This window comes from Necator americanus, chromosome V, assembly GCF_031761385.1.
Source record: "Necator americanus strain Aroian chromosome V, whole genome shotgun sequence".
Taxonomy (NCBI): domain Eukaryota; kingdom Metazoa; phylum Nematoda; class Chromadorea; order Rhabditida; family Ancylostomatidae; genus Necator; species Necator americanus.
The window spans coordinates 14,126,938-14,191,127 of record NC_087375.1 but is presented as its reverse complement, the minus strand read 5'-3'; the positions used below and the strand labels follow the sequence as shown (position 1 = coordinate 14,191,127).

Below are 64,190 nucleotides of genomic sequence, written 5' to 3'. Positions count from 1 at the left end.
GATTGAAGTTCAACTCAAAGAAACTGGCCTGTAGAGGCGAGCTTCTAGCACTTCACCCCGTTCCAAGACCACTAGCAAGAAAGAATGATCTTTTTCGGGTATTGGGTGCGCTTCGGACCGTCCCCACCTCCTAACTCCGATTCTGAGCGTCTTAGGAAAGCCGAATCCCTTTGAAAAGGGAGGAAAAAGGGATGTGCTCGTCTGCTGACAGTTCGTGCGTTACCTTCCAGCGAGTTTCTGAACGTTGACAATCATCGCTTAGACGCACAAAGTGGAGTGGGTCGGCTAGGGGATTTGAAGGAAAGAATTCTTGTTCGTGGAACGTAAAGAAATCATTATCGACAGCGTGTCAAACAGCACTAATGCCACACTTTGGCAGGCAGTACTATGACATTAAGCTTAGATTGAGAAGAAGAACTGGAATCAGCATACTTTATGGAATTCTGATGGGCCATCTTTCATGGAGATTTCAACCAGTTTTAACTAACTTCACGTGTAGGGAAGAGCATAAGTACCAGTCGATCTCAGCAGCCAACACACTCGCATCCGTTCATTCACCTTATTTCTTCCAAACCTCTCATTTGTTAAAAAAAATCCCAGCCTTCCTGACCCCGTAATTGCTCCATGCAGAAAATGAAGTTATTCGTCATCCTTCTGTGCACCGTTGCATTCCTCGTAGGAGTCTCCGAAGCCATGCCACCGTGAGAAATTACTACAGTTATGCGCTTTACTCGTAAACATTCTTCAAATGCTCACTGAAAATCAAGGCGTCGTGCCGACGATTCCATTTTGATGGCTCGAAAACATAACAGAAACGCATGGAACGAACGTCCAATGAAGCGCGACAGAAATCTACGGGAGAAATATACATCAGAACGAAACAGCTGGAGGGCTGAATCATCCGATGAAGTGCGGTACTGAAGGCCTCCAACATGAGAAAAACTCAAGCGGATGCTTAATAAATGTTTTTCATCGTCTGCTTTGATAGTCAAACAATCCACATGAACCACTAATGATTTCTGCGATGTTGGTTAAAATATATATGGTACTTACAGTAACCCAGATTTTTTATTCTTCATACAATGAATGCTCGAAATAGTCACGGTGTAATTAAATATATTTCAATTCTCTATGCGTTCAGTAACGACAGGTAAATTTGTTCTCTGGGTCCAACCAGCAGTCACGCTTTACTAAAACCGTAGAAAGGCTGTGGAGTTATCAGGTGTTCTGCGTGTTACTAACACCTACCAGCTGATTATTGTTGTTGTGACAAGTGTTGAGCAGTATTGTTTTGGTTTGTTGACGGGTTGGCAACACACCGTTTTTGACAAACGAGCTTACCGCTGTCGTTCGGTCTGCTTTGCTTCTCAGGCTGTAATCTTCGGATAGAAAGTAAGCAAATATCCGTCTCTCTCGCAGGCATCCGTACACCTGGCCCATGCTGCCCACATTTACGTGTCTCCTCCACTCATAATGTAATAGCTTTGAAGAGGTTTGATCTGTTGTTGACAGATGCGAAGAAAAAGAAGAAGGGAAACTTGTCGGTCAGGTTTTTTATGATGTTCAATAGGCGGGTAACTTCGCGCTTCGCGCCGTTCTGATAGTAGCCCAACAGACCGTAGCCATTCGTACAAGTTTCTCGACATGGGTATACAGAAATGGATCGTGGAGCACTAAGACTTTTTTATTTAGAGAATCTCCTCATACCCTCAGATAATTTTAGTTTCATTCTATTGTATCATTATCACCATATTACTCTCTGGTCATACCCAGTTCCATTCATTCACTCGCTTATTCATCTGTTCATATATTCATCCATTCATTCTTTCATTCACTCATTCACTGAGACATCTTGTACATTTATTGTTTTATTATAAGTCCGTTGGCCATCACTTAATCACTTATTTACCTACCTATTCGTTCATTTCTCATTCACTTCATTTTCTCTTTTATCATCTACTTATTCATCTTCTAAGCCCATCAATTACTTCAATTATTTCTCCATTCTCACATTTCCTTGTAATTACGATGAGAGAAAGGATATCTGATCAGTTATCTTACCAACAATAAAATGTCATGAATTCATTAAGAGATTATTTCGTTTGCTGATAAGAGGAATGCTCAAAAATTGGAAGTCAAAACCTCAAAGGCAGCATACCACGAATCTGGAGGGGTACGGATTTCAGATGGAGTATCCGTATACGGGGTCGTAGATCATGGAGACCGGGGTGGTTCTGTCCGTTTCTTCCTAATTGCCGTAAAACAACGGTCAGGATGCGGCGTGTGCACAAGGCTGGCGCGCTCCAACCGAACTCGTTGTAGAAAATAGCGCGCCGGATCACTCGAAGCGCTATCGTCCGGGTCGTTTTTTTCGGCAATTAGGAGGAAATCCTCCTCTCCATAATCTACTATCCCGTATACGAATACACCACCGGAAATCCGTACCACTCCAGATTCGTGGGAAGATACCTTTAAAAGAAAAAAAAAACAATATCAGAAATTCCATTTAATTGCTCACACATACGTATGAGATTCGGTTCCATAAGATCTGAATGATTATCACATACAGCCGAGAAAAGCTAGTTCTTTTTTAGATTTCACGTAAAAAACACATGTCAGGATAGATAACCGTTATATCCTAATACTGGCAGGGACCTTGCCATGTCTGGCTCCCATCGAAGCTGTTAAATTTTGAATTGTGTTGTTTCTGGTACATTGAAGTTCTCTTTTCACAGCGCGGTTTTTTTGTGTTCTCTCTTACGTAGGTTTAAAAAGCCATCATATGTGGTTTTCGGTGGTTCAATTATATTGAGTAATGACTAATGAGTTGATTATTTAGAGAAAAAGCTTAGATCTATCTATTCGTTCAGAATTTCTCATTTTTATCTAGAACTCTACAAAACAGTCACTGCGCTTCCAACAGTTCGGGAAATGGAGTCCGGGCGTTTTTTTTTTCACAGAATGATCCTTTGATGTTAAATGGCAAAAAAAAAACTCGATAATAAAGGATAGTAGTAGATCATGAGAACGTTCTGCTAAAAAAATGAAAATGAGTGAATTGAAGTGAGTCTATGACTTTGAGGAGCGCACATCAGGAGTAACAGACATCCTTAACAACGTTGGCAATCCCGATCTTAAAGGCATCACCCCATGAATCTGTGGTGATACGGATTTCAGGTGGAGTATTCGTATACGGGATAGAAGATTATGGAAAAGGGAGAGTGGAGGGGGGGGGGGGGGGTGATTCCCTGAACCTTCTTCCTAATTGCCGTAAAAAACAGCCCGGAAGATCCGGCGCGCTACTTTTTACAACGAGTTCGATTGGAGCGTGTAAGCCTTGTGCGGTGCCGCATCTTCCGGGCCATTTTTTACGGCAATTAGGAAGAAGTTTACGGAATCACCCTCCTCTCCTTAATCTACGATCCCGTATACGAATACTCCACCTGAAATCCGTACCACCTCAGATTCATGGGGTGATGCCTTTAACAAACAACTAATCCCTAGAGCAAAATTCAAGAAAAGCCAAGTTGTCACATTCATGAGAGCAAATCATTGAGGAGGTCTCGCGACAGCTGTCCAGCTCATGAAACTCTCGTCGTTTTGATGCGAACTGTTACGAATCTAGCCTATACTTCTTGTGATTAACTTACGGAGCGTAGAGACTTTAATTAAAGACCTTAATTAGAGACCTTAACTTAAAGATCTCATTCGCAAATCAACACAAGTTCGACATATTTCTATCTGAGGTACCGATTCAAGATGATACGGCTCAAGAAAGTTGATTTAATAAAGGTATTTGTGTCACTGTAAATAAAATAATAAATAATTTATAATTTAATTTCTAAATTATTCATAAATTTAATCAATTAATCAACTGACTGTTAACTTACGATTTTTGCAATTCTCAATAGTATTTTTTATAATGAAGAATTTATGTCGCTGCACAAAAGTGTCGGGGACTTTTTCAAGTGGATTCAGCTGCTAATTTGGGCTACAAGCAAATCCATCAGGATAATGATAAAACGACAAAATTATGTTTCGACAGATACTAGAGATATCGATGTTTTATAAAGTTTATACCCAAATAAACTGGTGAAATCGTAGCAGAGGAGTAACAAAATCGCATCGAAAATTGTGCGATCTTGCGTAGTGGAAATGGGATTGTTTTTCTTCAACGAGATCATATGTTTAAAATATAATATCAAAAATAAAGGAAGTTACTTCAAGCATCTATTGAAGTGCAGAATTTCAAGCATTCTGAACAACAGGAAACACTACCATCTCATCAAGTTTTTCCAAATGGAGCTGGGTGATGAAATTTCGACGGACACAAGAAATAGAGGCTGTGGTGGAGTGATAGTCGCGTGCAATGCGATCAGTGAGCGGACCAAAGGTACGATGTCGTGATAAATCTTCGAAGCAACCGAGGAAAAGCGTTCAGGATGGCAGAAATAGGGTCATGGAGAGAATGAGCATTATTCATCACCCTTAAAGTCTTGAGAAATTAAGAAAGAAATAAACGGAAGAGGAATAAACGTTTTCTTCACAATTATTACGAGAGGTTACTCTCGAAGTGGGCATAAAAATGGAATCTAAGGACCCGCGACCGAAAGTTTGCATTTGTTTGCTTTATTTTACCGAACCATCTATTTTTTCAAGAATTGGCAAAAAGCTGTGATGTTTATGGTTCAGTAAAGTTAAAAAAAACCCTCGGGACATTCTTAAGCCTCTAAATATGACAGTCTATAGTAAAGTCAAGACGACATTAAGCACGGTGCAGTTGCGTAGGCGGTTGTGCTCGAAGCGGTGCGGCGAAGCGTAGCGGTTAGGATCGAGCTTGGACCATCGCGAAGTGCAACGAGCGGGTGGTGCTAGCGAGCGCGATGCTAACCACCGCGTGGCTACGTCCCTCTCGCTGAAATTCCAGGCCACTAATAAAGCTGTACAGTAATAAATTAATAATAATAACATTTATAGTATCAATAAAGTTTTAGTACACTATGGCCAGATCCGGATCAGAATGAACCTGGGATTTAGAAACTAAATCCAGGTCCATTCTTCATCCAGTAACATTCAGGTCTTTTGCTGAGCTTATCGCAGATGCAGCCAGTCAGATCGGGGAAGTATGTGACACATCTGATCTGATTGATTTTATTGAATTTACTTGTTTTCTGTGGATGTGCATAGAAAATGATCCCATAGAAGAACTTCGACTATTGGAGTTTAAATAGCTTTTCTTTGGGAACACACAGTTTCTCAAAATATTAGTTCTTTATGAAAGTGAGTAATTCAGCTGGAAAAAAATAATAATATGAATAACTTATAATTATTAAGTAATGAGTAAACAGGCCATTTCCAATTTTTCTGTATGTAGCAGGGTTTCTAACACATCAACAGGATTATCAACAAGATTTGAAAGCGATTCAAGTATTTTTCTCCGTTATATTTTCCTACTGTATCAGAAAAACAGAATTTTTAAAGTTGTGGGCTCCGTAAAGGATCTTGTTCTCGCTGTAGACGCCAACAAATCATGAGCATGCTCAAAAAGACTTTTTACGCACATCCAATTCTTCGAGGTTTTCTTAATTTTATGTGAGCGTAATGTGAATCGCTGATTCTTCTGTGTAAAACGAAAAGGAAGAATCCGAGCGTAACATTCTCCTGCATCGTTGACTTTTGGTCTAAAGCGGTAACTTTACAATAACAAGACCACTATAATTTCTGTGATCACGGAATGGATGGAACCATCCCTATGAGTTGCTCTGGTTTTTGGCTGGCTACCAACTAGCTCAGGCTACGCTGCATTTTTGGGAAAAAGTTGAATTACTAGTTTTCGGACGCACGAGTGATGTAATTTACCCGGAAAGATTAGGGCAACGTGCGTAGGACCGAACCACCCTCCCTGTCTATAGTCAGATATTTACATTTGACGGGATAACTTGCTCGTCTATGCCTTTTCCTGCTGTTTGGTCAACCAGATCTACATACGTTGGCAGCTGTAGGAGGGTAACTCAATTTTTATTGTTGTTGGTTTTCTGGTTTTTTCTTCTTCCAGTGTGTATGGAATAAGAATTTTGAAGAAGTAAAAAAGTTTCGCCTGATTTCATTTCTTTTATGTGCCGAAACTTCCTGCATTCGTTTCAATGTACAGAAAATAAAACTCGTTCTACGTACGGCATATGATGTTCGCCTTTCGATATTCGTCTCCATTGCCTCCATCTATAATCTCATAGATGCGGGATTTTTCTCTCACGCGTGTGCATAAGAGTGTATACGACCATGTAACTGTACAGCGGCAGGTGTTGCGCAGTCGGTAAGAGGTCCCACTGCGACTGCACAATCGATCGATTGTTCAGGTCCGGCCTAGTGCCGATCAAGCCTTTTATCCCCCCAAAGTCGATAAATTGGTACCAGACTTGTTTGGGAGGATGAAAACATCGACTTCACATATCGGGTAGCAGTCGCAAGTCCCTCGTCCAGGCTACATACTTACGCGTTCGTAAACCTCAAACGGTTCTGAATTGGGGTGGACTCGGTGGCGCATCCCAAGTGGATTGATTAAAGGAAGAAGTTTCGCCTGATTTCATTCCTTTTATTTGCCAAAACGGAAGTCTGTTAGGATCTAAAAATCGGTGATTGACGCCTTACATTTCGTATATGACAGTCGTGTGTAGGACCACAATGCTTTGAGCTTCACTGGCATCGAATAATGAGATCAAAACACTTGCACCACGGACATTTCGCCACAAAGTGCGTGTTGCCGCAAGCGACCGCAATGCATCCACAGGAAGCAGAAACTAGCGTTCTCTCCCCTGACGTATGTCACGCATCCAGACACTCTCTCGTTGTGCCCACTGCCTTGTACAAATTAAAACTGAAGTTTAAAAAAAAATTTATTGTATGTAGCGATAGTCCAGGAAAACAGGAGGAGCTACGCCTCTGGTCCCGTAAAGCCGTTTCTCATGTTGTTTCAAATACCGTGAAGTTATAGGAATACCGGAAAGTTTCATTTCCTTGGATTGTTGAAAATGAACGTTACTGAAAAAAAGCACTGATGGTCTCATTTCCATATTTATGCGTAGCCGTGTTATTTATTTTCCTATTTATCATATTCATTTTATCCTACTCATTTTATTCCTATTTATCCTCCTAAGCGCAAATATATTCGATGAGGGATCGAGTCTTTTGGAATTGTAAAGTACTCGAATGCAAATCAATACTTCTTCCTCTTTTATAAGTAAACTCATCTCCTTGGATCTATTGACCCCCCACATACAATGTCTCAGCATCTTTAGAAAATCCGAATGATTTCTACGATTTTGCCTTCCCTGTAGAAGACCGAATTTTTTATAGAATTACAAGCATTGGGAAAACCACATAATTTCCTACTGTCAGGGCAGAAGTCTTGAAGATTTTGAAAATTATCGACTCCTAAACTCGTTAATTCAGCCTCTCCCGTTGGATTCTGGTTCTATTGGTTAGATTAGAATTGGAACATGCGAAAGTAACGCTAACGATTAGAACTAGAGCCAATTCTTGCTAGTTGTTGGTTCTTCTTGTTTCACCGCTTAGGAGACAATTTTAATCCTTCAGTCAGATTAGAGTATCCGTTGTAATAAGAAAAATCTATGAATCTATCTGCGCTCTCTCTTCGATTCTGTTGGGGAACGTTAGCAGTTTCAATGTAACCACTAGAAATACTAGCAATAGCTGAAAGACCAGATTTAGCAATGAGGAAACCATCGAGTCGTAAATGTATCGTCTGGAAAATACTGCTGTCAATCAACTTTTTTTTTCTTTTTTACAGAAATGTTTCCACATGAATGATAATCAGTAGAAAAAGGCCCTCTAACTGTCACTTAGCACTGCATTTTCCGCAAGTCCACAGAGAGCGTCCAGCGTGTGTCTGTCCTCGAATTTTGTCATCTCTGGAGTTTTTGCCAGGGTCTGGAGCATCAAAATCACTGCTGGTTTTTCTCCTAAATTTTTGACCGTATTACACAAGCTTCTCATCACCTCACATTCAAACGGTTCGCATTCTTAAAGAACAACAGAATGGCTTGTCCTTGTCTTCTAGAACTTCATGTGGAAACTGATAGCACTTCACATCGCACTACTGGTGTGAGTCAGAAGCATTTTTCAAGGGACTCTGCCTTTTCGCCCTTACATCAAAGCATGAGGTATTAATATGTTTGGATATGGCTAGCTCGATCCTCATCGATAAAAGCAAACCCCTAATCTTAAAGTGCCTGAACTGAACCACAACAGCTGCCTCGACGTTCCATAAGAAATATGCGAATTTATGAAAATTCCATGTGTAGGATGCATGTCGAAAATTCAAAAATGAAAGTTCAGCGCCTTTCAGTTACACGGAAATTCTCACTGCAACTGAGGTCGCTCAACGTTGTTCTATTTACATCAATCAGTTTTTTTAAATCCATTTTCTTCTAATTATTTCTATTATTTTTGATTCATTATTTTATTTTTCAATTATTTTTTAATTATCACTTATTTGTCCTATTCATTTATTATCTTAGTCAGTTAAATTCTAGCAAGATTACAATCAGATTGCTCCAGCTCGAGTGCCTCTGACAAAAGGTTTCATCCTTGCTCCCAACATTTTGATTCCAGGATTTAACTGAGAATACTCTTTCGAGGCCACAGCACATTCCGCCTTTTCAGGTACCACGAAGGGCAACGCAATTCGCGTCGCAGAATAAAATTCGTGTCAACCACATGATGACCTCTGACTCGGAAGAAAAACTTAGCCACAACAAGACTTTCTATTCAGACAAAAGTTGGAAACTCGTAACAATCACTTTGCTTAGTGCTCTTGAATGAAACATTAATGCAGTTGACGGAAGTTACCGTCACCCCAGTGATTTCAACGTATTTTCTATGATTGGCACACGGCGCACGTTTCCCGCTCCCTTTAACCTGCTCCAATAGAACGCGCACCGCGGCCGCGCCGACAGACATAGCTGTCCGCGCCTGTGTGCGCGATAACGTAGATATGCGACTAATTAGTGGAAGTATTCCCAGTCCTATGTTTGAAAGAGGTTTGTTAGAGGTGTTTCAATGACACATTCAAAAAATTCCCCATACAATTTTTAACCTCGCTACCTTGTTCTTTCCAACCACTGCAGCTGGAGGCGCAATTCACGGTGTGGATAAATGATCGAATTAATCAAGGAAATAAACAAAAGGAGTGAACGGCGAATTAAGACGAATTTAGGGCGAAGTGATCGGTTTCTTGCGCTGTTTGTCACAGTACTGCTTTTTTCCTAATTCATCACTGCTCAATTTTTACCCTTCCCTGAAAGCATCACACTATCATCTGAGATAACTTCTCAAACATTGATCAGACTATCATCGGTATTTTTCCAACGTTCTCTGCAGCTGTATGTAATCGACAAAGCACAGCAGTGCTATCACCACCAACACTCCCAATGCATTTTCTGTCGTTTTTCATGCGCCTGTTCCGTTACTTGACTCATTGCCTCATTCTCACTCTGCTTTGGGCCATCTATTCCATCTGTCTGGCATTTTGTTTTTTTTTCTCAGCACAAACTTCACAATCCCAAAAATTTCCTTTAAAAAAGAATCACTGCAAATATTAACATACTTTTATCATTGCCTAAAAATTTTTTAGACTCCTAGCTGGTCACCACAACCCTGATCTTATCTTAATTTAAAGTCGCTCCGCTCAGAAGTGTACCGTCTTCACTGCAGAAGGTGCTGTGATTTACTACAGAAGATGACAAGCAACAGCTGTTGGCAATGAACTCGCTCTCCGTCTAGAAGTCCACTACTTCCATGCTTAAACAAAATGAGAATAAAGAGAGAGAGAGAGAGTCAAGTTTCGGAGTTCAGTTGGAAATAAACACGGAATCAGTAAATTTGTTCTGAAAATCGACTGCGACACCAATCCGGAAGCGACGTCGACTTCACCATGCCAAGATTGAGACCTTGTCCGCAGTGTTATCCCAAATCATATATCTTTGGGAGAAAAGTATCAAAAATGATGATACAAAGAGCAACCTCTGAAATTTCTCTGGTTTTGATCTCTGATTTCTTATTCTGAGCGATAGGACGTGGTTACTACTCTCCTATCACTCTTGATATATGTATTTTTTATATTTTTAGCAAAAGTTTTTGTTCTTGGAAAATACTCATTGTAAGTGAACAGCTGTAGTGATCACTACTGCTCAACCCCTCAATTTTTCATCAGTAGTGGAGACACGCAAGGGTCACAGGTCTTAAATCTTACAACGAAGATAGGTGTCGCAGGGGTTACCATAGCTGTAGCATGCAAATATTGGGTGTAGAGATATTGGGATGTTTTTTTTTTGGATACACTTGCATTTTACTTTTTAGTAATACTATCTGACATCACTACTGACGGTGGAATGTAGGCTTGAAAGTAGGATCTAAAATTAGTTAGCGGATGTGGAGGAGCAAAATGAGGAGTTGCCGTGACTGGTTTATACTCGCCAGGCCTTGTCCTCCAGGAGCGTCTGCAAAGAGCTCTCTATTCGACTGGTCTCTAAGGCGCGGCAAGTGAGTGAGTCGGTGCGGACTCGTCGCCACAGTTCACTTAGCGATATGAACGGACATGTCCTCAAACACCCAATCATCCCGCGAGTTAGGCAATTTTTTCAACTGCATAACTTCGAGCTCGGTGTGGTAATCTAGATTTTTTTCCTAGAGTAGCATTAAATGTCAGTGAAAAAGATGGAAGTATATTTTGAATTGAAAAAGCCTTGTTAAGGCAATTGTTACAAAAAAAAAGATAAAAGATAAAGTGTATTCATAGGTTAACCCAATGCTGCGCTGATGACCGAAGCAATGTTGATACAAATGAAGTCGACTCCAATTTTTTCTTGTCTGCTCCTACCACTTCTCAATACTAAGAATTCTAAGATTATTGAGATTTGAGATCTTATCCAGGGAAATTAGAGAGCCGAGTATGTGCACCAAAAGAAATCTAAGTCTCATTCTTGATTACTCTCATTCATAGTATTGTTTCACTCCCCAATACCATTGACGCCAGTTTTGCCGGATAGATTTGACCTACGATATTTCAGGAAAGGCAAAAAGACGATGGATCGATCGATATATGTTTTGAAAAGTCCTATTTATTTATTTGACTCGTAATAATTACATAACATCTTGTATTATATATAATTACGAGTCACGATACATAGATTCGTTTCCTCGTATTTGCTTTCTTCCTCATATTCCTTCTTCCTTACTTCCTTTCCTCATATTCTTCTCTTGGTTTCCTTATTTACTTCAGGCTTATTTCACTCTTTTTGTTCCTCAAAATTCTCTGCAATGGTTTACAAAATTACTTTTCTTTTGGTCCGCTTAAAATGTGCACACATTTCTTCTAGTTGGGACTCCGAACTGGCTAGTTTCTGTTTCCTAGCCCACAGGCCATCGAGTAAACTGGAGATGGTTGTTCTGAGCTCCACATTTCTTTCAGTTTTTAAGGTGCATAGCTATTGAGTAATTAAATGGAATTAAATTTCCCCTCCCTCTTGATTACAATACATTCGTTTTCCTCACAAATTAGTTAGACATAGTATGAATAAACAGACTTAAAAGATTTAAAGAATGGAAGTAGGAAACGTTAAGATTGAGCACAGGAAAGAAACACTTCGTGAGAAAATCCCTGTGCTTCCCATTTTTTGCTTACAGCTCATCCGCATCATCGTTTCTCTCAGTCACAACGTGCACTTCTGAAACACAACAAATTTTAGTCCATAGAAAAAAAGTGTGAAAAAATACCACATCGACTCATTAATAAACGGTGAACCTAATCAGATTGTCACATTTAACGAGTTAAAAATAAAAACAGATTATGAATTATAATTATTATAAAAATATTACAACTAATAATAATCAGTCAAATAGTTTTAAAAAGTAATCAGATGATTTTAAGATTTTTTCCTCTTTGTTTTTCGTCGTTGTAAAAGATCCAGATCACACGACATAGAAGCTCCGTAAGACCTTGCATTTAAAAACTGTCCTTGATACTCTATGACGTTGAGTACAAAACTATAAATTGAAGTTTTTCTGTGGTTGGCTATTCACCTCTTCTCATTATTAAAAGTAGTTCAGCGTTGAACAATTATACAATTTTCGCATACAGTGGAAATTACTGATAAGCTGGTCATTTATGTTAACGTTGCTAACCCAGATTTTTGAGAAGAATTATTTTATATCACTAAAATTTATTCCTCCCTAAGCATAGCGATATGTTCAGCGGACAGCAAAAATGATCCTAACAACTGCCACTAGTCTTTTTCCTATGAATGCATAATGAGAAAAAAAAAGCATTCAATGTACATTCCCTGAGTTCTTCTTTTCATTTTTAGAGTATGTAACTGGATTTCATTTTCTTATCACTACATCACTTATAGGATTACCAATTACTAGTAAACTTGTTGAAATTCCTCATTAACAAGTGCTTGAAATTCGGTGTTTGATTATTTGTTTGATTATTAATTTAATTAATTTAATTAGGATTTCCTTCGTTTGTTTCTTTTTAGCCCATTTAGTGGCGTTGCCAGAACACCGCCTCAATAGGGATGCGGTCGCACTAACTGAACATCAGGCAATTCACGTAAATAACACCAACTGATGTAACGCCAGACTCTAAACGACTAAAAAAATTGTCTCGAGTGAAAATAACAACTTCTCAACGATTGCCACACGAACATCGTATCGTATCCTGAAACGTCCACATACTTCTGTTCATGTTTTTTAATAGTGTGCCCTCGAGGTTTTCGATAGAACCTCTGGTTGCTTTCGTTTCATTCGCCTTCTTCACAGGTCTAAATGGAGCTTGACTGGAACAATCCTTCGTTCACTCCATCATTTACCACACTACCCAGGCTCAGTAATTCGATGATTGTTTGAGGTGGTTAAAAAGGAAATCATATACATTAATACACTTATTTCAATCAACCTCTGTTTAAACCTCTGAAGACGGTGAAGAAGCAAAAACGAGAGGGTAACAAAAATTGGTGTATATTTTTTTGAAGCTCGCTGATTCATTGTGTTGTTTACAAAGAATAAAGCTCCTTTCATTGTTTTACACTTTTGTAGCGCATGTATTCAAAGGCAAAAACGAAAATGTATTGAAGCGATTTCAGAGTGCGCCGAATCCTCATCCGGAGGACCCATGGTTTCGTTGATCTTCGTATAGGTCGTCTCAGAAACTGTATACCTCAGCTGAGATCTTCTATTCTTGCACTTTTTCTCATTTTACTTCCTGCTTAGTTACACTACATAACGTCGAATGAGAAGCTGCTGTTGTTATACGATACTTTCCGTTTTTTATTTTCTAAAATTACCTTCCTCCGGGTACAATGGTTCGTAATTCAAGCGTCTCATATTCCATACCAAAATCCATGACACTGTTCCAAGAAAAAAAAAGTACAGACCAAAAGTGAGAGCCGTTCTGATCGCTTCGCGAATTTGATGACTAATTTCAAAACAATAGGCGAAGGCGAAGAAGTGGGTGGTGAGTTGCGGGAAAACATCTTCATGTCAAATCTGTATCTCAAATGATGTAAACCACACAGAGATGAAAGTTTGCCAGTTTGTTGTTTTTTGAACCTGACACATGTGATTTTAGTTTAGTAGAAATTCTCTTTTCTTCTTAAAATTTCGATTTCGATAAGGGCCAGTCCGAAAGCCCGAAAATTTAAATTTACTGGTGTATTCCAAGCAGAACCAAATGAAGTAATCCCCCAAAGTTAAGGTTTCGTGATCCGCATCGAAAATTCCTATCATATTTATTTACTTTTTTACTATTTGTCATTTTTGTCAATTTTTTATTTTTTTATTACCAAGTGAACCTCTCCGCGAATGTTGTGATGACTCAGTTGTTAGTCTGCCACAAGGTTATCTATGCATAATACGATTCCTTTTCTCCCTGGCCAATGCCATTTTTTTCGAGTGTGTCAAACGATGGATAATTAATATCTTAGTATCTTTGAGCAGCCCTTACACACGCTCTTCAGTGGAAAACTCTGAGTTTTCATTCCTAATGTTTTGAAGGAATTACTTTGCCCGTATCACTTTCTAAGACCTTCCCAAAATTTGAGAAACCTTTTTTTCCACAAGAACTCCTCAAGGCATACCTATAGACGTTGTGGTTATGTTTATCCTACGGCGACAGCGATACCCGTTCGATTACGGCGACAGCGATACCCGTTCGATTGATGAGGAAGGAAAGAAGGGAGTTAGTTGCTGTGGGTGCGTCGCGGTTGCTCACGTAGACATAAGTATCGACTGCTGTAGTGAAACAGAGCTGCAGCTCTCTCTCTCTCTCTCTCTCTCTCTACGGAGTAAAACTGTGCGATACCTGCAACAGGCGCCCGTTGAAAGAGTCTCAGGCAGAAGAAGCACAATTACTTCTTTCAGTAAAATACTGCAAAAACATGTGTGGAAAAACAAAAAAAAAACGTGAAAAAGGATGAAAATAGGTATGAAATGCAAAGGAGTTCATTGTGAACTAAAAATATTATAATGTTAGTTTTGTAATGGTGCCCAAAAGTCCTGCACTCTAACTTCTGAAATCGTTTCCCGTTTCCAAAGAATAACACATTATTAATAGCTCTAATTTCTTTGAGCGTAATAAATAAATAAATAAATAAATTCCAGGACAACAGGCAAAAGTGGCCACTAGTGGTTACCTTATGAGTTCAATTTTCTACCACATTAGGAAAAGTGTTTTCTAACCTTCTTTTCTGTTCACATCAAAAAGAAATTTACCTAAAATCTCAACTACCACCAGCCGCGTAGTCGGATCAACTAAACACTTTTGTTCTTGATTTTTATTCTCAATTGAAGTTCAACATTGATCCTCTCTAAAAGATGTGTTCTGGCCAGAAAAAACCCCTTTCCCGATGGAACAGCATGAATATAATGCAGTTAGTCTTCTTTATGTATGTGTGTTCTTCTGTGCTGGTATAAACAATTGAGACGAACGACCAAATGGTTTCTCTGCTAGAAATACGTGTATAATGAGATTTCTCTCGTATTCTTTGAGCTCAACTCGGAGAGCAGCTCCAACTGTAGGTCATGTTATTCCTTTCTCGCAAAAGCTAGCAGTTTTCGATGCAAAAAAAAAACTTCTGATTTTAAAAATGTTTTCGCAGTTACTAAATTATTATTGAAAATATTATTATTAAATTATTGAAATCTTTAACTGTCAACTCTCCGTTTCTTTTTCCACATTTGTGAGCTGAATGGGCGAGAAGAGGATGAGTTCAATCCCAGAGGGTTCAGTGGTGAACCCAAGGCTTTTCCCTCTGTATTTGCAGATGTGCGGAGTGGTTGCAGCCTTGCCTTTTCGCGCGGCGCCGGTTGCACTACGCACACCTGCACGTTATGTCAACGACGTTCTGATCACTGGCCGTCACTGTCTGTGTGGCCTTTACGAAGATAACTATACTTTGTTTTATTCTCTGTCCGACAGATGTTTTGAAAACCAGCCAGGATTACCGCTCCCAACGCTCCAAACGTTTTTCATCTGAAACATATTTTATACGATCTTATTCCCATTTGTTCGCTACCTATCAGCCACTTTTCAGTTTTCCATTTCTTAAAATTGAATCAGACGACATTTTAATCTCTCAATCACTCGTTTTAGAGCAGTAAGTCACTCCTTTTTTTCTTCCATTTTTTCCTTCTTCAACTAATTTCCTCCTTCCATTTTTGATGTAGAACAATTTCAAGAATTTTAAGCATATCATTTCTTCTTAATCTGATTTCTAAAAGTTTTTCTTTCTAAAAAAGTTGGCATTTTCTTCGTTAATCTAACGCACATTTCATTTCATCATACACTTTCCTTCCTAGTTATTTACAAATACCTCCATAGCTATTTATTTAGTGTATATTTTTATTATTCTACTGCTTTGGACCTACTTCACAAGCCTTTTTACTGACGACTACAGCACCGCTTCCAACTCCTGTCCCAAAATCCCGTCGCGAACAGTCGGAATCCTTGGGAGCAGGCAAAATTAAGATTTGAAAACAAAACAACGAAGTCGAATGAGCTGCTGATTTCAAATATACTCCAAGAATTTAGTTCTGATAAATGTGCGACCTGAAAACAAGCAAAGTTTCCGCAACCTTCGCTAATTACTTCCACACCTGCCCAGTCTGCAATGGCATATCCCGTGGATATATCTCCGAGGAAAGAAGACGTGTTCGTGGGACTTCCGCTATTTTTTTAAAAATTAGATCAAATGTTTATTATATTTGTAATCAGGAGGTTGTTTGAAGCATTTTTGTAGCCCACATCATATATGGGTCAGAAATTTGCTTTCTCTTCGGAAATTTACAAATTGCTCCATTGAAGGTCAATAAAAAGGATACCTTTCTAGCTGTGGAAAATTTGCTCGAAATTTCCTCAAGTGAACAATGCATTCTTTACAATGGTTCAAATCGTAAGTCAGAAGCTTTGAAGGCGTCTAGTTTTTTCAATGCCGAACTTACAACTTTGCTATATTTCGTTATTTGTTCCAATGAACGCTCAGATCTCGCGATTCGGTACTTACCAAGAACTCTCCTTTCTTTGCAAGACGTGGTCTAGGCGCCAACATTGGAAGACAACTGGTCGTGGTTCTAAAGTTACCAATTTGGAGAAAATTTTGACTGTCTTCCCAAAACGAGATTTCTATAGCCTCTTTGAGTTTTTTGAAGTGCTTGAAATAGGCAGTTTTTCTTGCGGACAGACCCTCTTTCGAATGATGCTAAGCTCACTTCGATTTGCAAAATTCGAAATTTTAACCCTGACTCCGCCCATTTACTATATATAAAAATGAATATATTATATATATGTAGTTACGGAAACAGTGGCAAATTCCAGACTTAAGGATTCTTACGCTTGAGAAACAAAATTTTGCAGCCACTTTAGAAAGCACAAAAAAACATGCAAGAAATCCTTTCATTAGTCATATCTACTGAGAATCATTTTCCTTTGATGCATGGAAAACACTGAAATGGCGCCCCTTAGAACATTCAATGGATCTATTCTGAAGTATTTTTGTTGTTTGTGACAAAATGGCCCTCAATCCGGTATTGGCTAAACAAGACACTATGTCTGAACAGAAGCACACTTGTCACCCTATTCAAACCAATGTCCGGTTCCTCAGAGCTCCCCGGAGCACCGAAAAAAGTCAAAGAGTTTACCGATCGCACTTGACCGCTTCATTTTGCGGCTGAGAAAGCGACACTCCCTCAACGACGAGTTGGTGTTTTCTATTTACTCACACTCGGCTCGAATCACTCAACTACGTAAGCTGGCCTCGTCGAGATGTTACTTTCGCAAATTTTTTGGAATCCTTCCACTTCCTTCCGTTCTCTCTGCATACCTACGTTAGTGTAAGCTGAGCGTTCCTGTCATAAAACTGGCAATATGTTGAATAGTGGTCACTGCGAGTGCAAATAATTTCCATAGAATAATGGAGTGGGGTTTGCTTTGTGGCCCTCTATCCTCCCCAGAAGCTCATATTTCGTTCGCATGACCGCCTGAACGTTGTTTGACCGCCTTATCAAAGCATTAGCATTTGTTTGCTTTCGTCTGCATAAAATGTTCGCAAGCATCACGCAATCATGAACATATCTATGAAAATCTCACATAATCTCGGAAGGCCCGTAAACATCTTTCGGGGCAAGCTCCTTCTGTCTGTGGTTTTCGGCGAGTACTGGAATAGGCAGCTGATTTCGCTTATCTTCGGGACTCGGCATGCCGGCTGACCTCTGTCCAATCAAGCGATGTCAGCTCCGTTGACATTCGTGCCGGCTGTCCTGTTTCTTTTTTTTTCTTTCGTACTGGATTCGGAACAATCTTTAATTCATTTTGGGAAATTGGAGATAGCAATAAAGCGATTCGGAACGTTAACTTAAGTGTGCCAGGGTGTACTTTTTTGCGAACGTCGTGTAAAACATTGTTTGGGTTTTACGCCCAGCGGTAGGGCACTATTCACTGCATCTTTCCTGGGATTTTTTGTCCCCTTTTTCACTGTTTTGGAAAAAAATTCACTTTTTAACACTAGGTATATGTATAGATGTGTAACAATACAGAGGTACTATCATCTCCGCACTTTTAAATAAAAGAATTAGGAAAGTCTTCCTTGCACATGTTCAGTTCTTTCAAAACAAGGAGCAAGTGTAAGTAAGCAGAACCGTAACTCATTCCCTCTTCATCTTCTCCTAAAATTCAAGTGACACTGAGAAAAAATAGTGGCGAATTTCAGGAGCGGAACTCTACGGAACTATCTTCTTCTCCAATAGTAATTCTTAACACGTCTTTATCAGCTGTGGCCTTGGAGAAGTCAAAGATTTTTAGCAAAAGAACCCATCAAATTTTTTTAGCTTTATGAATAGATCGGGAGGCTTCAGCATCGTTTTTGCCGATTCACGGTCTAACCTTCACTTACCATGATCAACCCTCTTTCTGTCAACAGTGAAAATTCGGTTCAACGACGAAGATGAAGTACAGTACCTTTGAGAACTTTTAAAGAATGAAAGATAGTTTTGCTGTGCTTACAACTAATGCTGTACAACTACTACTTATTCCTTCTGTGCGGAGTTCTTAGAGCTTAATCACCCTTGTAAACAAGGACTGAGAGGAATCCAAGAAGTATGGCACGATCAACCAATCGTACAAAAGTAGGGGAAATTCTTCTACAAGTGAAGATTACCTGAATTCCGTGCTTTTATGACCAAGAGCGAAGGTGAAATTTCAAAATTTGAAGAAGAATTCAGGGCTAATTTCTTAATTAAGCACTTCGGAGCAATTTTGTGGTCCGGATAAACGAAAATGATCTGCTGTTGAAATAATAATTTCAATCAGCAATAGACTAGACAGAAGTTCGAATCGTCCACCTCCTAGGAGTCGTTTGAAATTTTCACAGCTCGCAACAATGCGTCAGCGGTCAGTGAACAACTCCGTACACATCGCTGTGACTCGTAGTATCGTGAAACTGTGGCGAGTTGTTTGAATGCCTGAGCGAGGAAAAATTTGAATGCTGAATTCTTCCGAAAGCTGTCAATCGACGCTTTTAGCAGTTCGGACGGCAACCAGGTGCTCGTAAGAAGAACATGATTTTCTACTTAGAAATCTCCAGAGTTTGTTCACTTCTTCTAGCTTCTTCGTCCTTACTCTACTACCACTACAATACTACTTGGATGCGTGAGTTGAGTTTTGACCAAGTGATTTATCCGATCAACCATCTATTCGTTCACAAAGACTTTAAAAGAGGTGGACAAACAAGGGAATTGGGGGAACCATTAAACCGGTTACTCACCTTCGAGCAAGACTTGGTGGACCACCCTCAACTAAAAACGCGAATAATGCAGTGGAGAGAGAATCTGCTCCTACTTTGCACCAGGGATAAATCTAAATCGAACAAGGCTGCTATGACTACTACTATGACTCTACTATTATATTATTACACATTATAATATACATTACATTATTCCAGGATTATTATTATTTGTATTATTATTTTACGTCTATTATTTTGCGTTCATAATTCTCTAATTCTCTAATAATTCATCTACTCCCTACAAAAGATGGAACTGGTGCTACTGCGTCGCCCTACTTTCAACCTACATACGTGGTGAATGTATTTGCGAAAATTTATATAGGAGAAAGTATTGGTTCATGAAGCTATGAACAGAAATTTCTCATGAGGATTCTTATTTCATGCTACTGACTGCAAGTACTAGAATAAGCTGTAGATCGAGAGAACAGCTATTCTGATCTGAAATTTCGTTCTTTTTCGAGAAAATATCTAAGAATTTTATCTAGAATTTTTCTCCCTCATGTTGTGGTGGCGGAATCGTGACATTCAGCACCTCTTCTCAGCAATAATCCAAAGATTTTGATTAGTCATCAATTTGCGACATAACAATGGTGACTTTCACTTTCTGCACCCAAATGTCGATTATTTGAGATAAAAGGAAATTTTTCTCCTTTCCAAAATATTTTTTTTTCACATATATTCAACGAATTTAGTTGCTGCTGACCATAATTTAATAAACAGTAACAAATGTCGAGCCATAATAGAACAGACTCTCAATTTTTTTTCAAAATTTTTGTTGTCTTTCATTTTAAAATATGCAGACGATAAATTTGCTGCTAGTTCAGAGCGCTCTTACAGTTGCTCTCGGAATTCTCTGTTCTACAATCAACCACATTCCAAGGAGATTTGAGTTCCGCTTGAAAATTTAAAGTTTAATCTCGCAACTGTGAATTTCATTTCAATCGCACGCCGATTGCTCGAATTATATACGGACGCAAGAAAACGGTCTCTGATCACTGAAATCCTTGGTCTGAACGTCCGCGACATGTGTTCGATTGAGGGAAGGCAGAGCAATTAGCATCTATTATCACAGACGCTTGCGCACTGTGCCAAACGCGTCGCGGTCGCCCAGGTGAAGGATTTTGACGCAAACTGTAGTTATGTTTCAATTTCAGGGAAAAATCATCAACGTCTCTGTTATTAACTTAAGATTTGCACTAAGAGTGATTCTTGTTGGGGCTGATTTGTCGTAGACGTTGAGAATTTCAACGTTTACAGCTTCGTAGCCTTTTAAAATACAGCAAACAAACATCGAAATAGTTCTATTGGGGGAAGGCACGAATTTCATGAAAATCCTTGGAACTTTGGAAGCAGCACTGAAGACAGTCTCGACACAAGAAAACAAGAGATTGAAGCTCTTTCTTTTGAGCCACTTACATACTTTCCTGAGTTCCACTTCACTAACAATTCCACTTCCTCATTCTTCAATTCTTCGTCCCATATCAATTTCATTAACAAGTGATCTTCATTATCATTCGATTTCCAGCTTTTGATTTTGCCTAGCAGTTTTGAACTTGATCTTCTAAGTCACCCTCTCAATTGTTTACACAATCCTAAGATCCTCTTTTTTTCAAACCTTCTTAGTTAGTCAACTTCGCGAGTTTAGGTTTCCTCTTCCACATCCCTCATTTCAATATTTTTTTCGCTTTCAAAAGCGCTTTTTACGAAATACAACGATTTCTTTGTTGTATTCGAAATAATTCTCATTAATTTTCCACGCTTCCCATTGGCTCTGTCGCAGTTATAAAAAGCAGTCAGATACATTGTCATCATAAGAGGCGAATGCACACTTAGTTCTTGTGATCCTCACACTTCTCACATCTATCCATTCTTCGCGTTAAGATACTTCCAAGAAATAAAGAGAAGGAAAATTATAATAGGTATGGTCGACACTCAGCTGTAGGCATCGATTATGAGACATATCAATGTCGTCCTCATTGTCGGAATCACTACAATATTTCTATTCCTCAATATTTATGGACTCATTGAAATTCTACGATTTTTGAAAGATCTACAACAGCATCGATCGAAGCCAATTCTTAGCAAGAAGTTGAGCGAAGGTGAGTTTTTATTTGCGTCCTTCTATGTATTAACGAAAATGCGAATATTCACACACGAGATTGCGTCCTTCACTACCAGAGATTGGGAAATAACGACAGTAAGACTGATAAATACATTTTTTTGCTCATAAGTGCTATCATATTACTACGATTATCGCAGAAATACTAAAGGACTACAGTAATCCAAAAGCTGGATGTACATCCTTGAATCTTGTTTTTTTTTTCTCACGAAGACAAGGATCTAGAGATGACGAGAGGGGAAATTGTCGAACGCCCTGCATATTTGTAGACACAATCACTTTTTTAAGCGTGACGCAGTGGTGAATCATGAGGTCCTTTACAAGTGCGTATAATCCACTGGTGGGTAGCTCATCCATAGGCATAGTGCTTGAAGCTGCAATTGTGTCCTTGAAATTATAAAATAACATATAATAGAACATTTTTGCAGATCTAACACCTTCCACCGTGACAAGCGAGCCGAGCACAAGTGTTGCGACGACAAGCTCCATATTCCGAGTGAATACGACTCCCTATAGTCTCACACCTCCAGGACTCTTCCCCTCACGAATCACATCTTCGGGAACACCAAGACCTCCCTCTCGAAGGACCACTCAATCAAGAATAACCTCCTCAAGAACACCCTCTTCAAGGACAACACCTTCGAGAACCACCATTGTATGGACGACCCGTCGTATTATTCCGCCTTACGAACGTCGACATCCGAAATTACATGGACAAGGAACTGATGTGGAAGAGCACCACTATCGACACCATCACACACCTATTCACAGAATTCACCCGCACATTGTAAGTTCCTAGGACTGAGTATCAGCTGGTAACAACGACAGTCATCGTACTGGCTTTTCAAACTCACTTTTTCCAAGTTCCCTCATTCATACTCTCCAAAATTATTTTATGTCGCGGACAGCTTTTTCTATCATAAAAACCTAATCTGAAAATTGCAGCAAAAAAAAACGCTCTGGGGAGTGAGACGGGAGAAGGGAGAGAAGGAAGGAGGAAATGTGAGGTGATGGAAAGAGAGGGAGAGAGAGAGGGAAAGAGTAATAAATCCATTGAATGCGAGTTTGACGCATACAGTTCTGAAAACCAACATAAGATCCTTAGTAGGAAAAATTATGTATCTGAGGAATTATTGGGATTGAAGCCCAAGAGCGACAAAGCAAGTCGTAAATTTATTTTCAGATCCACAGAACTACTACTACTGCACCCCCAAGCACATCAATTAGAATCCATATTACCACCAATAGAATATTTGTAAGTAGTTGTAAAATATGAGAACTCTTTCTCTTTTTAAAGCGAGCTGAATTTCTCCCAACCTCTGTAATTTCAGAAGGAAAATTCCTTTCGTGCTTATTTTACAGGTGCCCGATCCAACTACTGATAGCTCCCGGATAGAAGTTCATCGCCCATTATCTCCGGTAACTAACCGTCCAGAAACAAAGCCTACCGTTGAGACACTTACCCATCACACTCCAACAAGAATCGTTCATCCCCATCGTCCTTTGTACACAAAGCCCGTTACCACGATTTCATCGGAAGAAAAGTAAGTTTAATGTCATTTCGATCGTTTCAAGGTGCTGGATAGTAATAATGATTCAGGGATGATGTGACCATCGTCACCGCTCTAATTGACATTGGACGAGGAGATTGGGACAGGTATCGTCGCCCACTTGAACAATACCATATATTCATGGAAAATCTGCTGTCTCTACAGAACAACATGGTTATTTTGTCTTTTATATGCTTGATCTCTATGTTTCTAACTGATTTTTAAATCTAAGGTGATATTCACGGATACCTCAAGCTATGATTTCATCCATAAATACAGGAAGAATATGGGTGAAATGCACCGAACGAAGGTACGCTTTACAATTCTCAACAGTCAAAACAATCAAGGCACTGTATAGTTCAATTACTGTACGTGTTAGCATGATCTGCATACGTAAATATCAGATCAAAAACCCATCCCTGAAAGAGCATATGCGCTGCTCACTGCTCATGTTTGCCCGGTTAACCGTGACATGCATTTAATTGTGGCACGGAAGAGATCAGAAAGGGTGCACGTATCAGTCGGCAAAAGTTTTTGAATTTTCTTGGGCTCTTCGCAAGCGGTCGGGCAGACACAGTAATCGAGAACTATAAAAGCGAAGATTTTCATTGTTTTTTATTTTGCATTAAAGGCAGCACACCACAAAAACGATGATGAAGCGATGTCTCAACGAAAAGATAAGGCTGAGGAAGTAGATCACGACTATGAACGCAATCACGCCACTTCCCCCTAACTGTCGTGTAAAACGGCGTGGAAGACGCCCTTCCCGATCGAATTTTCGTGCGAGGCACCTAACAACGCGTCACTTATGCCAGAGAAGGTGTACGCACCGCACCTGTCAGCAAAGGAGAGAGACACCATCACTGGGACACTGATTGCCCCTCGCTCGCAGACGCCGCTGTGCCTGCGCTCACGCACGTGACACGTTAGGTACCGAGTTCGATTAGTTTTCCACCCCGTTTTTCTGGATGCTTAAGGAAATTCGAGCGCGATAGCGCTCATATTTATGATCCAACCCTATTTTCTGTGGAGAGATTCCAACATCATCAATTTTCTGGTATGACGCCTTTAAATGAAGTTCCATAATGAAACTTAATTTAAAAAAAAAACATAAGGGGCAGGATAGTGAGGCAGCAGAAATACGCCATCGCTATTTCCTCTTTCTTAGTTCTAATACACAGCGACTACCCATAAAGTTCGGACAACCAAACAAAAAAAAGCTGGATGACAAGAGAAATTTCTTCCAAGCACTGTATCACACATCTAGTTCCTACTACTCCTCTCCTCTCTCTTCCCCCAGAAAAAATAATAATAATCACTTGTTAATCCACGATTATAAATAATAAGATGTTCGATGTTTCAGGTTTGATTTAAGTTTCATATTCTTCTCTACTAGTATCTCTTTTATTATACTTATTGCATACTCAAAAAAACTTGTCTCTTATCAAGTCCACAATTTTTAAGGAACAGAATAAAGCTAAACATGAGCTCTTCTTTTCCCTTAAAACCATTATCATTGACAGAAGCAGTCATCACTCTCATCTTCTGTGAATCTTTTTCTGTTAAGAAAGATGAAAACACCCTCTTTGCAAAAAAAAAAAACCCGAATTCCCATTAGCCTTAGAGCATGCTCTTCAGATACATCTCATCACACTTAACGACCTTCCGCTCTACCGTCATCTCGACGCTGCTAGCAAAATCATAAAGGAAGAAAGACAAAATGACCGTTTATGGCGTTCAATTTGGGATCCAGCAATGAGAGATCATCCTGAAGCGCGGAGCGCCGAATACAATGTTTTGGTGAACTCAAAAAGCTATTTCCTCTACAATGTGTCGGTGAGCTTGGCAAAACAGCTGCATCTATGAAATCGAGTAGATGACATCTACTCCATATTTTAGTTGGAAGATCCTTTCTCCACCGAATTTTTCGTTTGGATCGATGCTGGATATGGTCACGGCAACCAAAGTGTGTTCCCATTCAATAACAGATGGAAACCACGATTTCCCCGAAACAAGATCTCTCTTATAAAGGTGAGCAAAACCTTTGTAGAGAATTACCATGGATTTTCTAGGAGAAGTATTTCAGCTTACTCCCGTTCACGATTTAATATCTGGTTACACGATTGACAGCTTATACCGACGGAATTGGTCGGTTGTTTCGGGCGGATTTGTTGCAGGAGATAAACGGTGAGCCGATAATTCATCCCTTCTTTTCTCCTTGCTTCTTATCCTACGACAGAATAATTGTAATTGAAAGCGAGTGTAGAAATAACAAAAAGACAAGCGCAACCTTTTCGCACTGCTAACGGTAAATTGAACTTTGGATAACGAGGAAAACCCGAACAGTTCTTATAATTGTCCATGTAATCAAATGTCTCATGAAGAATGGATCAACATTACACCTTCTGGAATACCGTTCCTCACAACTCTTCTGCATATCATGGGATTCCTTATAAGATTTCTATAAGTCCTAGTTCAGTATGTTTTAGATACTTACTTTGCGCCCCTCAATTCATTACATTCTAAAAAATTGGCGTGAATGAACAAGTTCTAATACACAAATACATAACTCAGTACATACTAGTGCCTGTTTTGCTGTTGCAGCTCTGTCGGTCAACTACATACACTTGTTCATCGAAAATTCATCGAGTTAACATACCGCAATAAGGTTGACGACGATCAGGTACGTCATCACTGTTTCTGGAGATTCCACTATCCATACTTCAAGTAAACACCCCTCGGACTTCACTCATACGCTGGCACCGGCCTCAAGCACATATCGACGCAAGCACCTACCAACAACTATTAAAGTTAAAGTTAAAGTTTCTGGCGTTAATCAATCCGCTTGGAATGCGCCCCCACGTTCACTTCAATTCAGAATCGTTTGAGGTTTACGAACGTGTATCTGGCCTATACAATGACTTGCGGTGGCTAGCCGATGTGTCAAGTCAGTGCTTTTATCCTCCCAGACAAGTCTGGTACCAATTTATCGACCCCGGAGGGATGAAAGGCTTGGTGAGCACTAGGGCGGATTCGAACCTCCGATCGATTGTGCAGGAAGCGGAACCTCTAACCGCTACACTACACCCGCCCCCAACAACTATTAACCTTTACAACTGACCTTTTTTCACTCTCAAGCGCTAATCATCGTAAATCACCGCAAAACGTACCACTCTTCTCATCAAAAATTAAAATTTGTAAGCAAAAGTTGGGAACAGGTGAGGACAACACTTCTTCACGTCAAATAACATTAGTTATTATTTCCATTAAATTTTTTTTTCATTTTTTTCCGAAATTTTCCGAAATGATTTCATTTTGCAGACAACTCTCGTCCTCGTAATCAATCAGTATCCACAACTCTTTTCAATCACTCATGGTGGCTGGTTCGATGCTTTCCGGTTGTTTGGACCCGACGAGTACCAAGCACCTGCGTAATAGGCACGCTGAACCGAACCCACATTTCACAGCGAAACGATAGCCACCTTCACTTCCTTCTCTAGCTAACCTCCAATTCGTCTCTTAACTTTATGCTGACAAGCTATCTCAAGTCACTAGGAATCTTATTTTATTGTATTTCACCCACTTACATAATTTATCTGTGATAAAGACGTGTAGCACTGGAAACATTTCCTATCCACTGCCGCTTAGACGATTCAATAGTATTGAGCTCCGTTCATTTCGCTACGTTCTCACTGCCTCTACTAGGGAGAGTCTGCCAATAAAATAGATTTAATAAATATTTCATAGTTTGCTATCTACTTTTACATCATCAGCTAATGATAATTCGATGTCCAGACTAATATTCTTGAATCTCGTAATCTTCTTGCTTCACTTTGAGCTTTAGCAGCATTCCTCTCGCATCCGAGCGAGCCTGAAATGATGGCAGCACTGGAAGAACTAACAAAGTGTGCTCAAAAATTAAAAAGAAACAGAAAATATTGTACTGAAATTGGGCTGTTGCAGAGAAACTTTAATGGTGACATCTAAAAAACATGCAAAAAAGCGCTACGATCGAAAATATAATACCTAGTGCTTGGTTTAAAACATCTGCGTTAATATGAGGAACTGTGCCACAGTTTAATCTTGAGCACCACTCGTTCGAGACTAGATGCTCAATGATTCTATAATTGCCCATCCACCATCCACTTATTCTTATAGGTGGGAAATTATAAAACCAACAAATATGTCGTTTTTCGGCAATAAACTTGTGATTTCACCGCAAAAATTTGGGTGCAACTACTTTTCTATAGTCGGGTCAAAACGACATGAAGCACGGACAGTTGCGCTCGAAGCAGTGCGGTAAAGACGGCGGTTGGAATCGAGTTGGGGGTGGGGTCGTTAGGTGTCCGCAGCCGATCATCTGCAGCCGAATAAGTGCCTGCAGAAGAGGCTGTCGGTAGACCAGGGTACCACCAGAGTAGGCATATCTTAGTCCACCTATGATCACTTAGCCACGCCCATCAATCACCACGTCACTAAGGTCATGTGCCGTGTTTGTATTGCAATTAAGTGATAGTATTGACTTCTAGGAAGGATCAAAGAACGAAAAGGTACCAACGTAGCAAGTGGAAAAAGACGTACAAAATGAAGATGCTAAAAATGAAGAAAGAATGTAGAAGATTTGTACAAGAAAAAAAAAAACAACATCAGAAAACATAAATGAAGTTGAAAATTGAGGACGTTCCTAAGTAAAAGTTAAAAGGTGTAGGAACAAGAGTCTGGTTTCTGAAAGGCGTAGATTTGTGATTGAAAAAACTACGTAGAAGATATAGATGTATATTTGTATTTATACAGACTATTTAAGTCATGTAAGATACTGCAGTAGTTTGTAAAAGTCTCGATTTGTTTGTTTTACATAAAGAAAGCACCATTTATTTTCTACTTCTGGGATTTCGTGAGCAACCGTTCGATGTATCTCATCCTATCCTCTATACGTAAACGATCGATACTCCGTACAGAAGCAGTACCGGAGATAACGTGCTCCTGCGAGGCATGTTCCGCACCTCATTAGACGATGAGGGCCGGAAACGGACGATGTGACGGGCGGAGCGTAAGGCGAACGCAGCGCAATGCTCTGCTGACGCTATTAACTGCTGCGCAGAGCAATTAACGATAGCCGTTGCAGATCGTTTCCTCTGAGGGTAGGTTGTCGAGGAGGCTGCGCGTACCTAACGATACGCACCCATCAAGTTGGGACCATGCTCAAGTACTACTCACCTACTACTCAACTACTAACCGCTTACTCAACTGTCTCTGCTTCATGTCGTTGTGACCCAACCATAATTCACGTTTTCTTAGCGTCACTCAAGTGTTAGCAAATGTTAAAGAAATTTTCACTTTAATGTAAAGAAGCAAAGTAGGAAGGATTCGCAAGACAATTTCCACTTACTGATAGCTGTGTACGAGCCAGTTAGGCCTCGAAGCAATCAGAGCATACTGGCATAGCATTATTGCGAACAGTATTAGAATAGTTTCGTTGTAAGAAAGAAAAAATCGCATAAAGAGGTGCACACAAAACTTGTAAAATAGAAAAACATATCACAACGGTTCACGGTCACTGACAAAAAAAAACAAAATTGAAAAAAATGGGTATTAGATTGTCTAAAAATCAGAAAGACTTATATTTCTCGCTGTTACTTCAAAAAATAAGCGTATGATCATTCTAGAAGTGTTCTAAACCAAATGGCTAAGAAGTAAAATATACCTTCATCTCGCGTTCGTTGTGAGCATGCGCTTTATACGCTGCGATTAGATGGTTGATTGCTTCTTCCTTCTTTCCCAGTGAAAGTAAGGTTGCACCCATGTAGTACAAATTACACGGCGAGAAGTTCTCCTTAACAAATATCCTCCAGTTTTATACTACCTTCAACACTAGTTTAAAAAAAAAAAAACATTCCATTCAGAAATGTCTAGCCTAAGTCGAACTAGAAATAAGCAAAAATGTCGACGAAAGCACAATTTTGTCCTGACAATTCGTTTAAAGATTTCAGGAGCCCGTGGAACACAAGAGCACTCACCTTCACTTTCTCTGCCTTTTCGAAGGCTGACAATGCTTCTGCATAGTTTTTCTTCAAAAAGTGGGCAACTCCTAAATACCTCAAATACGGAAGAAAACGAGTTTTTGAATTTCTGTAAAAGTTAGCATAATCAGAGACTAATTTCACTTACCTGCATTTCTATCTTGACGAGAATTCACTAGATATTCAGATAATCTACTGGCTTAAAAGTGGAAAGTAGATATTAGCTATGCAAAATGAGGTGTACTCTTTTTATTCACTTTGGTATGTTGATGTGTTCACTTCACTTTTAAGCACTTTCGAATGGAATTCAGTCGAGGATGATGAGATTTTGACGTCAACCATTGACCTACAAATTAAACTCCACACAAAGAACTGCATATTTCTGATAACTTGGACATTTTCTTGCATAAACGCTTGAATGTGCATTTTTTTCGAAGAAATCCTATGCACATATTAAAGTGCACTTTGTACGATGAGTTTTTCATGCAAAAGCATTTTGCAATCTCTACAACAATCACTTTTCAACGAGTATAGTAACAAAGTTCAATATTGAAAGGTAAACTTCAGGACTGTATATCTTCAGAATAGTTGAATTAATGCTACCTAGATTAGGTTGCACCTTGCGTAGCTGTACTTCCAATTCGGGAGGAAGAAAATTCCAGAAAAAAAGCATTCAACGAAAGAACTGACGATTTGGTTCTCAGCTCATCAAAACGCAAAGACATACAATAACTCATTAGCTTGTAGCATCATGATCATGATATATAATAACGGGCTTATTCTGTCACGTGTGTGTGTGTGTGTCAGTCACGAAATTCAAAAAAGGGGGTGCGACGGGTCCACCGGCGCCAGATACCTACAGAAGCGGGTGCGACGGGTCCACCGGCGCCAGATACCTACAGAAGCGGGTGCGACGGGTCCACCGGCGTCGGATTGGTGTGCCGGCACCAGAAAGCTATAAAATAGTGTAAGACGGGTACACCGGCGTCGGATTGGTGCGCAATAACTTCGTGTGCATGACGCAAAAGATAGATGGTTGCAGCCGTTTCATAGCCGTGGCCACTGGGCGCTTTGCTTTTCACCTTTGTGACTCCTCCACGCGCCTATTTCCTTCTTCGTTCGCCTCAAGTCTGTAGCGTTCTCAGAAAGTGGAAACACACATGCAAACGGTTGCTTAAATAGTAGCAAGATGTTTATGTGATCTGACGTGGAACGTTATCATTATCAGTAGAATGATGTCTTTCACATCATTTTATGTTAAAACATCATTCTGTTAGAACTATTGGGGGAAATCAGGAGGAATACCCTTACTTCGATTAATGCTTTCAAATTGTATCTATATTATTCTGGCATCGAAAGAGTGTTTGCAACTGATGGTCGAATATTCTCCAAATGTAAAATGGACGCGTTTAGAAGGAAAACTCCGTAATCTTTCGCCTTCTCTTCTTTATAATATAAAGAAGAGAAGGAAAGCGTTGTTAAAAAAAAAACACAAATCTAATTTTACAGAAAACACCACTACTATTAACTTCCATTGATTAGTGAAGGGCAGCGAAGCTAAAACCACCGAAAATCTGAAGTCCGGCTTTAGCCGGACATTCAGACTGGCATATAATAACGGGTTTATTTTGTCACGTGTGTGTGTGTGTGTGTGTGTGTGTGTGTGTGTGTGTGTGTGTGTGTGTGTGTGTGTGTGTGTGTGTGTGTGTGTGTGTGTGTGTGTCACGAAATTCAAAAAGGGGGTTGCGACGGGTCCACCGGCGCCAGATACCTCTAGAAGGGGTGCGACGGGTCCACAGCCGTCGGATTGGTGCGCCGGCGCCAGATACCCATAGAAGGGGGTGCGACGGGTCCACCGGCGTCGGATTGGTGCTCCGGCGCCAGATACGTATAGAAGGGTTTGCGACGGATCCACCGCACCGGCATCAGGCTGGCGCGCCGGCACCAGATAGCTATAATATGGGGTGCGACAATATGGGTAATACGGGTCCCGCGGCGTCGGATTGCTGCACAATAACTTCGTGTGCATGTCGCAAAAGGTAAATGGTTGCAGCCGTTTCATAGCCGTGGCCACTGCGCGCTTTGCTTTTCACCTTTATGATTCCTCCGCGTGCCTATTTCCTTCTTCGTTCGCTCCAAGTTTGTAGCATGCCATTCTCAGAAAGTGGAAACACGCATACAAACGGCTGCTTAAATAGTAGCAAGATGTCTATGTGATCTGACGTGGATATCCTATCTATCTTATCTTTATCTTTATCAATAGGATGCTGTCTTACATATCATTTTATGCCAAAACATCATTCTCTGATAACTGTTTATAGAAAACAGGAGGAAAACCCATACTTGATACTTTTAAATTTTGTCTATAATATATTGGAAAGGAGTGTTTGAAGCTGAAGTTCGAATGTTCTCCAAACGTAGAACTGACGCGTTTAGATAGAAGACTTTTAGTTATAATATAGAAAGGAAAAAAGATTGTTGGAGATAAAGAAGTCCAATTTCATAGAACTAATAACACTAATATAAATTTCCGCTGATCAGTGAAGGCAAGCGAAGCAAACACCACAGAAAGTCTGAAGTCCGGCTTTAGCCGGACGCTCAGACTGGTAAGAAATAACTAACTAACCTAAAAGGTGCACACTATATGCATCTTCTTCATCCAAATTTACAGCCATCCCTAAGTGCTTTATAATTTCGTCCGAGTAGTCAGCCTTCTTATCAATCTCTCCCAGTCCTTGCAAAATAATAGCGTACCTGAAGCAAAAAACAAAAAAAGCGAGAAGATATAGATTTCATAGACTAGAAAACCAAATGGAGCAAGAAACATAAAAATTACCACTTGTGAGCTCCGGCCGAGTACTTATCGCCTTCAAGGCTGAGTGCCCTCTTTGCAAAAACTTTAGCCTAAAAAAGCTACGTAGCGAAATGAAAACCCTAGAACTGTTGTCATGAGAATATTTCACATCTCTCTGAGGTCCAAACAAGTTGTTCAACTATCAAAAACTACAGTAAGATTAAAGACTTCATCAGCGATAGTATGTGTCAAGCACCGCCTCCAAGTTGCGTTCAGGTACAGTACATGAGGAGTCAACTTTTAAATCCCTTATTCCACGGATAGATGTTCAGATTTAGTCAAATCAAGTCAAAAAACAAAACAAAAAAGGGCATTATACGACTACTCCATCAAAAAAGACATATTGACACTTCAAAGACCAGCGTCTGAGCGCAGCTGGAAAATAGCTACATATTTGTCGTTTGTTAGGTTTCTTGTTCAAAGAAGGCGGGGAAACATTTCTTGTATACATTGATTCAGTTCCGAACAACAAATAACTAAATTGTTGATTTACTTTGGAAGATCTTATCAAACTTCACTTATTTATTTGCTCTTTCCAAGAGCGCTTTTCAGAACCAATTGGCCAATGGTCATAATTTTGCTTCACGTGATTAGAAGCGTTACAATTTTTGTATTATAACCCGGGCAATGGCTTTATAGCAGCCAGAGAGTTACGGTTCATAGAATCACACAATCCTATAATCGCGACGTACAAACTTCCTAACGACAGTGCCCAAAGAAGAGTCGTTAGAGAGTGCGATTGTATTCGGATGTTCTAATTCGATGGAAAAAAATGACGAATAAAGGCCACTTTACAAACCAGAAATGAAGGCAACAAGCACAAAATGGGTAAAATGAAGTTGGAAGGGGAGCGCTCAATCCCGTTCTTACTTCTGGAAGTTACATCTTCTTTTTTTTCTCCTGCTAGCTTTAAACTACATGTCACAGATCATATAAGGCATGCTTAGGCTATAAAACCCCGTCTTAGTTCTTCACTTCAAAAAATAAGAGCGCGATTCAGTGCCCCCACCCAACAACACTTCACCCGCACAAAACCCATACCTCATGCAGTAACTGAGCTTTCTCCTTCGGACATTTACAGAAGAAAGCTTTCTCCACAAGCCCTCGAGCGAGTCGCCATAGTACTTCAACATTTTCAAGGTCTTCATATCTGGAAAAGTCGAAACAAATCGATGAAGCCGTTCAACAGGAGAAGCGGAAAATAGAGATATGTAAAAGATATTCGTACGACGTTTTATCAACAGCATTTATCACAGTAGAAAGTTTTCTTGTGGAAAATATGCAAAAACACATCTACTTTTTAAGTGTTTCGTATGATTCGGATATGGCGGTTGGTGAAGTGTTGAAACCGTGGCGACCGAGTTTTTTGAGCGAAACCACCAGTGCATGGACATCCTTCCGGTACCTTAACAAATCGAAAACAAATCCTTGAATCTAAATGTCCTAGAAATGCATCAAAACGAAATGACTTGTGATGTAATTGCGTAAAAATTTGTGCCTGCGATGGGACATTCGCTACTGCAACCGGACTGCGAAGAGGAATCAGATCCCATCGCGCTACTTCGAACGTTACCGCTTACGCGATTGCATCACTTCACTTTGTTTTGGCCTGATTGTATCTTGTTCCATCACTAGGATCTTTGTTTTATCTGTCAACATCGCAGAAGAAAAATTAAGATAGTTACGAGTTCCAAATGGGACTAACTGTAGCTACTTCGGATTTTATTTCAGGACTTTGTAACAAACAAGCAAGCAGAAAAGCACCACTCAGGCTTCTTGGATAGCTGTTTGTCAGTAAGTGCAACTCCGGCCGCACACAGCTGTACTCCCGCGGATGCAGTGACGACGCGGCAAAGTACGCGCCGGAACATTTTTATTTTACCTGAACACTTCGTAAAATTTAACTATAAATCCTTCGGTGACAAGAAATAAAGATAAAGATCTCCGTCATAGGAATCCAAACTCAGAACTTTACAGTGGTATTTACTGCTTATATTATATTGGAAATTCTACTCCATTTTCCTATGAAAATTCCGTACAGGAAAATTTCTCCAAAAGGAACATCATTTCATGACAACTTCAATCTTTGCGTAACAAAAACAAAAAATACAAACCAACGATCCAATTCTCGTTATTTCAGATGAGGTCCTACTTTCTAGATCTGTAACGAATTTCGATAACTTTCAGTTCGTCTGTCACTATTCAACAGGTTAGGACTCCACATTAACTTATTGTAGGTAGCAACCAAATGCCCCAATTATCTTACTCTAAAAGTCAGTCGGAGGAACACCTCCATAAGGAATTCTTGAAATTAATTAGAAAAAGAAAAAATGGGAACCGTAAACTTGAACTCCTACTGATTACAAGGTAATAACGATCTACCTCAATTCAAAGGAGGATATTCAACTCCAGAACGCTACAAATTCCATTATGCCCTTCTCGTCTATTTCTGTGACCATGAAAACAAGATCAACAAGTTGCGGACAAACAGTGGTGTAATACACAATAATGTCAGAAAGAAAACAAAAAACAGGAAGGAGATACTAGCATTCGAAATGAGATGCTATTGATCAGGCTGCCCGCAAAGTTCAGCGCCGGTGCAATACGCGCACGCGCGTCCGAGAATCGTTAACAGAGCGAAAGGCGAGTGATGCAACCTTTAAGGCAACCTTTAGATAATCTAGTAGAGAGTGAATACAGGGCAGTTTGCTCTACTCATATCTCCTGCCCCATCCCCCTTCATTACCGTAACTTAGGCAGCTGCAAATTCGTCCTGTTGCGATTGCTACGAGGTCATTGGCTGCGGGCCCATGTAAACCTACTTTAAGGCATCACCCCACAAATCGGTTGTAGTGGTTTCCGGCGGGTTATGCCTATACGGGGTCGTAGATTGTGGGGAAGAGGGTGTTTCCGTCCACCTCTCCCTGTATCAATTTAAACGGACGACCCTGGAACTATTTTTTACGGCGGTTTCTTTTGCAAGGCGCAACCTTCGCGCCCCACCCCCGCCTGCAATTCGTCCGAATTCCGACGAATCGCAGGCGGGATGACAATTCATACATTTCTGAAAATACAAAAAAGAAACTTAAGAGAGAAGTATTTCTAGGACCGAGATTGAGTTAAAGCAAATGATTCTTGGATGTAGCGAATGACGACCTCAGTAGATGACATTATTTATCAGCAGATTAGTGGAGGGTGAAAGTTGTAATAGTTACCGAAATTCCTGCCAAACTCCACCACATGCTGGCACATGTCACAGTGTCATGTTCTAACCAACAGTGTCAACTTCACATATATTGCAAAAAGTAACATACGATGTTGCATGACCTGCTCATGTTCATCCAATGCAAGACATTAGATGAGAGTTAGCAAGCATTTAATACACATTTATGCTTACAGTAGAGGAAGTACTTCTAGAAACAACAGTTTAATGAACCTGTGCTAGGTGACTGTAAACAACGAAAGTGGGGCTGACCACTCCACTCACTACTCAAGTTCCAAATACTTCCGTTTCAATCAAAAGTAAACTGCAACATGGCTTAAGCTAATACTCCATGCCTTTTCACTCTGGCATGCTGCTACGTGACCGCTCGCGCAGCCGTTTAGAGGCATCACCCCACGAGTCTGAGGTGGTACGGATTTCAGGTGGAGTATTCGTATACGGGATCGTAGATTATGGAGAGAAAGGTGAGTCCGTCCGTTTCTTCCTAATTGCCGTAAAAAACGGCCCGGAAGATACGGCTTCGAGCACTCCGGCGTGCTACTTTCTGCAACGAGTTCGATTGGAGCGCGCCAGCCTTGTGCACGCGCCGCATCTTCCGGGCAGTTTTTATGGCAATTAGGAAGAAATGGACGGAATCACCCCCCTCTCCATAATCTACTATGCCGTATACGAATACTCCACCTGAAATCCGTACCACCTCAGATTCGCGGGGTGATGCCTTCAATTAGATTTAGATAAGACTCTGCCCCTGCTCGATATTCATCAATTGAACGCGCGCGCGTATTTCACGGGGACTGGTGGGACTCTGCAACACTGAAAAAGGGAGCGAATGCATCTGATAAAAATCGAACAGAGGCAGTGGCTTGGCAGCAATCGTGAGAGGAGTTTGCAGCTGCTTACAGGTACCGTAACGAAGGACGATGAAGCTGGAAATTAAGTAAACAAAGCGACCTTCCTGCTACTCCATACTCGATTACCTAACGCTTGCAACAGAGTCCAAGGCTGACGGTCTGTCGGTTCTGCAGTTTGGTAGTTATTGAGCATTCAGGTGTGGGCGTTCCATAACCGCCGAGCCGTCAAACCGCGCAGCTGTGAACTCAGTTGGCATCCTAAAGGTAGGTCAAAGGTTGTGTTACCCCCTTTCCACGACAACGACGATTCTCAGAATGAGTGTGCTTTATCGCCGCTGCATGAATTCCGTCGGTATTCTCACCACTGCTGGGAGAACATAGCTAGCAGAACGAAATACGATGGTGCGGGAGGTCACTAATACAGCTACTTCTCGGTAATGGGATGTATAGAACCGCAGAGGAAACCAAACGGACATCCCGGATTCGAACTGTGATGTTAATGACTGGGCTCCCTGTGGGTAAAACAACAGCATGCACCCACCCAGCTGATGATTGTCAACTTCCCATGCAATTGAATGGAGGGATGTGTCTTGAGTAGGGTGAAGCGTGCGAGATTTTCCCATCGGAATGTTCGTAAGAGGTGATGGGAGCAAAAGTGGGTCGCCAGGAGTCATATTCGATACTTCTCTTTGAAATAAAGTCGCATAGTGTTTGAATAAATGATTGGGGAAGACTCGAAACCTGTTATATGTTATATCTTATAGCGAAAAAGTTTTCCTACTAGCGTTTTTTTTTTGTATTACCTTCCGTTAGTTGAGAAGTCGGGAAATTTATCAGAATTCCAGCCTTTTCTGAACTAACATTCAAAAAAGAACCGGAACAACTCTAGAGACGGTGGTTCCACGCCTTTCGCTTTTCTCTACAAAATGCACACTTACTTACCCTTCTAGATTTCTTTTCCGGTCCTATATCTTTATGGTATAACAGTTTCCGCGCTAGCAGGATGAGTGAACCTCAAACATTTTATTTGACGTCTTAAAGTCGGTTCATATTTTGCGCGCCAGCCACTGTGGGTATTTCTTCAGTGGTTCTTTTTGGCATTCATAATCTTTTTTGTAGGGGCTTTTCTGAATAATATTATGTATTATTATGACTATTTTGTTTGTTTTTTTCGATTGGCTTCATTTGCTATTACCTGGATTGAAGGTTTTTTTGTTGAGGTTATGGTCTCACCTGATGAGGGATTCAGCTCTGACGAGGAGTCTGAAGCACTAAAGACTTTGACAAAAAAAGAACAACAGGTATAGGGGTGTTGTCCTCTTCTTTTTGTCTTTTTTTTTTGCATTATCTTCTCTCATCATTGATATAGGCACTTGAGCGACGTCGACTCAAAAACAAGAGGAAAAAACTTTCAAAACGGCGAAAAGGAGCTAACGAAGATAATGATGCATCGAACGATGCTGCTGCTCTTTCGGAAGATAAACCGGACGACCACCAAGATGGTGAAGTAATGGGACCGAAAAATATAGTAAGTGCACTTGTGGCCCTCGACTCCCACATCTGTTTTATGTTTTCGTTCTACTTCTTTTTCGAATCACGGTGAAATAATTGGTTATTCGTAGTTATTAGTTTATTTATGTTTGAGATATTTGAGATGTAATCCTCGTGCAATATAAAGGCTTCTAAACGTTGCTATATTTAACGGTTTCTTGGTTATTTTTATGGGTAATTGTGCTGAAACATTGTTTTATCGCACAATACAGTCAATTGTTCCAATTTTTCTTAAGCAGAAATAACACCGCACGCATCATGCTTTGTAGACTGATGATCTCGAGGTGGAAATCGATTACGTTGGAGAAGCGCCGAAGCTGGACGAGAGCGATCCAAATTATCAGTATTTCTCCGCAATATTTAGTGCTTTCAAGGCAATATTTTTTTTACTGCTTCTTCTACATAACGGTATCTAAGATAACTATTTTTTTAGATCGAAACAAATCCAGAAGATGAATCTGCAAATGGAGCTATTTCTTCTGGGAGAGATCATAAAAAGGATGAGGAATACAATCGTGCTTCCATGTCAGAAAAGATTCTACAAGAAGAAATTAATGTACAGTTTGGTCGTTGATTTCCTGTTCTCATCATTATCATCAGATTTAAGGACAAGTTGAATGACCCAAATGAACCAGAGAGGATGTCAAGGAGAAAGCTACGCTTGGCTATGCAGCCAAGCATTGCAAAACTGAAAGAGGTTAGCATTTGTTTTCGTTTTAGCCAAAGGTAGGCGGCTATTGAGTTACTGACCACCATGTCTTGGAAACCGTAGATTTGTGCTAGAGTCGGATTTGAATCCCTGTCTACTTCTTTCAGTCTACGCGTCGTCCTGATGTCGTCGAGTGGGCAGATGTTACGTCGAGAGATCCATTCATGTTAGTGGCCCTCAAGTCTTACCGCAACACAGTACCAGTCCCTCGCCACTGGAACGCGAAGAGAAAGTGAGTGTTCGTAGTAATTTTGTCCCTATTTGTGCGGAAGCTTTAGATGTTTCTTCTTGCAGGTATCTTTCAGGAAAACGCGGATTTGAACGACCGCCATTTGAGTTACCTGATTTTATCAAACGGACTGGGATTCAAGACATGCGCGAAGCGTTATGGGAGAAGGTTGCTTTTTCTCCTCAAGCACCATTCATGTATTCTGTTTCGCTTTCTTTCCACTTCCCTCTCACTTTATTAGTTGTATTCAAGGAAGAGAACCAGAATCTCAAATCGAAAATGCGTGAGAGAGCTCGTCCAAAGTTAGGCAAAATCGACATCGATTACCAAAAGTTACATGATGCTTTCTTTAAATGGCAGACGAAGCCACCAATGACAATGATGGGAGAGCTATATTATGAGGGGAAGGTACTTGTGATACTATTTTCACAAAAGATATTTTCTCACTCAGTAATTCTAGGAAGTAGAAACACTTATGAAAGATAAGAAACCTGGAAACCTTTCCGACGATCTCCGTATTGCTCTTGGCATGCCAGTTGGCCCAGTAAGTTTAATGCTTTTCAGCGATCTCTAGTATATTATCGCCTTCAACGTCTCATTTTCTACAGAACGCTCATAAATTTCCTCCTCCTTGGCTCATTGCTATGCAGCGGTACGGTCCTCCTCCGAGTTATCCAAATCTTCGCATCGCTGGATTGAATGCACCCATACCCGAGGGGTGTGCTTTCGGATATCACGCAGGAGGATGGGGCAAACCGCCTGTTGATGATTATGGAAAACCACTTTATGGTGATGTGTTTGGGCAAGAGGTAAGCCCTTTTCATATATTAGACTACAGTTGACTTTGCTTCCTCAGAGAGACTTTGCTTATGGAATTTTCCATAATAGAACCTTTTTGAATATGTGTTTCTGAGTTTCAGTTTCAACAGTGAGTGCTTTTATTTGCCCCGAATTACTTTATTTGCAGTTCTTCTCCTGCTCATTTTTGGCCAATTTGTAGTGATTGAGCTCTTTCCAGCCAACGAGTCAGGTTGAACCTGAAGACGAAACACGCATTGAGCGTAGGTATTGGGGAGAAATTGGTTCGGACGAAGACTCGGACGAGGAAAGTGAACCTGAAGAAGAAGAAGAAGCCGCTGGAGGTGTTACGAGTGGTATTGATGGCATTGCAACACCAATGACCGAGGGAATGGCGACACCTAGCGGAATCACAACAGGAGTCACTGGATTGGAAACCCCCGATACCATAGAACTGCGTAAGGGTAGGCGAATAGAGGAGAGGTAAGTGCATGTTTTAAAAACGAAGACTTTGAAAATATTTCGAAGTTAAATAGAACTGAATTAAAGCTGTTTCGTTTTAGTTTGGCAGGAGCGGACACTCCAGCTGCTGCGTATCATATTCTTCCCGAAAAACGAGTTGATAGAATTGGTGGACAGATGATGGCGTCTACTCATGTTTATGATCTATCTGTGTGTTTTACATATTACATAGTTCTTTCTTTGATTGGTTTATACGCCTGCATGTTTCCAGAAAAAAGTGGCGGTGACCGATGGGGGAGTGGAAGTTTCACTGGATCCTGACGCCATTGACCTTGACCAAGGAAAACTACAGGAGAAATATGACGAACAGCTCAGAAAGCAGGTATGTCTTTTTTGCTCTGGAAAATAACTTTGATCTATAAAGTGGTGGAAGTACTGTCAAAGAGGTTCATTTTAATATGCTTAAGTGTTGCATTTTCGTGCACTAATCTCTCACAGATATTTTGCATCGATTATTGAAAACTTCCAAATGCTAATTACTTTGGTATAAAACTAAACTTTTCCTACACTTCGTTACAGACGCGAGCGGGAGACGACAGAGAGGATCTGTCAGACATGGTCGCAGAACATGCTGCTGGACAGAATGTGAGATTTTGCGTTTCTGCTCTATAGCCAGCAAATTCAATTGTTAGGAAGACTTGAGTTGTCATGCCAGAAGTCTTCTGAGTTTGGGTCATGTGGTTTTAACACGTGTAATTACAGCGCAAAAGGAAAGCTCAGGAGCAAAAGAAAACCTCTCATCAGAGCAAGAAATACAAGGACTTCAAATTTTAGTTGTTGTAGTACTATTATTACAATTGCTTGTTTTTATATTATGTATTTGTTGTGTCCGCTGTCTTGTCTTTTCTCTTCAATAATAAAGGTGTCAGCTATCGTTTTATATTAATTGAACTAGGAGTGATGTCATTGATCTATATTAAAATATTTCTCACACTTTGACGATTTGCTGTGCGCGAATGGAAAAGTGCAGAAAAAAAAATTCAAAATGATGGAGATAATGTTTGAGGTTCTGGATGATGGGTATGACATCTTTATTCTGTTTGTATCAGTAACTTTATTGAAAGCGTTTCATAATATGTTTTTTAAAAAGAATCAATATCGCACTCCGACTACTTTTTATTTCATTCGACATAGCTATCATGCGAATTACTGCATGAGAATTATTTGTTTTGCAGAAATAGATTGATCTCCAACAGACCGTCCTTGAAATAAGAATGGCTGGAAATGCTGAAGATGTAAGTTTTGTTTGAGAACGTTCATCGGAGTCACCTGCTGCACAATGCTCACACACTTTTGCGTCCTACATTGTCCTTCGTTAACGGCATCACCCCACGAATCTGACGTGATATGGATTTCTGATGGTCAAAGACTACACGGGATCGTAGGTTGCAGAAACGGATGTGATCCCACTCATTTCTTCCTAATCGACGTAAAAACTAGCGCGGAAGATGAGGCTTCGAGCGTTCCAGTACGCTATTTTCTACAAGTTCTATCGGAGCGCGCCAGAATTGTGCACGCATCTTCCGCGCCGTTTTTTACGACAATTAGGAAGAAATGGACGGAATCACCCTCTTCCCCACAATCTATGACTCCGCACAGGCATAGCCCACCAGAAACCCATACCACTGCAGGTTCATGGGGTGGGGCCTTTAGCATGTGGTAACTGCGGTATGCGAATTTTAATTTTAGTGTTTTCTCATGAAAGATTAGAGAGGAAAATGATGTTTCAAGTTTAAAATATTTGTACAGATTAGGTGCAGCGGAACACATGCATACAGTTTATTTCTATTTATTACTTCTAGAGTTCTAGTTTATTTCTGTTTATTTTTATCTTTGTTGTGTTTTCACCAGATCAGAAACGCTCTCATCGGCGATGCTCCTGAGGTTACACCGGTTGAAATCGAATCTCTTTGCATGAACTGTGAACAGAATGTGAGTATTCAAATCGATAAAATATACGCTTGCAGAACAGGCTTGAGTTGATTTTCTCAGGGTGTTACTCGTCTTTTGTGTACTTCAATTCCGTACTACAAATCCATTATCGTAATGTCATTTGAATGTCCTCATTGTGGCTTCAGGAACAACGAAATTCAAAGTGGGGAAGCCGTGCAGGTATAAGGTTATGGTCAGCTGTAACTTGTTTACTCATGAGTTTAATGTGTGTTTCAGTTGAGTCCTCTATCTTTTCCGTTAGTCATTTCCCTCTTTTATCCATCTGCAGGAACATGGAACCGAAATTGTTCTCCGAGTTTCGGAGGAAGATGATCTCCGCCGACAGCTAGTGAAATCCGAGTATGCTTCAATAGAAGTTCCAGAGCTCGAACTTGTGATTCCTGCTAAAACACAACCGGGAGGTAGTTTTTTCTTCTAGGTTCCACTGGTCGCTGAACGTGTGTTGCCCACTATTTTTTCTTTGGATTCAGATTTAGTAATTCATCGATAGTGAGTGAAGTCATCCACGATTATTGTTTTTTGAAAGGCCTTTGTAAATTATTGTTTTGTTCACCATTATTATTTGGGTGCGAAGTCACCATCCTTTTCTTGTCCTTTCTGCAGAATTTTGTGTTTGAGCACAAAGAGTCGTGATTCTTCTCTGTCCACACTTATGGCATTTCTGGTCCAGCAATTATTATTTGTTTGGATGGAATACTTCTTTACTACTGTTGTTTACTCTCCCATGCTTTTCTTCGTTGCTGATTTCCGCATTTCAGAAGTTACAACTGTAGAAGGAGTGCTAGAGCGAGTGCATACCGGTCTATCACAAGGCCAGGATACACGAAGAAAGATGGACCCTGAAGGTGCTATTAAAATAGACGACTTCCTTGTTAAGCTTCAAAAATGCATTGAACTGACTGAGAAGTGGACTCTGGTAATATTGTTCATTTGATATTCTTTCTTAGAGTCGAGTTGTTCATCTTTAGAAACTGCACGATCCAACTGGGAACTGTTTTATTCAAAATCCTGATCCTCGTCATGTTGACCCACGTTGCATTGTTTCGCACTATCATAGGAATATTGAAGAAAGGAAACTTCTTGGACTAACCGATGATGATCTGTAAGTACTTCATTTTCCTAATTGTGAGTACTAATCTTACTTCATAAAAACGTCTACAGGATTGTTTGTACATTACTTTTATACGTTTGCCGTGTTTTTTTCTGTCTAGTAATCTCACACGTACTCGCAAATTTATTTAATCTATTTCGATGTTCCAGCAGTTCTTTTACAACTAGGGCCTTAAAAGCATCATTCCACGAATCTATCGTAATAAGGGTTTCAGGTGGGTAATGGCTATACGTGGTCGTAGATTGTGGGGAAGAGAGTGATTCCGTTCATCTCTCCCTGTATCAATGTAAACGGACGACCCCGAAACTATTTCTTACGACGTCTTCTATTGCAGCGCGCCTCTTGCGCCCTCGCCCCCCAACCCCCTGCGATTCGTCGAAAACCTATTTAGACGATTCGCAGGGCGTAAGGGTTGCGCATTGCAACAGAAACGGTCGTAAGAAACAGTTCCGGGGTCGTCCGTTTACACTGATGCAAGGAGAGATGAACGGAATCACCCTCTTCCCACAATCTACGGACCCCGTATGGGGCTGCCGGCTGAAACCCGTACCACCCCAGATTCGCGGGGTGATGGCTTTAAGCCCAAATGGTTCTCGAAAATTACTTATTATATTTCAGTTGTCATAGCTCGTCAGGAGAACATATTGCTAGGAATGGTTGGAAGATAAAATATGTCCTTAATGAGTAATAGCGAAATAGCGAAAAATAAAAAGATAGCGAAAGAATTTAGAGAAGATGACGAGCGTGCTCCAGAATGGAAGTCTTATGACGATGTTAAAAAAGAGGTCCTTCATTTTCCCGTAGATTGTCCCAATTGTGGAGCACATACAGAAGTGTTGATGAAGCCGACAGGTGTGTTCAAATTCTGCTACCGACGCACCTTTTCCTTTTGGAATATGTCAGTCGAATGTAGAAAAAATTTAGTTCCTCAATTTCTTGAAATTTGCTCAGAAATAAAACTGTACTCACCAGTTATCTTCTTCATGTCGGTATTGTCGGTATTCATTAGATATTCCTTACTTCCAAACCGTCATTATCATGGCGTTGGCATGCGAGAACTGTGGTCACAAGACGAATGAAGTGAAAAGCGGTGGTCCTATCAAGGAACAAGGGTGCCGCCTATCCATCACTATCAAGGAAGTGTGTCATTTCCTTTCTCTCATTTTTCCAACATTTCTGCTTCGTTCTCACAATCATTAGGGTCCTTTTACTTAGAATATATGTGTCTGCAGGATGTCGACCTAGCTCGAGACGTTCTGAAGTCTGATACATGCTCTATGCGGATTCCTGAACTTGATTTGGAGGTAGTATTTATTACACTCTTTCTAATAGGTGTCGTTGAGGGAAGTGTCCGGCTTTTTGTTAGAATGTTGTATCCCAGAAGCGATCTTTGCCTTTTTGCTTTCCTTTTCAAGCAGATGTTCAGTACTGACGAAGATATAAGGGCTATCATTACTATTTTAGAAAACGCCAAGCCAATGAAGAAGTCATTGGCCAGCAACCCTTGAAATGCAAGAACAACATTTAATTTCTTGTTTCTTAGCGTAATGATAACTTTCGGAAACACTTCGTTGCAGTTGGGTTTTTCTCAGTGTGGTTTCCTTAAAATTGTTGCTTTTATTCATACAGGTTGGAAGTGGTGCACTGTGCAGTCGTTTCACCACAGTTGAAGGTCTCTTATCGGCCACTCGCGACCAGTTATCCACCGTACGTTGGTTTTTTAGTATCATTACCATTACAAAAATAATATGATTCAAATCCTCATAACACGGAAAAATTACAATGGGCAACAGTTGTTGGAAACCATCTAAGCTTTCTTAATTAATAATAGGTAGAGATCGAGCATTTTAAACCTGATCTTAACTGACAACCAAGCCAGCTCCAAAAATTTTCTGCTAAAATTAGAGTTCCATCAGTTTCCAGCAATCATCATTCTTTATGGGTGACAGTGCATCGAGCAACGAGCGAAGTCAAATAGTAAAATTGATGGAGGAGTTTGATGATGTAAGTATTTATAGATCTCTTATTTCTAATACAACATGCACAAACTTATCCAGGCCACTATATTTCCAGATTCTTTCCTTGAAGAAAGTTGTAACTTTGGTTTTGGATGACCCCGCTGGCAATAGCTATATTCAGGTTGGTGCAGGTGTTTTGATATGATTTGGGTGGTTTCTCATTATTAGCTTTCCTCTGTTCACTCCAAAAATTGAAACCAATGCCTTTCAATGGCACACAATTTTCGTATTTTCCTGGTGAAAACCGGTATCCTGTAAAACTTTTAATTACATAGATTTCCAACAATATTTTTGAAAATCAAATCCAGAGTTTGAATGCACCACTCGAAGATCCTCGTCTGACGAAAGAATTCTATGAGCGGACATTTGAACAAAACGATGAGCTGGGCTTGAATGACATGAAAGTAAGGTGTTCAACATTGTGTTTATTGCAATTTCGATATACTATAACAGTGACTTATTTCCTTTTTGTAGACAGGATTGCACAAGCGTTTCGTGCCTGACACATTTTTCGTTTCATGTTCATGGTAGTACACTTATCTTTTTCAAGGTAGAAAACTATGGAGACCTCGAAACTTTGCAAGAAGAACTCGCTGGGGAAACTGCTGCAAGTTGACCTCATCAAATGCGGGAGTTTGTTTTTAAATATGATATTCACTTCTCCCACTTTTCCATGTTTGGTTGTTAAGTTTGTTAAGGATTTTTAATCTATGAGATGAAAGTATGGATTTTTCTATTATAGAGTGTTGCAAAGTGATTTTTGGCTTTTCGTTCGATTAACGTAAATTAAGAGTATTTGAATCTACTTGATGGTCTTTTCATCAAATAGCTGAGTTTTTGAACATCCCCGAATCTCTCCTGTATGAAGAATTCAACGCAAGTTTGACACACAGAGACTGAAAACTTAGTATTAAGGGAGAAATAATGTAATCATCTGGAAAAACGGTCGACCTTCCTTGTCGACCTAGTTCCTTCCCGGTTTCTATTGGGTGTCTAGCGAGAAAGCTCACGTTTTATCGCTTTTCACAGTTTGGAAAAGAACCAAGAGTCCACTGGTTTTCTATGCAACACAAACCCCTCTCACGACCTCCTTTTTGAGCGCTCTACATAAATAGCCTTTAACTGGCGTTAGCTCTATACTATGACCGAGATGACAAATCCTCAAAACGCTGAGATCGAAAGTTTAAAAGGGACTGCTTAATACAATTATGTTACTACAATTGTAATGAAGTCAAAACGACATCAAGCACTGTGCAGTTGCATAAGTGACGCATTGGAGACAACGATTGGAATCGAGGTGAGACCGTCCCGAACTGCAGCGTAGCTAGCAAGGCTTCCATCACCACCTTAGCCGCCACCCTCCATCGCGCCGCTTTGAGCGCAGCCACTTATGCAGCGGACGGAGCTGCATAAGTGGGTCGTGAGAGGGGTGTCGCAGCAGCAGGGGTCGTAGGACTTGTCAAAAGAAGGGGAAAATGAAGAGAGCAAGGAGAAACAGGATAGGGGGTAGTCGACGCTAATTAAACACATATTAAGGGATGCAAAATGTTAGTAAAATAGATGGGGCGAAGTATTTTCTGGAGATTTTCACACCTTTTGGTACGGGACTAGTGTGGAAAAATACTAAACAGATGTAACAGAATAGACATCAACATTAGGATAAATGCGAGGGGTCATGGGTACGAAGGAAAGAAAAAGAGAGTAAATTATACAATGTGTTTTGAACTAGTCCTTGCATTAGACCTCTCATTAAAGTGAGTTGTTTTAAAAAATTTGACCAAGAAAATGGGAAATATTGAATATGAGAGAAGAAATCAAAACGAGTGAGTATCTGATATTCACAGTCAGCTGTCGATTTGAGGACAACCATCAAATAATGAAGTAAATATGCTTACTTAGATGCCTCGCCTTCATTGGACGTGCCGGTTCCAGCATCTGTTCCACTCGTTTTGTTCTCTCGCCTTTGCCATCCAAGACGTTCTCAAATTTTGTGAGTGATGTCCTTGAGCCGTATTCAGCTGTGTTCAGCTGGTCCAACTGTGTAGCGAAGGCATCAGTCATCTCGACAACCTCAGGAGATCCCTAGGAGAAACGACTGGCAATGGCGGTCGTTACTTCCTTTGCACAGCAGTTATTCGCGTCAGCAGAGCGCTATGCTGCGTTTGCCCGTCACATCGTCCATCTTCGGCCCTCATCACCTAGTGAGGTGCGAAACATGCCTCACAGGGAGTATCGCTCGCTTACGTGTAGAGATGCATCGAACTATTGCTCACGAAATGTCAGAAATAGAGAATAGTAGTGTTTTATTTATGTAAAACAAACAAATCGAAACCTTTCAAACAAGCTATTGCAGTATCTTACGTGCATTAAATTAAATATAATCAAAATTTAAAATCAGAATGAAATCAATAATCAAAATTAATTAAATACTCTGTACAAACACAACTATACATCTATATGTTCTGTATAGTTTTTCAGTCACAAATCTACGCCTTCCAACGATCAGATTCCCCTTTTTTGCTTTCGATACATATTCCGCTGGGACGCGAAGACAGGACATTCCTCTTAAGTCGGAGCTGCGAAGACCGACTAGGTGTTGTGTGCGCTGGTTAAACTTCAGAATACATCTCTCAAGGGGGTCTCTGTGGCTAGTAAATAGTTTCCTAGACGTGGCAGCGGTGTCTGCCCACGTCTTCGCTGCGTAACAAAGCGCTGGAAGGACTGTCGAGTCGAACAGATGGGCACGAAGACCTTGGTCCGTCAGTTGGTACGTAGCTTCCCTGACGGCTGCGAATGCTGCCCATGCTGCTCTCATTCTTCTATTCAGTTCTTCCTCCAAGTCGTTTTCCATGTTCGTAGAACGTCCGAGGTATACGTATGACGAAGTTTCCACGATTTGGGAGCCTTCAAGTTGTACTCCTCCGTCCTCGCAGTAGGCGTTCTTCATGAACAGTTTCTTCTTTCTGTTCATTCGCAGTCCTATTCTCTTCTCTGCTTCGTATCGTTCCTTAAGCATCGTTTCTGATTCATTGGTACTTCTCGACAGAAAAAGCGATGTCGTCCGCAAAACGAAGGTTGGAGAGGAATCTTCCATCAACGTATGCCCTTTATTCCAATGAAAGTGATTTCATTATCCATTACAGTGCAGTCGTGAGCCGCTTCGGCGATATAGTATCGCCTCGTCGTACAGCTTTTCCAATGGGTATGGTCAGGGGGCGGTGGAAAAGCTGTATCCTAGTGGTGCATCGATCGTAGCAATTGGCTAATGTCCTCACGTACGACGCATCCAGACATTGATCGACCAGCGCTGACAATATTGGATTCGTTTCTACGCTCGTATTCGTCAAAGGCTTTCTCATAGTCGACGAAGGTTAGAATAAGGAGCTGACGGAATTCCCAGCAAACCTCTATGATGCTCGACACGGTCTGGATGTGGTCCAAGCAGCCGAACCCTTGACGGAATTCAGCTTGTTCTCGAGTCTGGGCTTCAACCAGCGTCCTAGATGTGATGATCTCGGTGAATACTTTGTATAACAGCTACCTTCGGAACTACCATTCGATATACAGCTCAGCAAGCATACTGGACGGTTGTTCCGAAGGTCCTCTCGCTCACCTTTCTTATGGATAAGAACAGTTGGCGAGATGTTTGACTTCATGGGTTCTTTTCCTTCTGAAGCTAGGACGTCATGTGCGCAGCTAATATTACATGAAGCGGATGGCCACCAGCCCGAAGAAAATCTGCTGATAAAACAAGCATGAAGCATGAAACCTGGCACAGAACTGTAATCTTAGTTGCGCAAATGACGTTCTCGTCGAGCGATGGAAATCATTACAGAGTGGTTCTACTCGAACCTTTTCCTGGCATGAAACCTGATTTTATCAGATCTGTGCTAGGTTTTATGCTCTTGATAGCGACTCGTACTTCCGAAGAGAAGGTGAAGCTTCACCATTGAGGATGTTCGGGCTTGACACAAGAGTTGATGAAAGTTTCGAGTAGAACCTCTTTGTAATGACTTTCATCTCACGACGAGAAGAGGTGCGAGTCTCGTCTTCGCTCAGCAAGGTTGTTAGCGGAGTATTATATTAGCGGAGATCCCTGCAGCACTTCTTTAGACTCGTTCTTCTTTTTGCTGCTTTTAGAATCTTCTTCTCTCTTCATTTCGAAAGATCTTCCTGCAACGCTTTTCCGCAGCTACTGTTTGCTACTAACCGCTCAATGTGTGATGCATTCAGATTAACATTCAAAGTCCTTCTTCTTTCCCACAATTCCTTGGTGCTCTTCGAAATTCGATCCAAGTTTGTCGTGCGCGGCTTCGAAGCGCGTTCAGTACAGGCTTATAATCCTCTGAGCAGCAACTCGTAGTTTACGTTTGTATCCTCGTCGATGTGCCATTTACCTTGGGACAAGGAGTCCTCGAGTACGCAATTATCGTAGATAACGTAGGGCGACACCCATGTCCATGAGTACTGGGCGATTTCCATGTCCGCCGGCGATGATCTTTCTTCATGAAAAGAGAGTAATTCCCATGAAAGAGGCGAGCGGCGGATAACAGCCAGGGACGAGACGATTGCCGTTGTCATTCCGGTCTCCTAATCCAAATTTTTCGATCCTGTTCTTCTTCTGTTGCCTTTCTTAGTTTGGAGTTAAAGCCACCGATGACAATTTTGCAAAAGGACTTCTCGTTGCTTCACTTCCTCCAGCTCCTCGTAAAACGCGCCCAATTCGGATACATCAGCTGTAGCTGACGTTAGTGAGCAGCAGTTGATGATGCTGATGGATCTTGGCGCAGAGGGCGGAGGCGAAGAATGGCCAGACAAGGTGATAGGATCTCGTGAAAATCGACAAGATGGACGATAGATGGGTGCACGACAAAACCAACACCGCCTACATTTCCGTCCCTCCACAAATGACGAGTGTACCGCTCGTTTTCTTCTCTCACTTTCTTCTCCTGCAGAGCAATCACGTGAAATTTAATACGCTTTGCAGCTCTGAGAACGGCATGCAGATCAGCGTATGTGTACACCCTTCTAGCGTTGTAAATACACAGTCTGAGACATGGTGAATCGTGCGTGTGTCGCCTTGGCACAGAACCAAAGACGTCCTTCCTGAAAAGAAGTCCTGAGCAACATGAGGTTTGATCGCCTCTCACTGGTCGCCATACCTTCCGACGTCTCAGGGGTCAATGCGCAGGGTACTGAGACAGTGAATACGCTGGAGTGGCAAAAAGACTTCGCCAAACTAAGCAGCCCTGCTACATCGAGCTTTGCTTTTACCACAGATCGTCGCACAACCTTTGTTAGTCAGGAAGCTACTTTGCGACATTTTCTAAAACGATTCTGGTGAATCTTAGTAGTGGTCTACTCTCACTTAGGATTCCGATTCCAAGAAGTCGAATGTGTCGACTCTTTCTCAGCTTGAGAGGCCCTGCCGGAGGAGGAACCTCTGTTGTGCATCGCTGTTCGAAGCCCAGAGTCACCACGCCACTATGAGGCTGTAAACCGTTGTGGAGTAAATGTAGTGCATTATAAATAATGTAATAGAACTTGTGAAGGTAATGAAATGGAAAGTGAAGTGTTTTATATGCATGTGGCTAAATAAAAATTTTGATCCTTATAAGATTTCAACTTTCTGTCATAACAATTAAATCTAAGCATTACAAGTTTATGTATTATTGTTTTATGTGAAAGAAATGGAACTAATCACGTAATGAGTATCTAAAGGCCGTAAGGGACAAATTTCATTTCTTTCATGGCTTGAACATTGCTTCGACACTCCTTCATCACAACCAGTAGTTATTTATCACGTACTCTATTGAAAGGTCCATTGATAGATTGAACCAATGATAGTCGATGGCGCAAGGCGATAGCGACGCTGCGAAAATTTCATGCAATAAAACTTCTGCAGAATTGTAGAGAGAAATTTTGTCTGTCTGAGTTTTGCAGAGGGATTCACACAAACTTTGGTGCTTCTAACTTTCCTATTTTTTTTTTCGAAACCTAGTTAAGAAGAATTCTAAATTTTTCCTCAGATTTTTGACTTTTTCTCAACTAGCTTTTGAGGGGAACATAACATCTACAAAGACCAAAATTTGCAGTTAAGCTTTCCTTGATGCTCTTTAAAAAATGGCACCGAATCTTTCAACATCGCTACCGTTATTTCGCAACAAGAAATGTGTGAAATTTCAGATTCTCGTCTGTACGCCAAAATGAATCTATGACTTCGAACAAAGTCCAATAACTCAGCTCGTGGCCTGCATGAATTGGTTTGAAGTATGTTGTAGGGGAGGATTTTTGCTATGAGAATTCACTTCCACTTTCTTCTAAATGGTTTCTGACCAGTTAAGAAAAAGCTGAAAATTGTGCTAAAATTCTCAATTTTTTCTCAACTACCTTTCATAAGAAGCAGAGGGTCCCTTAAAAAAGATCTTCTAACCGTTTCATAGCGCGAATTTCCCTTTACAAAATGCCGGCACAATTGGTCTCCTCCGTTTCTTCTTCAGTCCGTTATTCACGTTTACCTAACAAAATCCGACCAGCCCAGCAGAAATTTGCAATCAAGGCCTAGACTGATCGCTAAAATGACATCTTGGTAACACCCATATGCAGTGAAAAATGCGTTTCTCAAAAAAAAAAAGTTCTTCTCAGTAATTTTTCTCGGTTTTGCAAAAATCAAGCTTCCGGCGTTGATCAAACTATTCATCATCTGTATCCACTGTCGGTGAGTGAAATCTCGTATAGGAAATAGAAAGCAGTGAGAAAGTGCTCTTAGGATGTGATCTGCTTCGGCATTAGTTGCTTTTTCCACTTTACAGAAATCGAAAATTTCCCGCGGGATCGAACTCTCAACCGTTCCAATAGTTTGAAAATGTTTTCTCTCGTTCTCAGCTGTTTTTTCCATATGCAAAATAATGATTCTTTTGGGGATCGAACTCTCCATGTGTTATCACTGTCATGAGAAGAATTGTGTCGTTGAATACACGTTGAGAGCTTCCTCATCTTTCCAACTTATATGTGCACATATGTACTGACTCATTTCTAATCCTTAAAGTGAGCTATCAGTGGCGTCTACATTATATTATATCATTTAATTTACTTGCGGCACTTCATATTAATATCCATTGTAGTACTATTAATTAATATTTACTATATTATATTATTTCGATTTATTTATTAAGTCCCAATTTGTTTCTTTACTTCTGTTTATTATAACTAAATTTTCAATTAAGCATGTAGCTGCTCCCAACTATACGCTTGATCCTGGACAGAGCTTCATTTTGTTTAGACCCTAGTATACATCATATTTACTCGTGTACCACTTCGTTGTGGATTCCAGTTAAGTAAAGTATCTTTATTTAAGAAGTGTTTTTGAATGGAACTTAATTAATGGCCATAAAATAAGCATGAGATTTCACTGAAGATGATCTTAGGCTGTGTATATCATCAGAAAGTTTTCACGCTGTACATTGGCGTTTCCTTTTCATTCTCTCGGCAGCTTCTTGACTTATATCCGTAAGGACTTCTAGCATCCGATTACGTACCTTCTCCAGAAGTTCTGGCACGTCGTCTACGGACAGCTGAAATACAAGATTTCAAAGGAGGAAATAACGATGGTTGGTACTTAACGATAAAGGTAACTTCATGTTCCATTGTTTTTCATATTTTTAGACACTGAACAAATCCTAGTTTCCAGATAAATTGAATCTTTTTTTTTTTGTTAAGAAGATTGTTTTTTTTTGGATCGTTTTTAGGGGATTTGTAGGAGATATAAAACAGCTGATCACTTGAACCAAATAGTAGTACAAAATTTCCAAACGAAATTAGAGGCCTGGCTTGGTCTAGTCGGATCAAAATGACATGAAGCACGATGCATTTGCGTACGCGCTCGAAACAGCGCGGTGGAGGTAGCGGTTGCAACCAGGTGGGACCATCGCAAACTGCAGCGATGGGTGGTGCCAACAAGGGTTCCACTACGCTCCTAATCGGTACGCTCCACCTCACCGCCTCGAGAGAAGCCGTGTATGCAATTGCACCGTGCTTCATGTCGTTTTGACCCCACTATAAGTGCAGTTGCAATCTCGAGAAAATCCAACTCGTATCGTACGAGTAGGAGAAGGGTCACATTGTATTCGTCGGGAAGCCTTCTTTCAAAAACTCTCTTTCTTTAAACACTTTTTTCACACCACTCTTTTTTCTTCCCGTATAATTGTACACTAACATTGTGATGGTCCCCTTCTTACACTATCCCGACTAGAAGTGGAGTCTACCTCCGCAATGTTGACAATTGGCAATTTTATTAGTATTTCACCTGATAAAATGAAGAGAAGTAATGTGATCTAGCAATGAAAGCAGTGGTTTTAGCCATGGCTGTCGTAGATATACTTACTCCTTTTGTGCTTACAGGGGAGAGTACTTTCGCGATGACTTCTCCGTCTGACTTGAAATATCTATTGCGTTTTGAGTAAAATGGCTCATAGTTGGAAAGCACAATTGGTACGATAGGGAACTGGCCCTGTAAGAAGTCTATTTCAAAGGTTTAATACTCATTCTTCCTGAGTACGGAACGTACCATAACAGCAATGTTGAACGCGCCTTTCTTGAAGGGTAACAACCCACTGCCGTGATTCCTAGTGCCTTCGGGAAAAATCCAAATCTAAAACTTTCCTGTTTGTCGGAGATGCTTCATGTTCTAATGAGATCTTTAAGCACTTTCAAATTCCTTTTCTTCAATTCCTCTACGCAGTACTCCACTTGTGCCATCGCCTTGTCGTGACGGAACCGGTCAACAAATATCGCATTTCCCTGGAAAACTACAGCACAATTGCAAATGGTACAAACATTTCCAAAACACATTTCAGGCTAAAATTTTGTGAAGCTTACCAGAAAACTTGTAAAATTGAAAAATGGTATGTATTTGAGAGATTTTTTCATCATTACAGTTCCTCGCGGTGGCCACACACGTGTCATCGCTACAACATCCACTGCGCTCTGCAAAGATGAAACGCGGTGTCATGGGCATCAGTTTCTTCAAATGTATTACAATTAATATACGTATTTCTTATACAAATGCTCGTAATCACAGACTACTAGTAACTTGGTAGTGAAGGTCAGACGAAATCGAACGATTTAAGACATTTGCAGCCTCTAAAAATCACTTCTGATTATCTGTTCTCACATACACATATTTTTACAGGCAATCTTATTCATTAGCAACTTGTGATGAGAAATCAATCTTCGTAAGTCATAGATTCTTCCCATTCGAAAGGATCAAAATCAAAAAAAAAAATAGCCAATTTTCTGGCCAAATTTGTTGAAGGAAAAAAGACAAAACAAGAACAGTCCCGATTTTTACATCCTAACGGACTCCCGCGGTTTATTCTTTTTGCAAACTTAGAAAATGACTATGAAGGGAGCACTCACTTGATGATTGCATATGACGACTGCAGGTCCTTCAAGATTCTTTAGATGTTCGTCGAATCCACGTACCTCCATATTTATCCCTGTCCATAAAGTCCAGTTTTTAAATGTGTGGAATATAACATCGGCACCCTGAAACGAAACGCCAGCAATCTATATATATTGTATATATAGCCGCGTCAAAACAACATGGCAGGCGCCGTGGAGATTGCAGTTGTAATCGAGGTAGGACCATCGCTAACTGCAGCGAAGGCTGATGCTAGCAGGTGTTCCACCACGATCCTAACCTACGCTCCACCGTGCTTCATGTCGTTTTGACCGTACTATATACAGACACAACCGAATTTATGGTGTCGACTTGACGCATTACATCTTCAGCGGTAGCGCGCACTGGCACCCTGCCTCTGTGCACCCTTCGATCAATCGATAGGGTGATTGCGATCCAAGAGAAAAAGTACTACAACTGCGAATTATGGAAGAATCCTAATCATCGACAATCACATGAATGAAGAACGAAAAACTATCGAAGGGGAAAAATGTTCTGAGGTGCTTATCTGTTTCATCCCCTATCAAACATCTTCTCATCGATCGCCGAGCATAAAGAGGCAGGTCAGTGCTCGCCTCCATCGATGAAATAATGATCGATTCAGTGCAATACATTCGCAACTACTGTACAATACATATGAAAGAGTAATTGTTGGTTGATTCACTTTTGATGGCTTCCAGCAGGACACTTTAGTCCCTGCTGGAAGCCATCAATTTGAGCTATCAAATGTGCACAGGCTTATGAATTTGTAATATTCATTCATTTATTTATCTTATTCAGTGGCGTGCCAAAAAGATATGGCAGGGATGAATACAACAAGTGACATATAATAATAATATCATATCTAATATGATGAATAATAATAATATAATATCTGATGTGATGCAAGGGGCGGGTATGGCGCAGTCGGTTAGAGGTCCGTTGTAGCCACACGGTCGAGGGTTCGAATCCGCCCTAGTGCTCACCAAGCCTTTCATCCCTCCGGGGTCGATAAATTGGTACTAGACTTGTCTGCGAGGATAAAAACACTGACTTGATCATCGGCTGGCCCCCGCAAGTCATTGTATAGGCCAACACGCGTTCCAAAACCTCATCGATTACGAATTCCAGCAAAACGCGTTGGCGCATCCCAAGTGGATTGATACGCCAGTGACTTTATCTTTATGACTTTTAATATGATGCAATGTCAAACGTACAGGTGTCTAAAACAATCTGTCAGGAATAAACGCATTGACGTTTGAACAATCCAATTCATAATTCTGTGGTGCTACTGTAAATTTTGAAACTACGGTCAATTGTTATCCAACGTATTCTATATTTTATGTAGTCGGGTCAAAACGACATGAAGCTCGATGCAGTTGCATAAGCGGCCGTGCTCAAACGACGCGGTAAAGCCTGGTGGTTGGGATCGACGTGACCCTCACTAGCACCACAATTCGCTGCATTACGAGTGAAGTCGGCGATACATCTACCTTGATCCCAACCGCTTCGAGCGCAGACTCCTACGCAGTTGCACTGACTTTCAGGTCGTCGCAAGTAAAGAACAATACTTCTCTAAATATGAGAACTTATGGAAACAATTAGAATCGGGTGAAGTATCACTATCAAGTCCGAAATATTTCCTTTCAGGAGAGAAATGCAGTGCAACAAAAGTTAGCTGTGCACTTGAGTAAACTTAGCTGCAATTTTTCTTTTGAATCTGAATATTATGATCTTTTAAGAATGAACAACTTGAGGTCGTGGGCTTGTAAAAAGAGACCAAGTTCTGCTGTGGGTTGCATCCACTTCTGAAGTGCACTCTCTGAAGTACTAGTAAAGATAGTAGGATTTTCTTTGCTTGCACGCGCTCTTTACAGTCCATAAATGTGTGGTCTTAGCAATTCCAAAAATAGCAGGAAAATGGTGTAAAAGTGGTCACTGAGATGCACTAGTATTTGGTTTATACGTCCTAAGGTTATTTTTCCTGCATGTCGCATGCCTATCATTTGTGACAAATTTTGGAAGTCGATGGGTTATTTGAACTTCGCACCAAAGACTTAACAGAAGAACAGGACAAAATGCTTTCTTGGAATGACTGGAATATCACCACTTGCTCGTACAGATAAGATTCTTAGAAGTTGTGAATACCCACCAATCACACAACGGAGGAGGAAACAGAAAGAAAGTAGAGTGACTACCAAGAAAATAAAGCCACTGAATAAGCGATATAACAGTGGTGTCAATGAATCATCATATCTATCAAAGGATTTCGGCCATATATCTAATCACATCTGTTTTGCAAACAATCAGCTACGACCTTCTTCAACTCAATCAAATGATACGAGTAGCGATATCACGGATGTGCCTCTCTCTGTGTTATAGTCGGGTCGGAACGATCTGAAGCTCGGCTGGGTAGGTGGCTGAGATCGAAGCGACGTACATAGTTCAACTGGCAGCTGCGACCGACACAGACTGCTGAATAGAACGAGCTTACTGTAACTGCACTCAGGCCGTTTTGATCCAGCTGTACAAGCGTTCTTGTCTTAGCCACAAACATTCGTGATCCCTTCGAAGGTGAAACCAAACCATTTTTTTTATAGAGTTCATGTAAAGATAGTCGAATTCCAGATACTACATGGCGTGTATCTATGTTTTCTGTTGTATTCTGTTAGTGTCGAAATTCTTGACTGCCATGCATTTTACGCAGCGAAGGCACATTTTGTGTTTGAAATACACACGAAGATTCGCAGCATTTCATCACTTTTCTTTCTCCTGCCTTGTCTCAATCGGAAGCGCTTCGCTATTGCCCGTAAGAAGAATGTCGACGACTACTGTACGTTTGTACACGAGGTTCACTGATGGATGGCGCAAACTATCATTCTTTCTTATTCGGTTTTCCATTAGTAGGAATATTTAAGTAGTAAGAAGATTCTCTATCTACTATCCGTTAAAGGTCACCTGTTCTTCAATTATTTTTTGAAAATGTAGTATAGTAAGGTCAGAACGACATGAAGCACGGTGCAATCGTGTACGTGGCTTTTCTCGAGGCGGGTGAAGGAGCGTACTGGAAACCTTGCTGGCACCACCCATCGCTGCAGTTAGCGACGGTCCCAACTCGGTTCCGACTGCTGCCTCCATTGCGTTACGATGTTTTAGAGAAAGGTGACGAGTTTGGTCTAAGCAGAAATGAATGAAGAACAAATATGAAAAGGCATTCTAATTGAATTAGAATTATTCTTTTGAAAGTGTAGTATAGTAAGGTCAAAACGACATGAAGCACGGTTTGTTAGCGATTTCGGAGGTTTCAAAAAGAATTGGTTTCAATATTCTAATGAATTCTCATTAGAATTCTCATTAGAATATTGAAACCAATTCTTTTTGAAACCTCCGAAATCACTAACAAAGAGCAAGGAGAAGAGGAAGGATTAGGAAGGTATTCTGGCAGCACAAGCACACAGTGCATAATATAAACCAAGTGGAGAGTCCAGTGGCAGTTCGGTGCCGCAACCGACTTTTTCTTGTTGTTGTTATCGTTAGGTGAAAAACTCTTACAAAATTGAGGTTACGAAAGTGCCTATCCCTCAAAAATAAGAATTAAAAGTTCGTAATGTGAGAATTTCAGATCATTATGAAAATAAAATTAAACTCACTTTACCAGCAATCCATGAAGGAATCATCGTGATACAACATTCAATTCCGTGAAAGAAAATGCAAATATAGAAGAAAGTGATTCTAGTAAAGTAGTGGAATTGTTGTGAAATGTTGTAAAGGATAGCGAGGAATGGCAGTACCACCAACAATAAAATCATCCACCACTCCATGCTGCTCTATAAAGTGTGTAAAATGTCCGGTGAAAGCAAATTAATTTCGCGCACAAAACGACCAGTAGAAGCCGTAATGAACGCTGATGCTGCTAAAAGAGCTGTGCAAGCGGTGGCATACAGCGCTCATGACCCATACAAACGTGCAAACAGATAAGGAAAACTGAAAGCGAGGGGATGGACTTTGGAATGTTAAAAATCACAAAGAGGAAATAGGTGGAAATATACATGGCTGATTAGCAAAGTTCTTTGTATTACAATCGTAGAACGGCCAACTACTTAGAACTACTCGTATCTATATCCAAGTTGGTATAAAAACACACAGCTTCAGGAATGTTGTCTGTGGTGCCTGATGTCAACCTTATCACTAAACAAGATCACAGCGCTACGCCTTGGGGGAAAATGACAGACTCGTTGTTCTTAATGTTGGAAACAGAAGGAGTGCATTCTGAATTGATTTAAACTACACAAAATCGAGAGTAGATCTCAGTTCATTTCCATTTACCAAACCTGCCATAACCTTTCATAAGTGTTTAAGTTAAAGACGCGTTGTTAGTATGCTGTTGCGATCTAATAAGCGACCTGCGATGAGCTGCGTGACTAATTTATAAACTATAGCATATGTCAGCAAGTGTGTACACTTCACGAATCATGCAAAAATCGCCACAAAACTAGTAGTGGGTACTCTCAGTTTTACGTTATTCATATGCCCAATATCATGGATTCCACTCGCACTCGCCTTAGATAGGGAACCTATTTACTTATTCATTCAATCATGGATATCACATATCTGAGATAGCAACATCGCACATAGTCAAGTCAAAACGGTCTGAAATTCGGTGCAGTCGCATAAGCGGCGGCGCTCGAAACGACGCGGTGGACTTAAAGGCATCACCCCCGAATCTGAGGTGGAGCAGATTTCAGGTGGAGTATTCGTGTACAGGATGGGAGACTACGGAGGGGGAGGTGATTCCGTCTATTTCTTGCTAATTGCCGTAAAAAACGGCCCGGAAGATGCGGCGCCGCACAAGACTGGTGCGCTCTAGTCGAACCTCTTGTACAAAATGGTGCGCCGAAACGAATGAAGTCGTATCTTCCGGGCCGTTTTTTTACGGCAATTAGGAAGAAATGGACGGAATCACCCCTCTCTCCGTAGTCTCCCATCCTGTATACGAATACTCCACCTGAAATCTGCACCACCTCAGATTCGTGGGGTAATGCCTTTAACAGTAGGGATCGAGGTGGGACCATTGCTAGCTTCCGGTTACAGCTATGAGTGGCGTTAGCGATCCCTCCTCGATCCCAACCGTTACGCTCCACTGCACCGTTGCACCGAGTTTCAGGGTGTTTTTACCAACTATCGTGCTATGTAATAACGGGCTTATTCTGTCGTGTAACGAAATTCCATAACGCGGTCAGACATGTCCAGCGACGTTAGATAGGCGTGTGCTGGCGCCGCAAAGCGGTAAATTAGGGTGCCGGTGCCAGAAAGCCGTAAAATGGGGTTCGACGTGTCCCACGGCGCTGATAAGCCCTAAGGTGGAGTGCAACGGGTCCCATGTCGTCGGTTTGGTGCGTCGGCGTCGTAAAGCGTTAAAATGTGGTGAGACGGGTCCTACGGCGTCGGATTGGGGCGCAACATGTCGCAAAAGATGAGCGAGACGTTACAACCGTTTCATAACCGGTGTCACTGCCCGTGTGGCGTTTCCCTGCGCGTTGCTTTCTACCTTTTGCGACTCCTTCGCCTCTCTATTTCCTTATTTAGCTCATGTTGGTAGCACGCTTTCTTCAAAAAGTGGAAACACCAATGCAAATGGCTTCTTAAATAGTAGCCAACCTTATAGGTGATCTGACGTGGAACGTTATCTTTATCGGTACGATGATGTTGTTCACGTCATTTTACGTTAAAACATCATTCTGTGATAACTGTTGGGGGAAATCAGGAGGAAAACCCATACTCCGAGCAATGCTGTGTCTATAATATATTGGAATCGTAGCACTGTTTGAAGTTGAAGTTTGAATATTCTCCAAATGTAGAACTAACTCGTTCAGAAAGAAAACTACGAACTTTTTCCCTTCAGTTGTTATAAAAAGAGAAAAAAAGGTTGTTAAAATAACGAAAATCTAATTCCACAGAAAATGCTACTACTATTAATTTTCAGTGGAGGGGAGCGAAGCGAACACCATAGAAATTGTCTGAAGTCCGGACATTCAGACTAGTACTAAATAATTGGTTAATAAAAAATACCTTTTCTTTGCACGCGTGATTGGATTCTTTCTACAGTTGGAAGAAACCGAACTGAAGCCTAGTGCAAGTGCGTATGTCATTGCGCCCTAGGTAGAACATTTGCTAGTTCCAAACGACTGCTGAGACGAGTAAGTGCCTCCAGCGCCACTTCAGGCGCAACCGCATACGTAACTACAGCTTTTACTCAATTATAGAAAGCGAAATAATACGTGCGGAGAAAAGGTACCTTTTATTAATTGATTCAGCTTGTATTATTCAATTAAAGATTAATTGGAGAATAAATAAGACAAACACAATACAAACAAAAACAATCAGAAAAAAAGGTTAACAGCAAGACTGGAAACAATCAGTCTGGTTGCATGAAAGATAATAAAAAAGAAAGGAGAATAGAAAGTAGAAAAAAAAGGAAAGATTTATTGAGGTCTGAACGCTAGTGAGCCCCGCAACCAGAAAACCAACCTCGTCCCTCTTTTCGCCACTTTTTATAGCTCTTTTCCTGATGGGCGGGGCGAGGATTGCGCGTGATTAATGAATGACCTTTGCGATTGCATGTTTCGCTTGTACGCGGCAATCTGGTGGCTACCGTTTTTGCTTTGCTTTGCTTTTTTTGCTTTTCCTACAAATCCCCCTAAATGTAGATGTCTCTCTACGTGTTCGGAACCTGCTGACAACTGCAATCCGGCCGCCAGCTGCCACAAACCGCCGCAACGAACATATGCATCTGATGGTTAGTTTTTGGAATTAATTCAGAATGCCAAACCTACGCGTCCCCCACTTTGCAAAATCTGAGGTTTCGGAATCGGATGAGATTGAAGTGAAGACACTGCTTTGGTTACGAGGGACTCACATTCTGAATGTCCATAACTCCAAATGTTCGTAAGTCGTTATTCAATATAATTCTAGGTGGAGCTGGATTATATTCAGATTTACATTACGTAGATATGATATTACCTCAGTATATGTGTTTCTTGTCCTACTTGCGGTCCTCTTCGTTTGTATGTCCGAAGACTGATCGTAAATTGAAGGTACATTACCAGAGTAGTGCCAGTATAAGCAAAATTTGGGTAAATAAAACAAAACCTAACAACTCATAACTGGATAGACAAGTACATTTTTTCCAAGTGCAGATGCAGATTTTTTCCATTGCCGCACTTGATGACGCTGCAGGAGCCGGCATAAGACTCAGTCTATTTTTCCGTGTTACGGCCGGAATTACGGTGAAGCAATCATTTTACTTTGAAAAAGTGCTTTTCACTGGGCAATCTAATGGCTACCTACGAGCTTGCACTCAAAAAAGGCACCACCACACGGTTAAGCTGGTACAATTTTTGAAGGATTAAGTCGACGAGAATACATGAAATGATGGCGAATGAAAAGAACCAACGACCAGGTATTAGGATGCAAACCATTTGCTCCCTTAATTTCGTTCGTTCATTTACATCTCATGTTCATTTTTGCTGCAACGCGAGCATCGACATCTCGGTCTCAGGGGAGAGTCTAGGGATCTGTAATTGGCGCCGGCACAGCGCTGACCCAGCAGCGGCCAGTAACTAGCGCCAGTTAACTGTGGTATCCATTGCTGACTGGTAGCAGCGCAGTTTGCACTGTGCTTGCCTAATCGAAAAGCAAGTACTTAGGAATGGTCATGGATGTTAACTTAACCTGTTCCTTTCTGCCCTTAGGATCGTAGCATGTTGCACTCCTTTGTCATACTACTTTCTCTACGAGGCGGGTTCCTCGTGAAATGTACTCTATTCGGGCTGATAACACAATTACTTGCTTTCGGCAGAAATGCAGCCGCTATAGATATATATTTCATAACTAAATCATGCCCGATTCGATAGATTTCCCTAACCAATGAACGATTTCAACAACAACGGAATTTTAGAAAAAAAAATAGTGCTATCCTTCCGGACAAAATTCGATTGCAATATAGATTTAGAAAAAAATCGGTGACGCTTCATGAGAGTTTGCTTATAGCTTGTTGAATGAAAATTTCAACCATCGGGCATGAGATCGATGACAACACTGGTGAATGAGTTGTTCGATAGGCCTAATTTTTGACAGGATTGGCATGTAATGATAATAGGAAACAGACTACGCACTTATTTCACAGTGAAGGCTTCACTTTGCAAATGAGCTGATTTGTCATTCAAACAAAACTGCACCGCTGAAACGAGTCTGCATCAAAGCAATACGGATACGTCCAAACCTCTTAGGAACATTCATTCTCTCCAAAAAAGACATAGACATCTATTAAGAGAAGCAAGGAGGTCATAAACTAATTACAGAGGAACGAGGCGCTTCTAATTTCCTTTGGAGGGGACGAAAATAAGCGAATATTCACGTTAGTCCAAGATTTTCGAAGTAGAGCGTACGTACCACTGCCTTCCAAGCAGACAGACGTTCAAGAAACTACCTCCGATTTCTTTCTCTCTCCTCATCAGAGCTATTGACTCCAAAACCCTAACCACTCGAGCATGCTAAACAAACTTTGAAAAATTCAGTTCAACGTCAAAATCCCCGTGAGAGAGCAGACATGCAGAGCACGGGGCTGGCCAAGCCAGGGAAGCAGAGAGGGCCGCCGCAGCGCCGGCCCGATGCATTTGCGCCCATATTTCCTTGTAGACGGCGGGTCCTTCTCGAGGATGCTGTGTATCTTAGGTTATAGCACGAGAAGTTCTCTTCTTTGTAACCCTCCAAGGAATTCCTTCATGCACAATTCTCTCTATATTCGTTTTTTTCCTTCTCTGGGTGTTGTGGTGTTTCTGGGTGGAAGTCAAAAGTGTTCACTCTTTAAACATACGTCAAAGATTTAAGGCTCCTAATTCCAAGTTATCTTCGACTTGTCTTGTCATCCATACAGAGGTTCGTTTTGGTTTGCGTGTGTTTATGTATGTGTGCGCACGTCGGGGGCCTTCAACAAGAGCGCGAGGCGCCGAATCAATAGACCAGCAATTATTGTAAAATACCGGAGCCAAATTCGGCCAGATTCTGATCGTTTACTAGGACGATGGGGTCATGTAGAGCATACGAATCCCTTCCAAGTCGGGACGATATTCTCTCTCGAAGTACTAAGGTCTTTATCGTGTTCGAGTATTATAACCGGTGGTATTCGTCATGTTGAGATATAGCGGTTACCTTTGCGGATTCGCTTACGAATTGCAATCTCGCGTTCTACCTACAGCTTTAGGAAGCCGACAGATAATGGTATATTGATCGATTCTGCACAGTTGGTTCGTTTCAAGATAGGACACTATCTGCCTCAAGATGTTAGCCATGACGCCAATGACCAGACTCACAAAAATCATTCGCCGTCAACGATTGATTCCCAGGCGCCGGCACTTCTCTCACTGGCTGGGGCTACCGCAACACTTCCGTCACAACTTACGCAATTCGCATTCCCACTGCTCAAGTCGAACGCGAGTCGCGCCTGTCTCGTTCAGAACGGGAACTTGTACCCGTAGAAACCAACTATCTGCAATTCATGCGAGATGTGGAGATCGTAGTTGATAAATGCTAGCCATTTCATTCCACCTGGTGAGTGAAGCCTTATCATACGCATCTGACAGACAATGAGGTCCGAAGAGCATTCTTTGTTTCACCCTAAGAATCATTCCAAGAGTTTCTCGAAGACAGTGACGCTTTGCAGTGAAGACTGATTTGCGCTTAGCTTAGTCTAGATCTCTGCTTTTACGATCTGATGCTTCTACGACCTCTACTGTCGGGCATTCTTGAAAGAAAAAACTTACTTCTATAACTATTCAGGCAACCATTTTCATGTCTCGTTTTGAACATCCAGTCCTCAGAGACATAGTC

At 40.8% G+C, this 64,190-nt stretch overlaps 7 protein-coding genes across 10 annotated transcripts; 3 read left to right on the top strand and 4 right to left on the bottom strand.

Moving 5' to 3' along the window:
* Positions 1-21,306: 21,306 nt before the first annotated feature.
* Positions 21,307-26,459, top strand: RB195_013852 (uncharacterized protein; the record flags this gene model as incomplete). The annotated part of the gene is made up of 11 exons (XM_064203852.1): positions 21,307-21,454; positions 21,903-22,261; positions 22,658-22,729; positions 22,837-23,018; positions 23,075-23,198; positions 23,257-23,334; positions 24,663-24,860; positions 24,924-25,055; positions 25,111-25,211; positions 25,629-25,707; positions 26,346-26,459. The coding sequence occupies 11 exons, from the start codon at positions 21,307-21,309 to the stop codon at positions 26,457-26,459; spliced, it is 1,587 nt and encodes a 528-aa protein (XP_064059733.1).
* A 361-nt stretch (positions 26,460-26,820) lies between these two features.
* On the bottom strand, positions 26,821-33,769 carry RB195_013851 (uncharacterized protein; the record flags this gene model as incomplete). Its single annotated transcript, XM_064203851.1, has 8 exons — positions 26,821-26,895; positions 28,729-28,857; positions 29,042-29,112; positions 31,671-31,798; positions 31,881-31,948; positions 32,940-33,048; positions 33,196-33,303; positions 33,663-33,769. 8 exons carry the CDS (start codon positions 33,767-33,769, stop codon positions 26,821-26,823), a joined length of 795 nt encoding a protein of 264 aa, XP_064059732.1.
* A 2,702-nt stretch (positions 33,770-36,471) lies between these two features.
* On the top strand, positions 36,472-40,555 carry RB195_013850 (uncharacterized protein; the record flags this gene model as incomplete). Of its 2 annotated transcripts, XM_064203850.1 has the most annotated exons (17): positions 36,472-36,566; positions 37,014-37,041; positions 37,193-37,273; positions 37,342-37,500; positions 37,793-37,897; positions 37,957-38,079; positions 38,131-38,220; positions 38,340-38,464; positions 38,527-38,629; positions 38,714-38,869; positions 38,922-39,005; positions 39,070-39,270; positions 39,480-39,742; positions 39,823-39,931; positions 39,993-40,103; positions 40,301-40,366; positions 40,484-40,555. In XM_064203850.1, the coding sequence occupies 17 exons, from the start codon at positions 36,472-36,474 to the stop codon at positions 40,553-40,555; spliced, it is 1,971 nt and encodes a 656-aa protein (XP_064059730.1). The 2 variants fall into 2 exon arrangements, with proteins under 2 accessions (XP_064059730.1, XP_064059731.1); XM_064203849.1 differs by lacking the exons at positions 36,472-36,566; positions 37,014-37,041 and having other exon boundaries at positions 37,196-37,273.
* Positions 40,556-40,995: 440 nt separating this feature from the next.
* Positions 40,996-45,479, top strand: RB195_013849 (uncharacterized protein; the record flags this gene model as incomplete). The annotated part of the gene is made up of 14 exons (XM_013449147.2): positions 40,996-41,016; positions 41,633-41,713; positions 41,774-41,893; positions 42,003-42,135; positions 42,493-42,650; positions 42,703-42,836; positions 43,576-43,697; positions 43,855-43,985; positions 44,078-44,149; positions 44,475-44,552; positions 44,769-44,849; positions 44,919-44,984; positions 45,172-45,267; positions 45,414-45,479. 14 exons carry the CDS (start codon positions 40,996-40,998, stop codon positions 45,477-45,479), a joined length of 1,359 nt encoding a protein of 452 aa, XP_013304601.1.
* Positions 45,480-46,732: 1,253 nt separating this feature from the next.
* On the bottom strand, positions 46,733-48,442 carry RB195_013848 (uncharacterized protein; the record flags this gene model as incomplete). 2 transcript variants are annotated; one of them, XM_064203848.1, is made up of 4 exons in its annotated part: positions 46,733-46,945; positions 47,346-47,870; positions 48,143-48,362; positions 48,417-48,442. In XM_064203848.1, 4 exons carry the CDS (start codon positions 48,440-48,442, stop codon positions 46,733-46,735), a joined length of 984 nt encoding a protein of 327 aa, XP_064059728.1. The 2 variants fall into 2 exon arrangements, with proteins under 2 accessions (XP_064059728.1, XP_064059729.1); XM_064203847.1 differs by lacking the exons at positions 46,733-46,945; positions 48,143-48,362; positions 48,417-48,442 and having other exon boundaries at positions 47,286-47,879.
* A 756-nt stretch (positions 48,443-49,198) lies between these two features.
* On the bottom strand, positions 49,199-49,444 carry RB195_013847 (uncharacterized protein; the record flags this gene model as incomplete). The annotated part of the gene is made up of 1 exon (XM_064203846.1): positions 49,199-49,444. The coding sequence occupies one exon, from the start codon at positions 49,442-49,444 to the stop codon at positions 49,199-49,201; it is 246 nt and encodes an 81-aa protein (XP_064059727.1).
* Positions 49,445-52,314: 2,870 nt separating this feature from the next.
* RB195_013846 (uncharacterized protein) lies at positions 52,315-58,123 on the bottom strand (the record flags this gene model as incomplete). 2 transcript variants are annotated; one of them, XM_013449146.2, is made up of 7 exons in its annotated part: positions 52,315-52,437; positions 53,247-53,372; positions 53,430-53,513; positions 53,570-53,662; positions 53,741-53,848; positions 54,281-54,409; positions 57,953-58,123. In XM_013449146.2, 7 exons carry the CDS (start codon positions 58,121-58,123, stop codon positions 52,315-52,317), a joined length of 834 nt encoding a protein of 277 aa, XP_013304600.2. The 2 variants fall into 2 exon arrangements, with proteins under 2 accessions (XP_013304600.2, XP_064059726.1); XM_064203845.1 differs by having other exon boundaries at positions 57,953-57,979.
* Positions 58,124-64,190: the final 6,067 nt, after the last annotated feature.